Genomic DNA, 72,089 nt, shown 5'->3' on the forward strand with positions numbered 1-72,089 from the left:
ATAGTACTTTGGTGATAATTTATTATCCTTCTCAGCTTGCTTGAGGGACATTTGTTTGTATGGTTGTAGCCGTAAAAATACCCACTCACTTATATCAAAACTTATTTCGCTACAATGATGATATACCTGTTCTTTCATTTGATTTTGTGCCAAGATGAGGTTAACCTTTAAGAGTTGGAGAACTTGTTGTTGATGCTCAATGTGATCTTCCACTACTTGAACCTTATAATTCTCTCTTAAATATGATGTGATGGATGGTGGATGATATCCATAAAGTGCCATAAATGGGGTCATTCTTGCTGCAGTATGGAAGGAAGTGTTATACTACGATTCAGCTAGAGGTAACCACTTGACCCATTGTGTTTGTTTATCAGAAACAAAGCAACAAAGATATATTTCCAAACATTTCTTCACTATCTCCATTTTCCCATCAGATTGAGGATGATAAGATGAGATATGAGCTGATTGAGTATCTAGACAAGAAAATAATTCTGTCAGAAAATTTCTAGTGAAAATGGGATCTTTGTCTTTTACAATAATCTTTTGGTTTCCATGTAGATTTTGAATTATTTCCATAAATGCAATAAAAATTGTACTGGCTTTAAATGGATGAGATAATGCGCAAAAGTGTGCATAATTGGTAAGTCTATCAACTACCACCATGATGACACTCTTTCCTTCGAACTTGGGTAAACCTGTGATAAAATCCAATGAGACCTCCTCCCAATGTTGACTTGGAATGGCTAAAGGTTGTAACAGACACGAGGTCTTAATTGTCTCAACTTTATTTTGTTGGCAAACCAAACATTCTGCCATAAAATTTTGAATATCATATTTAAGGCCATCCCAAAAAAATTCTTTCTTGACCCTATGGTAAGTTTTTAAAAACCCTGATTTCCCTCCTAAGGGAGAGGTGTGCAATTCCAAAATAATATTTTGTTTGAGTTGGGAATTCTTACAAAGATATAAGTGATCTTTGTACCATAATGAATCATTTTTCCAAAAAAATGTATCAGATGTACTGGGACCTTTCTGCAACATTTGAATGAGTGTCCACATTTCTTCCTCATTCTTCCATTCATCCCTTGCTTTCGTTATCCATCTAGTTCGATAATAGAAATAAAACAAAGAAATTCTTCCTCATCCTCATCCTTTCTTAAGAGTGCATCTGCAACAACATTTTTCTTCCCTTTTTTGAGATGATTTCAAAATCATAACCCAACATCTTTGTGACCCATTTTTGTTGTTGTTCTCAAGATAATATTTGTTCCAAAAAGTATTTATGACTATCATGATATGTTTTTACCTTGAATTGTCTTCCCATTAGGTAAGGTTTCCATTGCTTTAGTGCATGTGGTATTTCTAACATTCCTTCTCATAAATAGGTTTGAGTAAATACTTTCCTTATTAGATGAATTTCAAAAGCAATGGGCCTTCCTTGTTGCATTAAAACAACACCAATTCCATTTCATGATACATCCCATTTTGCAATAAAGGTTTTTGTGAAGTCTGGCATACCTAAGACTAGTGCTTGTCACATTTCCTATTTAAGATGTTCAAAGGCCTTAGTTTCTTTTGGAGTCCAATAAAATGCATCATTCTTAAGTAATGTTGTGAGAGGTGCTGCTATTCTCCCATAATTCAACCCGATAAATCCTCAAAAATTCTATATGGTTGTAGGGATTTCCCATTCCTTAATGGCTTTAATTTTGTTAGGGTCTACCTTAACACCCAGATATTCCACCTCATGTGCTCCAAAGAAACATTTGGAGGTTTTTGCATATAATTGTTTCTCCTCCAATAGTTTGAGTGCCTTGTCAACATGTCAAACATGATCCTTCTAAGACTTATTGTAGATTAGCATATCATCAAAAAATAATAACACAAATTTTCTAAGGAAGGGTTTGAAAATGGAATTCATAAAAACTTAATGAAATGTGGAAGGTGCATTGATAAGGAAAAAAGGCATGACCGAAAATTCATAATGACCTCATGAATTCTAAATGTTATTTTCAGAATGTCTTCAGTCTTCATTTTAATTTCATGATATCCCAAACAAAGATCCAACTTGGTGAAGTAAATTTCTCCATGTAATTCATCCAACAATTAAACAATGACAGGAATGGGAAATTTATCTTTAATAATGAGCTTTTTGAGCTCCCTATAATATAAACACATGCATCATGATCCACCCTTCTTGTGCACCAATACTACTGGAGCAAACAGAGAACTTTGACTAGGTTGAATTATACCAACCTCTAGCAATTCTAAAACCATACGTTCAATTTCAGTCTTTTGGGCATAGGGATATCTGTAATGCTTGATATTTGGAGGAACACTTCTTGTAATCAAATGAATAGCATGATCATGATCATGAATAGATGGGAGGCATTTGGGAGTCTCAAATACCTTGGAATGATTGTCCAATACATTTTGGAGATCTGGAGAAATAGATGATTTCAATGTTTGAACCTATAGTGATCATAATTGTGCAGTTACGCCCAATTTTTCTTTATTTAGAATATTTTCCATGACATTAGGGCTGATAATATTTTTCGGTTTCCCTATGATACCCCCTTAATTCAACTTCTTTTCCTTTCCAAAAAAAATTCAAGAAACGTTCTTGAAAATTAAAAGCTATCATCCGCAAAGATTGTAACCATTGGACTCCTAGTACAACATCAGCACCACCCATTGGAATGGAAAGCATTGGGCTATTCAATACATATTCCCCCATGCTTTGCTTGATATTATGGAAATTTATAGTTCCTCCATTTTCAACCATCACTTGACACTTTGGTGCTAGATATAGGAAGAAATTCAATTCCTTGGCTATGTTACGATGAATAAAATTATGGGTACTACCTAAATCAATCAACACTATTACCTTTTTCTTCTTGATATGTCCTTCTATCTTGAGAGTTTGGGGAGTGGTAATTTCTTCCAATTCATTACAGTATATGGTCAGATTCATTTCTTCTTTCTCTGGGGTTTATTCTTGGTGTATATCCTCTTCTTTTGACATTTTTTATTCCTTTTCTTCCTCATCTTCACATTCTATGCAAAATAATTTCTTCTTAGCACACTTATGACCTTTAGTGTATTTTCTATCACAACTATGACAAAGCCATTTTTCTCCTTTTTTCTTCTAATTAGTGTGCTGTCAACCTTGTAGGTTGTGGAAGGCTAGGAGCAACAACACTTCCATATTTATAGTTGTAAGTGGTAGATTTCCTTGTTGCCATAATTTTTTCTTTCAATTTTTCTTGCCACCCTGAATGGCTTCTACAATGAATCAGGTTCCCAAAGGTGAACCTCATGTTGGATGTTATCCTTTAGAATCCCTATGAAGACATCAATCCTATGCTCCTCTAGAATATCATTCACCCTGATATTCAATTTTTGGAAGTCCTCAATGTGCCCCACCATTGAACTCTTTTCTTTGAGATTTATCAATTAGATAAAGAAGGTGTTTCTCTTTGTATCCTCATAATGTGCTATCATTTCATCCATAAAAATTAACCAAGTTAAAAGGTGTTTACAAGAACAAAGCCATCGATACCATAAAAATTTATTGGCTTCTAAATATAAAGTTTCATTGCATACCTTTTGTGTGTTTTGCACATTATTGAGATCAAAATTTTGCTTCATCTATAGTATCCATGTTACTAGATCCTTGCCACCAAACTTACTCATATCGAGCTTTGGAGTATGGTGGGTCTTCAATACAAAGTTAGATTCTCTAAAATTATGGTTAACATTCATTTTTTCTCAACGTGAGTTTCATAAAATACCTTTTCGCCATTAGGAAGAATTTCTTGTAGCAACTTTGTCAAACCTTCCATCTTAACATCCATGTCTTCTTTTAATCCATCCATCAAAACTTCCATGTATGCTTTTAATCCATCCTTCAAACCTTCCATGTTTGATTTTAAACCATTCTTCAAAGCATCCATCTTAGCTTCCATTTCATTTTTGGTTACTCTTTTCGAGAGTAGAATTTGTTGCACTTGGTCTCATACTTTTAATATATCATGTTCCATGTCTTCCTCTTCTTCATGCATCATAGTACAACTTTTTGGTTTCTTACTATGTGTTTCCATTTTCTTTCTTTGACTCATTGTGGAATTAAACAATAATATGTTTGCTTCACTATGCCCCTTGAATCACTTCAAACAAGTTTTTCAAACAAAACATATGCAAATTTTAAAAAAATACACTCATTTTTCTTGCTTTGTAGGAGCTCAATATTGAATCTATTGTAGCTCAGTAATTTCAGATCTCCAAGGTATGACATTTTGTTCAGTGGTATCCCTCTAAGTCTTATTTCCAACCCCACAAGTCATAGATTGGAGTCTTCAAGTTATATTTATGCCCAATCTCCCATGACGACCTGATTATAGACTGGTTCAGTAGAACAAACTTGTGCAAAATTCCACGTGTCACTGTTTTGTCCTTCAACTCTAAAAATGATAAAAATAAAATTGTAGTACGTTCCCTTTCAGTCACCTTTTACGAAATTCAAATTTGATGCTTAGAGATAAAGTTATGATGATTGTCCCTAGGTCACAAGTTTGAGACTGAATTCTGGAGCTTGCAAAAATCCTAACTTCCTCGGATCATATCTTCGAACATACAAGAAATCAAGATCTAAAATTTGTACACGATATTCACCAAGAGTTTCGATCTACGCTATCCAAATTTGAACTTTAGAAGCCTCGTAGAAAATAAGTTATAGCGGAAATTCCAATATGACCTGTTTGGAGAAATGAAACCTTAGAATCCAAAGCTCTGATACCAAATGTTATGCAACAAGTTCACAAAAAGATAGATCAACGACTTAAAAATTATCCTCTTCGAGGGGAAAACCTCCTTTACATTAAATAAATGAAAAATTATTGGATGATACAAATGAAAATACCTCCTTTCTATATATAGGAGTCTAAGGGGTCACAATATAATCATAGCCTACATAACAATAATAATGTAAGGGAACAACAATAACAATAGTGGCCTTCTATGGGGCACAATAATAACAATATGCAGACTACATGGGCACAACAATAAGAATAATGGGGCTACACTAGCAATAAAAATAAGGGCTATACTAGTGTTATAGGGACCTAACAAAATTTTCCTTCTCATCTTTAAGATACGGTACTTACCTCAACAACTCCAGGAACTTGATTGTATACTCCTCATCTATCATTGATACCATATTTAGCTCATATAACTCCTTATATTTACTATCATAATACTTCTCTGAATAATATTTCTTCCTCAAAAGTCTCTTGAATTCGTGCAAACTCAAATCTTCTATCCTGATGTCTCTAAATCGCTTCACATCTCCCCACCAGATCTCTGCTTTCCCTTTGAGGTTGAAGATAGTTATTCTTGCTTTCATGTCCTATATGTAATCATGAAACTCAAAGAATTTTTTCATCCCAAGTATGCAGGCATTTTCATCTTCTGAATTCTTCAAATCTCCATCAAAGGTAGGTGGCTTGGATTTTTTGAACTCATGTGGAAAATATCCCCTGTCACTCCTCTTGTAAGGATGATAATGATGATGGCCATGATACTTGTCATACCAGAACTAGAATAGAACCTATGTCCATCACCTCTCCTATCTAGTGTGTCCAAGAACCTTCCATCTGTAATCATGTCATCCCTATCTGAGTTGTGTCCACCATGAGACCTACTTCCATATACCCCATTAGTCTTATCCTCCTACCCATGATATATCCTAAGAAATCCCTTCCTCTGCAAATATGAAAAAATCTGAAGGATAACTGCATTAACCTCAAATTATTTCTCCTATGCCTAAATTATTATGTCATTTTCTGCATTGCAACTTCTTATGTCTTCCTTCAAACTTCTTAAGGTGTCTCCTATATTAGGAGAATACCTATCACCATGCTGCTCATCAAAATCTATCAGGAGAATCTAGTGAGATGTAGTCTCCCATATTGTTAGTCATATTTGATCTTCTTCCTACAAGTATACCATGTTGGCTAAACCAAAATATAACATAACCAACATACCTCAGTATAGTTCAGGGGAGGATATCTCGTCTGCAAGATCAACTAGATTAGCATGATACATGTATAATCATAATCATAACAATATATCAACATCATGAATCACAACACGAAGTGCATACTATGACCTTATGCATGAAAATCATCACCATAACACTACATTCATATGCCCACATATACAACCAATATATACAACAAATTCATATTCAACCAACACGCATTCACGACGAAGACATTCAACAATAACATCATCAACTTCTACAGTAAAACACAATTGTAACAGTGAATACCACCATGCACACATGACAAACACATAGACTAAAAACATAATAAACACATATGCAACTGACATGTATGTACAACAAACACGTTCCTCCCACCCATTCTAAGGGGTGAACCATGCTCTAATACCACTCTGTAACACCCTCATCCCACATTTACCCAAGCTAACCGGTCCATCGGGTTAAATATGTGACAAAGAGTTACTATGATATGATTCGACCTCCTACATCACCTTAATGAAGTAGAACTGATAGACCAACACTTTAAAGGCCTCCCTCAGGAGCTACAAAACCTTTAGGATCCAACCAACCCATCCAGGTATCCAACCCTTAAGAGAAATTGCTTCTTGACTGAACTGGAGCCCGAGTCTCACTCATAACAAGTCGTCCATGCATTTGAAACCTTCTAGTTGCATGCATAACATGGGCATCCATGTGACTACGGACTTTCTCAGGTAGTTCTGTGCTAGTGACCCCAAATTCTTCGCCACTTTTTCAGGGCCAGGACCCAAGCCTCTACACAGAACTTCATGAAACTTCCAGAAATGATAAATAACATGATGAAAAGGCCTTTAAGGTGAAACTTGAACACATACCTAACCTAAAAATGTTTATCCATGACATAAATTATGTAAAACACATCATGAACATGAAATCTACAGGTCATATAAACACATCTGAGCATAGGGACTTCATACTTACCTAAGAATCATCAAGAAGGTTTGGTTCCCTCTCATAATAGTTGTGATATAATCTATTAGTTCATAAATTTATTAGCAATTCATTTACTCAAAAAAACAAGATGAGAGCCATAACTTAAGTCTGTCATAACCATGCTTATAACCAACATATAATCGATAGAATAACAATGATAAAACAGCCATTAAAACCAAATATTAGAAATCACATTTACACATAATACACAAGGAGAAAAGAGATCTTATTATCATATGAAAAATCCAACTAAGTCAAGGACTTCCATGTACCACCCGACCATAGATTGGGCTGTACCAATTCTTTCTTTCAGCCAACCACCCCCATTCCATATTCCAAGCATGAATGCGTGATTCACAACAGAATCAATCAAGGCTTCCTCAAGCTTTACTGTGTATCCTACTAATGGATTCCTAGGCACAAACAATAAACATACACTACAAGATTTATGACAATACCACCATATACTGGTCATGGGATCACTAGGTCCTAAATAAGAATGGATTCCTCCAAATCTCTCCACCTAAACCATGAGGACTTTTTATGTCTCCACCTCTAGGATTTACCTGTATCCCACCAAGGGATTCCTAGTTCCAACCAATAAACATACACTACAATCTTTACCGCAATCTCACCATATATCGGTCAAGGGATTAATAGGCCCTAAACAAGCGTGGATGCATCTGGATCTATCCACCTAAACTGTGAGGAATTTTTCTATCTACACCTATAAGCTTTACCATGTATCCCGCCATTATTGGGCAAGGGGTTCCTAGGCCCAATGAGGCTCCACCCTCTAGGCATTATCGTGTATCTTGTCATTATAGGTCAAGGGATTCCTAGAACGAATGAGGGAGTTCACAACCAGGCTTTACTGTGTATCCCACCATTTTTGGTCAAGGGATTCTTATGCCTTGTGATTTTCTTAAGACCTAAGACCATCCCACTCAGTTTCGAAACCATCCAATAATCTAGCTCAACCAAGTAAGAGAACCCCATCAAACCATGGCTATCTGGAATTGGCAAGGCAAGGCTGAAACCACTGTCACACCCAAAAAAACCCATGCCAATGGCAACAAGATTACCAAATACACACGTGCATGTACTATGCATGTTAACACTAGCAAGGAAACCTGGAAGTAATCCTGCTATAGCCACTTTATCCCGCTATTCATTGCTTTATCTTTTCTTCCCTTTCCTTTCTTTGTCCTTCCTTTGTTTTCCTTTTTCCAATGATAGAGTGCTCCAAGACTACTCTAAGTGTCAAAGAGTATGAGAGAGAGAGAGAACAAAGAGAGCTCCAAAACTGAACTAACAAAAGCTATGAACTAATCCTGAGAAGCCTTTTTACTAATGAGACCTATAATTTCTTCATTTTCCTACTTTTTCCTCCTCACATGCAACCTATGACCTTTCACCTTCCTTTTCTCCTAATTTCCATTATTTTCATAAAATGGAAATAAATGCCTCTTTCCTTTCCAAAGCCTTTGCCAATGCCTTTACGAATTTCCCTTAGCCATAATAAACCAAATCAACACCCACATTAGGATGTTTTTCCCAACATTTAGCTTGGAATATGTGTCCCATGACCTTGGTCTTATTTTTCCTTTATTAAATTTATTACATGAAATTTTAACTTGGGGTTGTTACAATCTCGACCTCTAGCACACGAAATTCGCTTTTGTCTTTTGTTTTTCTTCCATCTCCACCTCTTATCATTAAAATTCCAGGATGGCCTAGAATCTAATAGGTGGCTTGTGGGTTTTAACCCCATATAGAAATTACCTGCATATGAATTCTAAAACACAGAAAATAAACAATGTGAGAGAATAACACATATACACAAAGATTTTCCCCTGGATCCAAAAACCGGGACTACCAGCTTGATTTTTCATTATGTTCCTTTCAATGTTACAATACATATTTATACATGTCGAAGCATCCAATACCATGGACTGAAAACCATCATGTCCAAAACCATGTGCGAAAAACATGCACAAAACCATAGGTAGGTCCGCCCAACCTAACATACGGTCCAAAACCAAAATTCTTCAGGGTGCTGCTCCAGACCCCATAGAGTGGGGTTACCTGCACCCCTCAAACCCTCTATGACTCCCCCCGCTACACAATCGACACAACGAAGTGGGAGCTCCACCCCCCTTCTAACCCCCCAGTTAACTACGTGGGCTAGTCGTGGAAAGAATATAACACAACCCAACATTCTCCCACTTGTTGTTTTCTTTCCACAGGGGGCCACAAGAGAGCTTAGTCATTTATCCAGCCCTAAAATGCCCATTGTTTCTCTACACCAAGAGAACTTCTCAAAGCTCACAGATTTTGTCAATGCATCTGCAGTATTCTTCAAAGTGTCCACCTTTACCAGCAACACCTTTTTGTCTTCTATCATATCCCTCACAAAGTGATACTGAACATCAATGTGCTTTGTCTTTGAATGATATGCAAGGTTATCTGCCAAAAAAATTGCACTTTGGTTGTCATAGTCTATCCTCATAGCTCCCTATACTAACCCCATACTTGAACACAATCTCTGCAACCAAACTACTTCCTTACTTGCATGAGTGGCTACCATGTATTCTGCCTCTGTAGTTGATAGTGCCACTACAGATTGTTTCTTACTCATCTAACTGACTGCACCTCCAAATAGGTTAAACACATACCCACTTGTAGATCTTCTCTGATCCAGATCTCTAGCCCAGTCTGCATCAACAAAGCCACAAATATCCAACACTCTATCCAATCCTGGTCTTCCGTGGTACCACAAACCATAATCACTAGTGCCACGTAAATACCTAAAAACCTGCTTCACTGTTGTCCAATGCTCCTTTCCTGGTTTTTATATAAACCTCCTCAATACTCCAACTGCATCTGCAATGTCTAGTCTAGTATAGACCATTGCATACATCAAGCTATCAATTGCACTTACATATGGAACATGGGACATGTCTTCTTCCTCTTCTTGTGTCTTGGGACACTTTTCAGCAGATAACTTTACACCTACAGGAATAGGAACCTTCACCGGTTTACTATCCTGCATATTAAATGTCTGCAATATTGTCTCGACATATTTCCTCTGGTTTAAACAGAGCTTTCTCTTTGCTCGATCTCTTTTAATTTCCATGCCTAAAATATAGTTTGCAGCACCAAGATCTTTAATGTCGAATTTGGAGGAAAATTAGGTCTTCAAATCCTGGATAATTTCTTTGTCATTTCCAACCAGCAACATATCATCCACATACAAGACCAAATAAATAACACGGTCACCAATTAATTTAAAATACACACAACGATCTGCTTTTCTTCTGGTGAAGCCAAGTCCTTGTATAAATGTATCAAATTTTTGATACCACATCCTTGGTGACTGTTTTAACCCATACAAAGACGTCTTTAACTTGCATACCAGTTCTTTCTTACCATTCACTGCAAAGCCTTCAGGTTGCTTCATGTAGATTTCCTCTTATAGATCCTCATGAAGAAAAGTTGTCTTCACATCCATCTGTTCTACCTCAAAATCAAAAACAACAGCAACAGATAAAAGTAATATAATAGAAGTTACCTTGGCGACAGGAGAAAAAATATCACCAAAATCAATTCCTGGCACCTGGGAATAACCTTTTGCTACAACCGAGCTTTGTATTTCTCCACCTTTCCTTCTACATTTGTCTTCTTCTTGAACACCCATTTGCTGCCAATGGGTTTCCTTCCAGCCGTGTTTCAGGGAAAACTAGTGTCAATTCGAACTACTAGTCCCACTAAGATGGGTAGCTATCTTAGAAACAAACAATGAAAGCTTTTCAAGAGTTCCTTTAAGTGTGATAGATGGAAGAGAGGAAGAGAGGAACAACTTGGATCTCCCGCTTTGATCCTAGCTTGATTTCTCCTTTCCTTGATATAATTTGCCACTCCTTTCCTACTTGACCCGCTTCAAAGAGTACCTGTATAGTCAAAGTAACAACAAACTATCAAAGCATCTCTATCTAAAACATCATAAACAATGCGGAATCAGAAACACTTTGACCATATAATTGCATTCATAAACAATAAGATTCACAAATACAAGATCATATGGAGGAAAACTCAAAGAACTTTATTAATAGTAATGTAAGAGAGGATTACAACCCAGCTTTCTGATCCATCATCATCCTCCCAGTTGTAGAAGCCCTCTTCACCTCATGAACAAGCAAATCACCCAACAATGCAATGTCTACTCTCACCAACAAACCAACAACACTTCCTTACAAAATACAAAATTCCAGCCTCTAGATCTCTCAGATGAGGGATCCTTTTATAGATGTCTTGCAAGGGTGTGAATTAGCACTGGGTTTTTGATTAGTGTCATTCAATTGATAGTTCTTGGTTCCACTTGGAGATTTCATGATCTCTTACTCATCCCTGGGCGAATTCAGAGAGGCAAGTGTCACAGGAGAAGTTTCTGGAAGATTCCATGATCATCCACCTTGCAAATTGTCTCTGCCATTTGTCTATTCTCTCTCATCGCACCCCATAGAAAGCCATTTGAGTATGCATCACACCTGGCCAGTTAGGCAGTCAGTATGCATCGCACCTTTCCCATGGAGCAATCTGTATGGTCCAGTTTTGGCCAGTTCTGAGTAGTTTTTCAGGTGGAACTTCTGGGAAATGATGTAATCAGTTGACCATGATCCTTTAGGGTATGAAACAACACTTTTAGGGACTTAAGGAGCCCTTAGTTTATGGACATATGAGTTTGGGGTTGCAGTGACCAAATATGTCTATAACAGATGCCCCCTAAAGCATGAGGTCATAAATCTTCTGATGTCAAGTGAAATGCTTTATTCATGAGGATCGGAGGTATTCGAACTGGAAGGTGACCTATATAAGGTACAATAAAATACATCATCATCATATATTTCTATGATCTAGCTAAGGCGGGAATTCCCATGCTCAGCTTTATAAATTCATTTTCATGTACATAGGACAGACAATCGTCTGCAGTTGCAGACTGGTGATTCTTCGCATGAAGAGTCATCTTCCCTAGCTTAGATGACTATCTGTGCAGCTTCTGTGTACAATTGATGTATTTATTTTCCTGAATATATCGCAGCCCGGATGGATGAAACTAGATCTGGGGTCTTCAAAACTCATCCAATCTTCGCCCGATGTACAAGTTGATCCTTGTGAAAAGATGTTCTGAAGTTGAACATGTAAAGACATTGTCTGATTACCAGCCAATAATGTGAGCTGTTAACAGACGCAAGAGGAATCACCGATAATGATGATGACCCTCAAGGTACTATAGTACAATTCACGTGGTGTGAATATATGAGTTGATGTCGAACACCACGCAAAGTCTTTCAATCAAAGGTCATTGATGTAAACCTGTCGCCGGAAGTGAGAAACTTGTCATTGAGGCATGCAAGCTTCAAAGTACTGAAAGGGTTGTTTCTAAGTCAACTTCTTGGATAATGAGCTAATGTCGACAATAAGTGACCTGTCGTAGGAGGGCCTTGATGTATCCCACATCTACGATGCGAAACGGAGCAAATGATTTTTGTGGAGGTGAAAACAATCTGATGATATGAGGTTCAGGAATGGCGGCCATGAAAAACAAAGAGTGGATGTAATGTAGTGGATGAGGCGTTTGCAAGATGGTGAGTTCTCTGAATGACTTCTCTTGAAAATATTGGCGACACCGATATGGACTGGTAGCATTAACCCCATGGATGGCATGGAGGACCAATGGTGACAGTGAATGGAAAAACCCAACCCAACTCAATCACGGTGATGGAGTGAAAGTGTCATGTTCAAGAGCGACTTGCTACCAACAGAGTTCTTCAAGTTTTCTTCCCATTTTTCCCTAGTCATTGTTGACCAGTACCTCTTTATTTTTGACAAGCTTGAGGAGGATACCATATGCTTGGTCTATAATTTTCCATTCGGGAAAACCTGTCGCTTTGTGTTTAGTGAGCCTAGTGTTAGTGAGACTCATTCTTGTCTGGGTGGACAAGCTTGTTGCTATTGTTTTAACGAGTTTAACGACAAAGATAACTCAGTCCTTTTCATGTTTAGAGTGTTTGAAAAGGGATGAAAAGGAGACTCCAATAGTCCTTTTTCGTGGCATAATCCCTTAAGTCCGAAAAAGTGTAAAATAATACGAAAGGGATGAATTTTCGATAGTTTTAATGAGCCGACAAAGACAACCGCTTGATCTTTTTGTTTAATAATCCCTCAAGTCCAAAAAGATTAAAATATATGAGAGGTATGGTGTTCCCCTTACTTTAACGAGTTGGGAAGGCCAATAGCTCGACAATCTTTTTATATTTAACGAGTCTAAAAAGAGTTTAAAAGAGGCTCATTTTTTAGGAACGAGTGGTATTTCTGGGTAGCAGCTGGTTCCAGGTAAGTTTGGAACTTCTCAAAACATGGTAGTGTGAAGAGGGTGGCAATCAGAATCACTCATCGTAGATGTTCCTCAAAAGGGTAAACAATCAAGTGGAAGCGTATGGTCGGTCGAATGAAATGGAGGTGACAGAAGGAACACAACCAAAGTTTAAAAGGGTAGATAGCAAAGCGATCACAAAAGGTTATTTACCAAAGGCAGGTTTATTTTTTAATGAGCTTGAACCTTGTGCCAACATGTGCTCAGTGTAGGTTGATTTTTTAACGAGCTTGAACCTTACGAGAACATTGCTCTTACCAGTCGTTTGATAATGTCTCTTGGTAGATTTATTTTTTAATGAGCTTGAACACTAGTATAACATGTGCTCATTACCTTTTTATGCAAGCTAGAAACGACCGAGCTACGAGGTTAAAGGGTTAAGAACCTACAAACTAAGAAAATAAAAGGTCGTTTTTCACTTGCATGCAAAGGTTTGCATGCCCCCAGGTCTTTCAGTAAGAGGAGAGTTTCCAGGTTATCAAATGGAAGTTACTACAGTTAGGTAGGATTGTTTCTATCGACAGACAAAAAACTCATCCTTTGTGATGTCCATCAAGATAGACAAAGGTGATTGCTGTGAGCTTCCAATCACATAACGTACGAAGGTGAATGCTGTGAGCTTCCATTCACAATCGTACAAAGGAAATAATCACGTCAGACTGATCACATAACCTATACGAGAATGTTATTTGGTCCAAGTATTATGACCTTTCAAGAAAATCTCTCTTTTCCTCTGGGTTCACCTGCCGAAGCAAACTAGGGTGCATGCCCCCTAATCTTCATCACACTCACCGAACTACTTGTTGTAATTAGGTGGATGGAATGAAGGCTGAAGAGACATTGATGATGCAAAAAGACCATTTAGGGATGATGACTGATTTATAGCTGTGTTTGAACCAGGAAAAGAAAGTTGGTTGACGAGCTGTAGCAGTCTTCCGTCATGTGGAAAACACATCACTCGAAAGAATGTGGAAACAATAGCTTCCATTCTATATATATAATCACGTACAAGGAGTAGATTGTAATCTAGTGGACCTTGGACTACCATCACATTCAAATGAGCGATTTTCTTTCTCAAAGTTATAGGCAACTTTGGAAGGATCCCTAATGGTCGATTGGTTCCTTTGTTGAAGCCCGACAAATTTTGGTTTTTAGGCAAAAACGATGTCGAACCAAGCGCTTTCCAACCAGTTGAGGAAAGGATACTCACCGAAGCCCATTCATCTATGATAGTGCCAGACACGATCGTTTTGTAAACTTCTACTATGATTCGGAATCGTACATTAGATGGAAGGCGAGGTTTCACTAGTTGATTCCAATCAAAGAAAATGACTAGACTGCTCGGAGGAGGTACCGGATAAATGTTCAGATAAGTTTCATGAACTAGGGGGGGGCTCTTCCTGTTGTGAAGGAATGGGTGGATTTCCCCCAAGTTCATTAGACTCTGTATTGACAAAAGGAATTTGACCAGTGTCGTTCTCATCCTCTTTGGAAACTATATCATCTGAAGGTGGATTTTTTGAAGGCAAGACTGCGTCGACTGCCATCTCGACCAGTTGGCTTTGATCTGGTATGGACTCAGAAGGTTCACTTTCAATGATAGGTGATCCAATCGACAATTGAGTTATGTCAATCGAGTTTTCAACTAGCGAAGGACTTGGCTAGAGTTTCTTGCATCCAGGTGGAAGCTGCTACGGTGAAGCAGGACAGTTATCCAAAATGCTTTTGGCTTCGTCCAGAAAAGGACAACGGTGAAGAGTATGATCACCTCCACATAACCTACATGGAACTCTAACTTTTCCTCTCTGTCGATTGACTTCGTTTTCACTAGTTGATGGTGCGCTGTCAATCTGACTGTCACGGGTTGATGACACCAAATGGTGCAAATGGGGAGACCATTCTCTCAAGATCCGCAGGATGCAAGGGCAATCTCGATGGTAATGTCTCTCCATGTGGATTTTTAGTGTGTATATTTTCTCCAGATGATGTCTGGTCATTCCCTTGTTTAGCTGGCTTCTTCTTCTTCTCCTTCCCTTTCTTTTTCTTCTCAGTTACTTGGTTTTTAGTGTCACTAGTTTCACCAAGCGAAGAGGAAGAAGGGGAAGGAGAAACAAACAAAGTATAAGGCGAAGGGGTAACTTTAGTATCGTCTGGTTGCTAATTAGATTGTTGAGGAATTATGGTGTTTTGAATGACAGAGGTCGAGAAAATCCATACCGGTAGGCCGATTGTGATTCCCGAAAGGGACAATGTAGCCATATATGGAGAACCAATATCTACCCAAGAGGAGAAAGGACTAGGATTCCCTCCATGAGGGATTCCTTGATTGGTAGGCTCCATTATCTCAACCTCATATCAACGTAGGAACAAGGATGTTATTCCGTTTAAAATAAATTTTAAGACGCTTTGACGCAACTTGCTTTTTCAATTTTTAAGCGTTGAGAAAAAGCTAATAGTGACTCTAGTCGCCTTTGATTTTTAATGAGCCTGAAGTGACAAGTGCTCAGATGGACCTTTTCTTTTAAGGAGTCGAAAAGGAATGAAAGTGACTTCTCTAGAAGTCTAGACAGAGGGTTTACCAAATCGATCGTAAAAATGCAAAATACACCTTGGTGAAAAATGATAGAGAAATTACCAAGGACTTATGTACGACAGTCAATCTTCCCAAATGATGTGTTTAGTGCATTACGATTGATAGGGCGGCAGACACGACTTCCTAAGGATAAAGGATATCAGCCTATTGTCGTCTCCGAATATATACTTGATGGTACGAGGAGCACAAGTTTGTACTGGAACTTGTTGTATCAAAGAGGAGGAATCACCCAACCTTCGATGAAAACGATAGTTACCAGGTTTTACGACGCCAGAACACGTCTCTAGCCTAGACTTCTAGATGTATTGTGTTAGATTCCAAAGTGTTTTTATGTTCATTGAGGTTTATTTTAGAGTTGATCTTGCTTAGAAGTTTGTCTTTCAAGGTTCACCGCGTGATGTAGATGTGAAATTCCTAAATATGCAATCTAAAATGATAAACAATCGTTTATTTCTTTTAGCAATGAAAATCCTAGCTACAATGGAAAGAAGATAACGATTTTTCTTTCAGCAGAGAGCATAGAGCACACACTAAATGCACTTTCCTAAATCAAATTTCGCATGCAGTCAAAATGCAGATGCACATGCATGTATTTGTTTTCCGCTTTCTTAATGTGTGAATGCCAAAAAGAAAGCTAAGTACAGATCTAAACTATTTTCTTTCAAAGCGACAATACTAACAATTTTCTTTTCAAAACGAAAGGAAGACTAAGACGACACTTTTCGACTTCGAATTGAAAACTGTTTTCGACACTTCAAACACTAATAATTTCAAATCAAGTACAAATGACAAAAGCACAATCAACTATCTAGAAGAGGAAGACTTTACGACACTCTTCTTTTGATTCAGAATGACAATTACGACACTTGCATAAAAATGATAGTTTGATTAGGCTACTTTCGACAAAGGAAGACTGTAAATGATTGAAAAATACACAAAAACGTTTACAATTCCTAACTGATGGAGGCCGAAATAATGTGAAGGAAGATGGTTACAGCAAGAAGGTATTGATCATGTACAACAAAACTACTGAATAAATATGAAAACAAGGAGAAAAAACCAAATTTCAGAGAAGAAAATAGTTTCACTCAATCATTGCACATGCAACATAGGGAAACAGGGATGCATCTCACCTGCAACACACGGGAGGTGCGATGCATCCAGGTTGCATAGTTACAGACAGTGCAATGGGCCAGGGAGCGAAACTGAGCTTGGTTTTTGCTCAAAATTTGTGGCTAAGTTCAGTGATTTAGGCTAAGTAATGATGGATAGTAAAAACAAAGCATAAGGGTAAGATCTGATGAGTTTCTGAGCTACCACAAGGGCACTTAGGATGCTTTGTAAGTCAGATGTTTAATTCATAAACCAACCCGGAGATTGATTGAAGCAGCGTTTATCTACTTCGCAATTGCATAGAAAAGGCGTTTCAAAGGTTAGATGGCTAACTTCAGGCTCCGTCTGTAGCTTATAAAGAAAACAATAAACAAACAAAACAAACTATTCATTTTGTAGCGGAGTCGCCATTTTGTTTCATGGAAAACTAGTGTCGATTCGAACTGCTAGTCCCACTAAGACGGGTAGCTATCTTAGAAACAAACAATGAAAGCTTTTCAAGAGTTCCTTTAAGTGTGATAGATGGAAGAGAAGAAGAGAGGACCAACCTGGACCTTCCTCTTTGATCCTAGCTTTATTTCTCCTTTCCTTGATAGAATTTGCCACTCCTTTCCTACTTGTCCCGCTTTAAAGAGCACCTGTAGAGTCAAAGTAACAACAAACTATCAAAGAATCTCTATCTAAAACATCATAAACAATGCGGAATCAGAAACAAATTGACCATATAATTGCATTCTTTTTGTTGCTAAAGCAAGTATGGATCCTTCTAATTCATTAAATCGAAGAGGTAGAGTACAATTTTTACAAAGGTGGAGCCCATGATATCTAAGTCAAAATCAATGAGCCTCCCAAAGAAACCCAAACCCAAGGAAAACCAAACAAAAAACAAACCTGGCTTCTAGAAAGCAAACGAACTTTCCCGCATCATCGATGTTGGAAAAGCCTGAACCATCTGAGCCGTCTAAAAAAAAGTCTGAAGATCGACAGCCGAGGAAGAGATCGCACCGTCAAAAAGACCGAAGATTAATGGTCCTGCCCCCCAAGTTTCACGAACCCACTCAACCGTTGATCTCCATAAACTACATCCAACGGCTGATATTGATATCGCATTGGATAAGTTGGTCTGACATTAGTGAGCGGGGAAGGGCGGTTTTCGGCACCCTCTCCCTGCCACGTGTTGGATATTGTATGGTATCACAACGATATCTCTAAAACCATTTTCCCATTAAAAGTGGTGTGATCCACTTGAAACCGCCTGGGGGGCGGTATTCCATGCCAAGACCCCGAATTCTTAACAATCTGGCAATCGGAAACAGCAGGGCTCTTCCTGCACAAGTGGATTGTCCTCGCCTAAACCTGGAACCCTGAAATGAAAAGATGTTTGTCACCGAACAAAAACCTGAGGGACTTGTTTCGTTCCCCACGATATGCAGAGAACATCCTCTCTCTTGCTCTGGGAATATGAGTGTGCAGACAAGGTTTTCTCCACTTCATAGAACTGCTTATTCGAAATTGATGACACATGTAGATGACAAAAGAAAAGGTTGAGTCAATTTGATTCTTGGTCCAGGGCTCTGACACTAAACTCCAACTTATCATTTTCTGCCTATTCTTGTAGAGCCACCTTTAACCTGCTCTGAGGCAGTTCATGCCATTTTTATGCCACTCTATTCTCTGTGTTGATAACACCTTGGTTGGATAGCAAATCTGCTAATTTGTTTGCCGACCTATGGACATGCTTAAAGCTTACTGTACGGAGGCTTTGAAGGTGGTGTTGAATCCATTGAAAGCCCTGAATTAGTCTCCAATTTTTTGAGACTTTTTCTGGCTTAGTGCCCCCGCTGATTTTCTTGACTGAATTGATAATAAGTTCAGAGTCAGCCTCCACAATCACATTTTGCCTGTTTTCCTGACTCAGGAAATCCAAACATTGCTCCATTGCCATCAATTCTGCCAAGTTATTAGTAGCCTGTCCCAGATGATAGTGGAAGATGAAGAGGACACTACCATTCTCATCTCTAAGCACCCCTCCATAAACAGTTGTACCCAGGTTACCTTTTGAAGCTCCAGCTATGTTGTATTTCAGATAACCCTTTGGACGAGGATGCCAGAAATCATTTGCATCCCTCAGGGAGGTTAGATTCCTATCTAGACCCTGAGGAGAGATGCCTTGCAGGCCCAGTTTATAGAGAATTCTCAGGTCAGAAGCCGAAGGAGGGTTCTTGGGGAGGTTTCGCACAATGGTGCTAACCGTTTCCTTGAGCTATTTTAAGATCAGCTCAAAAATGCAATGGGAAGTTCTCTTGACTTCTTTGAAGATTCGATTGTTCCTCTCTTTCCAAACATTCCAAACAATGAAGCTCGGAAAGAGGGCCCAAGCTGTGGCTAGAACTTCATTGTCTGAAAAATATTTTCTCCAGTTGGTCAGGGTGTTGCAGATGTTATTTTTGTCTCTATCCGTCTGATGGAAAATAAAAGCAAAAGAGTCCCACAGACTAGAGGAGAACATACAGCTGTTGAGAAGGTGCTCCATAGTTTACTCATGCTCTTCACACAGCTGGCATCTGGAAGGTCCCGTAATGCCCCTCTTCCTAATATTGTCCCAAGTCAGAATTTTCTTGTGCTGAACGAGCCACATGAAAAGTTTAATCTTTATCCAGCCCTCGTGTCTCCACAGGTTAAGCCAAGTTTTGTCTGGAAATTGAGAATTAAGGTCAAGGAGAATGAGCTTTGCTTCCTTGAGATTAAAAACCCCCTCATTATTGTTGCCCCATCTCAGTTGATCGTGGCCCTCAGATTTCAGAATCTTCCTCTGATCTAACATTTCCTTAAGAGTTTATGCTTTAGCCTTCAGGGTGTTGTTATTCCTAAAATCAAAATTCCTCCAGATTCTCCATTTATCATTGTCATTGGTTTTCTCCCAAAAGTCTTTCACTTTAGAAAGTCTATTGCTATCAGTGTTGTCCTTGAGATCCCTTAGGTCTTCATTTAATAATATAGGTTCTTGTTTCCATCTGTCCTCCCAGAACAGGCTAAGATTTCCTTCTCTGATTTCCCAGAAGTTGTTTCCTTGGACCAAACCCCAGTTATCCCAGGCTTTGTTCCAAATGTGTGAGCCCTTTCTGTGACCTGACATTCTTATTAGATCATGGTTATGCCATGTGCTAGCATATTTTTCTTTCCAAATGGTTTCCCACTACGCCTCTGGCTCTTTAACCCATCGCCACCATAATTTGGCACCTAGAACCTTGCTGAGTAAGTCAGGGTCATCCAAACCTAGCCCACCAAAGCTCTTAGGTTTGGATATCTTATCCCAAGCTACCAAGGCCCATTTCTTACGATCCTCCCCCTTGCCCCAAAGGAAGTCTCTTTGGATGGATCTAAGCTGATGTAGGACACTTTGAGGAGCTAGTAGAACAGATAGCATAAAGACAGGGATGGATTGAAGGATAGCTTTGGTTAGCACTAACCTACCAGCTACATTTAGAGATCTAAAGGTCCATTTCTTGACCTTGTCTTGTAATTTATTGATAACAAGTTCCCATATGCTCTTGTGTAAGGGTTGGCAGTGAGAGGAACTCCCAAATATTCCGAGGGGAGGAGTTCCCTTTGGAAGCCCAGAATTCTGGCAATATTTCATTGAATAAAAATGTGAGTATTAAAGAAAAAAAAAATAGATTTAGAGAGATTTACCTCCAAACCTAAAGCCATGGCAAAGTCTTTCAAGATTTGCTTATAGGCAAGAGCTTCCTTGACCGTGGGGATCCCTTGTAGCATAGTATCATCCACAAATTTTTGATGAGTTAAAGCACGACCCTCTTCAGAAAGTTGGAGACCTTTGATTGAACCCACTACCTTGGCATGTCTGATCTTTCTCCCCAGCCCTTCCATCATGATAATAAAAGGAAATGGAGAGATTGGATCTCCCTGCCTTAAGCCTCTTGAAGGAGTGAAAGTCTCCGAGGGTGAACCATTAACTAGGATTGAAAAGCTGGGTGAAGTGACTAGGGCCATAACCCATCTGATCCAGTTATGATCAAACCCAAAAGCAGCAAGAACTTTTCTGATGTATATCCAGTTTAGCTTATCATAGGCTTTGGCTATGTCCAGTTGCATGATCATACCAGCTTTCTTATTGTTTGTCAACGAGTGAACCACCTCCTGAGCTTGAATGATGTTGTCGAGGATTTGTCTGCCTTCCACATATCCTGACTGTTCCGCTGCCACCAGGGTAGGAAGAAGGGGTTTGAGTCTATTGGCAACCACTTTGGAGATAATTTTGTAGACAACATTGCACAAGGCAATGGGTCTGAACCTATCAGGAGTTAGGGCTACATCCTGTTTAGGGATCAGGGTGATAAAGGTGGTGTTAAGCGCCTTCAGGATAGTTTTATCCCTCCTTGAGTCTTCCACCACGCTCAGAATATCATGTTTTACTATATTCCAGCAGGCTTTGAAGAAGTCTACATTGAACCCATCAGGACCTGGTGCCTTGCCATTTTGCATCTCTTTAAGGACCTCCTTGACCTCCTCTTCCGACACTGGTTTGTTGAGGTTGAAATTGTCTTCTAAGGAAACTAGCTTAGGTATATGCCTAGTAATCTCCCTGATAGATTGATCTCTGTTAGTGCATGTTTCCTGAGCAATGCCCCGAAAGTGCTGAACTAGTTCAGCTTCGATTTCCTCATGCGTGCTGAGCATGTTACCTTTCTTGTCCTTAATAGTAGAAATCCTGTTGTGAGCTCTGTTCGCCATAGTGATCTTGTGGAAGAATCCGGTGTTGTGATCTCCTTCTTTTAGCCATTGCACTCTGGATTTCTACCTCCAAAAAATTTCCTCTTGCTTACATAAGTTTTCCAAACCTTGATGATATTTAGTTTCCAGTTCATTCTGCTCCTTATCAAAACCCTCTGTAATCAGGGTTTGGTTGAGTTTATGCATTTTTCCTTCCACAATTTCTTTCTCTTCAAAAATGTTGCATAATCCTTCTTATTCCACTCCTTGAGGTGGATTTTAATGTGTTTGAGTCTTTTTTGAAGAAGGAACATTCTTGTGCCTTGAATATCCAAATCTTCAGTCCACCAGATAGCAATGTTTTTATAGAAGTCTGGGTGGGAGAGCCAGATATTTTCAAATCTGAAAGGTCTGTTGTTGGGTTTGCCAATACCCTGAATGTCCAGTTGAACCAGCTAGTGATCCGAGCCACCAAAGGGAAGAACACTCGCAACTATGTCCTTGTCCTTGATCATAAGATCTTCTAAAATTATAAATCTGTCCAGTTTGGATGCCACTTGAGACTCTCCTCCTCTTTTATTGTTCCAAGTAAAGGTACCATTATTCATGGCGATATCCACGAGCTTCATACTATCTATGAAGGTTTGAAAAGCACAAGAATCTTTGGTTAGAATTATAGTTCCTCCTTTTTTTTCTGACAACATTTTTATCATATTGAAATCACCCCCCAAGATCCAGGGGATTTTTGCATGATGTTCCTTAAGTTTCTTCAGCGAGTCAGGAAACAAGAGTTTACCCTCCATCCTTTGGGGGTCGTACACATTCGTAACCATGTACATTTCCTTATCTCCCACTGGCCGAATGACCACTGGTAGATAATTTCTAGATGCTTCTGCATCTATCATGTCAATATTTTGAGGGTTCTAGAGCGTTAGAATACCTCCAGCTGTATTCTTTGCTTTGACCTCCAAAAACTCAAATCTATAGAGCCATTTACTGTGAATCTCTTTTATCTTTTGAATGGAACATTTAGTCTCCTGAATGAAGATCACATCTGGGGCCACTTGTTTCATTATGTTACTTAATAATCTTTGTTTTCTTTTACTGCCTAGACCTCTTATATTCCAATAAGTGAACTTCATTATCAAAGATTTTTAAAGGAGTAGATGGATAGGTCTTTGATCTTACCTGAATCTATCATTAGCTTCCCACATTCCATCAGCAACTCGTTCTGGTTTTTTCGGCATCTTTTCTTTCCTGGGATTCTTGGTGCTAATCTTGGTGTGGCTTTCATAGCTTTCACTCCTACGTTACCTTGTTTTTCATTCTTCCTAAGTTTTTTGGATCCTTTGTTCTAAGTTTTCCAGATGAATAGTTGTTGTACTCTGTGGAACTCCTCTTGAGGTAACGAATCCACTCCCTCTTTGGTTCCTTGTTCCAGGAAGCCTTCTAGATCTAGATTCTCTTTCTCCAAAATTTCTTGTAGTTCATGATCCTCCATCTCCATGTCACTCTGGGTCATTTCCTGATCCATTTCTTGTTCAACATCACTCATGGTGGCTTCTTTCTGGTACTCATCATTTTGTGTTTGTACTGGGTTTTTCCCTTCCTCCTTTTCTGCAAAGCTCCCTTCCATTGCTTGTTCTTCTTTGGTATTCTCTTCCTCTTCCTGAAGCCCCTGGAAACTGTTTTACCTAAACTGTAGTTCTTCTCGCTGCTAATTCTTCAGACCTCTCTTAAATCCTTTACTTCGGTTAACCACTTTCTGAAAGCTATCTACTTCTTTCACTGTATTGCTTCTGCTTTTGTTTGTTTCCTTGTTGAGCGGACAGTCTCTAAAAAGATGTCCATGTTCATGGCATTTGCGACATCTGAATGGAATGTGTTCGTAATCTACTATTTGTACCCATTCTTTATCAAAAACTTCCAAGATTATCTCCTCCGGTAGAGCCCCTGATAGGTCCATTTCCACACAAATTCTAGCAAAGGAAGTATATTTTCCCCTTCTAGTGGCTTTAGAGGCTTTCACATAGCATCCTAATTTACTGCCTATGGCCTCTAACGATTCATTTTGCCAGTAATCAAGAGGTAGAGAGTAGAGTCTTACCCAAACTGGAACTGAAGTAAAAGTCCCCTTTTCTGGAACAAAGTTCACAACCCAAGGTCTCATGTAGAGTCCTGCAGTAGCATAGAAGTAGGGCCCTCCTTCAAATATTTTGTCCTTGTCTTCAATATTTGTGAACACCACCGTAAAGAAAACCTTAGACCCAAGGTGAAGATCTATGCTCCCTTTAGGTTTCCAGTGGTATCTGATCCATGATTGTAGAGATTTTTTAGTGGGCCATAGTCCCATAGACTTGCAGATGATGGAATATGTCCCCATATGTTCCCTGTACGCTTGCAGCTCCGGATTATTTAAAATCACCCTGGGAGTTATATCTGATTTGGGTTTGCAGGGTCCCTTGTGCTTCTTGTCTTTAGTTTCCTATTGTTTGTCCTCTACCTCCTTGTCCTTTGTGCGATTTTGATCCTTTTCCATGGGTTCTTTTGTTCCCGCTTCAATGCTCTTCTTTCCTTCCACCCATGTTTCCCTAACATCTTCTAGAGGCTTCTTCCCCCTGCTGGCCAGGGCTTCCTTGTAGGAGGGAGTGGTGCGCCCTCCTCGTCCACCCTTCATGGGTATTTGGATGACCCCTACGTGCGCTGAGCTTTGATCGTTCGTCCCTGCTTCCGCGCCCCCCGCTCTTCCGATCTCGAAAGTCTTATAGCGGAATATCGACCATATAATTTCATTCATAAACAATAAGATTCACAAATACAAGATCATATGGAGTAAAACTCAAAGAACTTTATTAATAGTAATGTAAGAGAGGATTACAACCCATCTATTTGATCCAACATCATCCTCCCAATTGTAGAAGCCCTCTTCACCTCATGAACAAGCAAATCACCCAACAATGAAATGTCTCTTCTCACCAACAAACAAACAACACATCCTTACAAAATACAAAATTCCAGCCTCTAGATCTCTCAGATGAGGGATCCTTTTATAGATATCTTGCAAGGGTGTGAGTTAGCTCTGGGTTTTTGATTAGTGTCATTCCACTGATAGTTCTTGGTTCCACTTGGAGATTTCATGATCTCTTACTCATCCCTTGGCGCATTCAGAGAGGCAAGTGTCACAGGAGAAGTTTCTGGAAGATTCCATGATCATCCACCTTGCAAACTGTCTCTGCCATTTGTCTACTCTCGCTCATCGCACCCCACAAAAGGCCATTTGAGTATGTATCACACATGGCCAGTTAAGCAGTCAGCATGCATCGCACCTTGCCCATGGAGCAGTCTGTATGGTCCAAGTTTGGCCAGTTCTGAGTTTCTTTTTAGGTGGAACTTCTAGGAAATGATGTAATCAGTTGAACATGATCCTTTAGGGTATGAAACAACACTTTTAGGGACTTAAGGAGCCCTTAGTTTATGGACATATGAGTTTGGGGTTGCAGTGCCCAAATATGTCTATAACAAGCCGGCAACTCCACCAGATCCCAAGCCTCATTTTTGTGCAGAGATGCCATGTCATCAACCATGGCCTCTTTCCATAGTTTTCCACACTCTGAATCTACTTCTTCTTTCATAGTCTTGGGATCATCATCAGTAATAGATAAAGCAAAATTTGAACAGAAAGCAGATGGACTATAACTTTCTGGTTGCCTTCTTTCTCAAACTGATCTTCTCACACCCGGAGTTTGTGGCTCTTCATCTTCTGATTCCTCCTCTATTGTAGAGTCTAATTTCCTCCTTTAGCTCAAACTCTATCTTCTCAGGCTCCTCTGGTTGGACTTCATGTTTAATAACATCTTTCACCTCTCTGAACACCACATCTCGGCTGTACACAACCTTCCTTCTTACTGGGTTCCAAAGCTTATAACCCTATAAACCATCCTTATACCCAATAAAGATGCACTTTTCAGATTTCTATCCAACCTGGTTCATTTTTCCTTTGGAACATGTACATATGCATCACATCCAAATACCCTCAGATGTGAAAGAGAGGGTTTCTTACCAATCCATACCTCTTGTGGATTTTTATCCTCCAACGCTGATGAAGGTGATCTGTTGACTAGGTAACATGTTGTCTCCACCACCTCTTCCCATAATTCCTATCCTAACCCGGCACCACTGAGCATTCTTCTTGCCCTTTCCATCAACGTCTTGTTCATTCTTTCTACAACTCCATTTTTCTGAGGTGCATATGTAGTAGTCTTTTGTCGTGTTATACCACACTTCTTACAGAATTCTTCAAATTCCTTACTGCAAAACTCTCCACCGTTATCTATCCTCAACACCTTTATCTTCTTCTCTATCTGGTTTTCCACCAAAGCCTTGAATTATTTAAACCTATCAAAGACTTCAGATTTCTTCTTAAGGAAATATATCCATGTATTCCTTGAGAAGTCATCTATAAATGATACATAGTACACAAAATTACCCAGTGATGGAACCTTCATAGGTCCAAACACATGACTATGCACAAGCTCTAATATATGTTTCACCCTCTTACCACCAGAGGAGAAACTCACCCGATTCTACTTCCCATATACGCAATTTTATAGAAATCAAAATCCAGAGAGCTATTACTCATACCTTCTACCATACCTTTACCATGAAGTATTCAAAGGCCCTTCTCTCCAATATGTCCAAGTCTTTGATGCCACAACATGGTCTTCTCTCTAGAGACCACTAGATTTTCTGCTCCACTTTGAGGAACCACAGAGCTGTTGCACCCATCAAGAACTGTGCTACCTTGTAGTTTGTACAGAGTTCCAATCCGAACTCCCCGCATCAATACCAATGCTTCCCGAACCATCTTGCAGGTATCATTCTCGAACACTGTTTTTACACCTGCATCATCCAACTTGCTTACAGAAATCAAATTTCTGGCCAATGCAGGAATATGCAAAACACCCAGAAGTGTTCTAACCCTTCCAACTTGCAACTTCAACTTTACTTTTCCACGACCAATGATTCTAGCCTTCCTACCATCCCCTAAGAAGACATCACCACCATCATATTTCTCATACTCGCAGAACCACTCTCTATGGGGAGTGAAGTGAAAGGATGCACCTGAGTTAATCAACCATGCCTCCTAATCTACATGTGTACTTGAAGAAGCCAAGTACACATCCCCACCTTCATCTAAGGTGGTTTTCACCTCTGTAGAAGGAACATCATCAGATCCCTTTCCTTTATCAGGAGCTTTCGATTTACAATCCCTTTTGTAGTGCCCTTCCTTTCCACATTTCCAACACACCACCTTTACAGGTTTTCCTGGAGATTTATATCTCCCACTTGATGACTTATTTTTGTTTCTGTTCTGGGACCGTCCTCGTACAGATAAGGCATCACCATTCTAGCTCTCCATATTTTTCCGTCTCTTCTCCTCCATTAGCAAGGATGAGACTATTTCCTCAAATAGCAAGGCAGTTGCATTGCTACCTATTGCAATAACCAGACTATCCCATGAATCTAGTAGAGAACAAAACAAACTGATGCACTTATCTTCATCTAAAATTTTTAATATCAATAGAGGCTAACTGACTTACCACAGTATTAAATGCGTTCATATGCTCTGTTACCGAGTCTCCATCTTTCATCCTCAGGTTATACAGCTTTTTCCGTAGGAACAGTTTATTCACCAGAGACTTAGATTGGTACAATGTCCCTAACTTGTCCCACAAAGCCTTCGTCGTAGCTTCCCCTGATACATTCAGCAATACTGAATCTGAGACACAATCGTATTGTGTTCTTTGCCTTTCGATCCAACTTCTTCCATTCTTCATCAGACACTCCTGTTGGTTTAGTACCCGGATCTACCGTGATCCATTGATATTTATCCACCAACAAATCCTCCATCTTGAGTTTCCATAACTCAAAACTCCGACCTTTAAATTTATCGATCTCTATCTTTCCACTGCTCTCCATCTTATTTCACCACCAGAATCGATCTCGCAGACCTCCCACTGAACAAGGTCTACCACAGGCTCGAGCAAAACCCCTCAGCAACAAATGCATCCCCTTGAAGCCAAAACAGCTCCGATACCAAATGTAGGTTTTAACCTCGTACAAAAATTACCTGCATATTAATTTTGAAACACAGAAAATAAACAATGCGAGAGCATAACACATAAACACATATACATAGAGATTTTCCCCTGGATCCCAAAACCAGGACTACCAGCGTGCTTTTTCATTATGTTCCTTTCAACATTACAATACATATTTATACATGCGAAAGCATCCAATACCATGGACTGAAAACCATCGCGTCCAAAACCGTGTGAAAAACATGCACAAAACCATAGGTAGGTGTGCCCAACCTAACATAGGGTCCAAAACCAAAATTTTCCGGGGCGCTGCCCCGAACCCCATAGAGTGGGGTTACCTGCACCCCTTTAACCCCCTGTGACTCCCCCCTCTACACAATCGGTGCAATGAAGGGGGAGCTTCGCCCCCTTCTAACCCCCCGGTTAACTACATGGGCTAGTCATGGAAAGAATATAACACAACAAAACATGGCTCATGGGAAGAGGAATATTTTGAAGGTTATGTCACAACAATCACTCCACGCAACAAAATCTCCATATCTACGCATACATACAAACAAAAATATCGCACTTAAAAAAACAAAAATCAAAAAAAAATATCAACTCTCACACACCTAAAAAATAACACTCAAGGCTCTCTCACATTTTCTTGTCCCTCGCGTGAAGGAGTCAGGTCAGAAAATTATATGATACCATGTTATAAATATGAGAGAGAGAGCGATTACACATAACATAAAACACATTTTTGATGTCTTTATTGATTACAACAGTTACAAATATATACGACATAAATAACTGACTTCGACCCATCTAGATCGCAACTACAACTCATACATAGGAAACAACAACATATAGACTAACTCCTCATGACTCATAATAACAACTATTCATGACATGGAAGAATTAATTGCAATAGGATATCCGAAGACACCGTCAGGCTGAGGGATGAACATAATTTGTTCTTTGGCATAAATTTTTGGCTGCAAGACTAGATCCTTGGAGGAGACTTTTAGGCCTAGGACAGTAATGGGGTTAAGATATTAGACGACCGAGAATTTTATCTCGATGATGATGTCTTTTTCTTCTTCAGCGTAAATATCCCCCAATTTGACTATGCTATAATCATCGAAAACCTTGGTATGGCAGCTTCCTGCGTGTATGTTTTGTAGTTTCATGCTGGTAGCTGAGGAGCAAGAAAGTTTCAACTTCACATATAGTGTGATGATGCTCAGTAAGATGTCAATGCCCTCCAAGATGGTGCACGGATTCAATTTTAAATTTCAAATTATGAATGGTGAGGGTTTAAGCTTTTGTTTCAGCGGATTTCAAAATTCAAATGAGTGTGTGGTCTGATGGTGGAATTCCATGGTGGCGGTGGAGATCAAGGAAGATTCGCCTAGCTGGAAATCCTTCAAACTTAGTCAATATTCAAGCAGAGCTATCGAAAATCCATAAAATTCATATGTCATGTTATGTATGATCATCTACACAATGTCACATCTGGGTGTATTAAAGGCCATAGTGCAGGTTCAATATTGCATGTCCTTCATCATGAATGGCTTGGATCTTTCCTTCTCTATTCAATTCCCACTATTGGCTTCCTGGCTCGACGTTATAGCTACAGGCCACACTTGACTAGAGCCCTTCGTCATTTTCTATGCTTGAAACCATAATGCTCAGTGATCATGCCATTCTCTCTCCAATATTTAATTTCACATCTTCATTCCAAAACTACTTCATATAACATGCATATTGAATTATTTTCAATTTATATGTGTGTATCAATAATTAATAAAATTTTAAAAAAAATGTGAATTTTATTTTATATTTTATATATAATTTACACACAAAATAGAAATAGAGAAAATATTATTAAGTAACATTATATACACTAATACAAAAAGTGAATAGATAAATGACAAATCAATTTGTATACATTAAAATATTGAAGGATATGGCTAAAAGTGCACATATAAAGGACAACTCAAGTTGCATACATTAATACAATGAAGCATATGGATAATTGTTATTAAGTACATGACAACTCCATTTATATACATTAAGATATTGAAGCATACGGATAAGTGTTATTGATTTATGTAGGAAATTTATAGAGACCATAAAAGCATTTTTGTGTGTTGTTGTAAGGGGGGCAAGCTAGTAGTCGATGCCTTGCTTTGTCCCAAACAATGAACATAGAAACAACTCCCCCAAATCCTATCCTAATTCCCAATCCCAATGCTATCAAGGACACTTTTTCATCAATACCACTCACCAATCCTCTTTTAATATGGCTCGTACTACCATTGTCTCTAGTCTTTAGTTTATTTGGTTTATCCATTTCACTTCATAGTAGTAGAGAAAACCCACATAAGCACTTATTCCTCTAAAATGAAGTTGCATTGAAGGTGTAAAACTGTGTCCCTTAGGGGATTTGCCCACAAAGGTTGTTAAATGAAACATTTAAGGAATCCAACATTGATAATTTAGAGAGATCCTAAGGAATTTCTCCATGCAAATTATTTTTGGCTAAGTCCAACTCCTCCAAAGAAGATATCTCACTAAGAGATTCACATATTTTCCCTTCCTATTGGTTTCCAGATAAATTGAGTAATTGTAAGCTAATCATACTACTTATTCTTATAGTAATTTATCCCATAATATTATTCATTTACAAATAAAATATAATGTTTGTATCCAAGACATATGTCACAATATACTCAAATCCTTTTATGTCAATTCTCATTCCAACTAGATAAAATTGTTTAATTGTTGGTGAAGAATCATTTACTATAAATCCTTGAAGTCTCTCAAAATGAGATGATATTATCCTACTGAATTTTTTGTTGGATAAATGCAACAAAAGCAATGGAGTGAGATTTTCGATCCACTGAGGAATCGTACCATGGATATTATTATAACCAACCTTAAACTATTCAATTTACTAAATTTTTCTAGTTCTGAAGGAAGCTTACCTGTAAATCAAGTTTTCATTACATCTAGTATATAAAGATTGGTACAATTAGAAAATCATGAAGGTAGATTTCTAGAAAAATTATTAGAGTTTGTATAGAAAGGTTTCAAAATATTGCAATTATATATGCCATTAGTAAGAATAGGTCCCTCCATGTTAGTTTTGGATAGTTCGAAAATCTCAAGTGAAACCAAACCATTGATACTATCATGGATACTCCAATAAAAGTTATTATTATAGAAGCTCATATAAATGAAAGGCTTTAGTTGAGTAATGCTATATGGAATTTGTCTAGTAAGCTTGTTTGAATCCAAATGTAACTCTTCCAACAAGTAAAGCTCTCCTATGGCTTTGGAAATTGAACATGTAAAATTATTGTTAGTGAGTAAAAATAATTTAAGCTTGTTTAAAGTGGTGATGATATCAGGTATCCTATTCGAAATATAATTATCAACAAGATATAGGTAAACCAATAGACCCAAATTGGTGATTGTTACAGGAAAACTATCATTAAATTGATTTGAATAAATATACAATTCTTTTAATTAGTGAGATTAGAAATGGGTTTAAATACAATCAACCTTAGTCTATTATGGAAGAGATCTAAGTAGTTCAACTTAGTCAAATTGGCAATGTATTTTTTTATGGTAGCAAGTTCCATAAGGGGAAGATATAAGTAGGTTAACCTAGTCAAATTAGCAATGGCTTTAGGTATTCTCCCTGTGTGGCTAAAGGTAAGAGACAGATAGGAGAGGGGAAACCAAAATATTTCATAAGGAACAGAACTAAAAATGATAAGGCTTGAAATTAATAGGTGTGTAAGGTGTGTCAAATTACCAAACTATTGTAGCTATTTCTTGAGAGATAATGGCCATTGAGAATTACCTGCTCTATTTTTTGCATCAATCCCAATTAGATTGAAATAGAACTTCAAATAATATTCCACATGAGATAAAATGTTATCAACACTTTACTCTGGTTCAACTTGATTGAAATTGAACAACTAAGAATAAAATTATCGCTAAGGTCCAATGTTCTTAGTGATTTAAACTAACCCAACTCTATCAGAATATGACCATTAATAGAATTGTCTGAAAGGTCAAGTACTTAAAATGATTCAATTTGGCCAAACTGGGGTGTAATTATGCCATTGAAATAATTACCAGAAATATTAAAAATATACAACAAAGGCAGGTTTTCAAGAGAGGGAGAAACACTACCTTCCAACAATAGTGAACCAAAATGGTTAATGACGAGGTCAATGGTGACTACCCTTTTGGTGTCTAGTCTGCAATGAATTCCAAACCATGAACAAATATTGTGGCCATTTTCCATTGTCCAATTAGAGAGAAGTCCATCTATATCAAATGATAACATGTTTGAAGGACAAGAGAACATGTAGGTTCCTTTATTGTAGTCATCGTCCATTGTTGATGATATTGATTCATCTTCCTCCACCATGCGTTTAGTTTTAGAATGAATGTCGAGAGAAGTTAATCAAGTGGGAATGTGGACATATAAACAATTAGAATGGGAATACAAATATTGAAGGTCATCTGCGCAACTGTGGGTATGAGAATATGGGTTGTGGTTTGAGTACTTACTAGATGTTGGTGTAGGAAGATAGGAGGTAGGAAGAGAGTAGTCAGTCATGCACATAAGCACCATTATTATCATTATCATTAAAAGAAAATCCATTCTCCTTTTCTCTTATTAAAAAGTCTCTCAAAGCCTATTAGTTGGCTAATGTACATAGGTTCACATGTAAAGAAGTGGTGTGTAGAATTTGAAAAGTAAGTGGGATCGTATATTGAAATGAACATGTGAGGAAGTTGTTGAAGAATTTTTTTCAAACTTATCCATTCATTCTTACAAGTTAACCCTCATCTTCCACTAGGGAAAAAAATTCAAGTCTCTATCAGTGGTCCTCGACTAGAACAAAAACTTGAACACAATCTTGACCAATGGTCATCCCTGATCAGTGATGATGTGGATGTTAAACTCACTTTATTTATTCATAGTAGAAGTTAGTATTTACTTTTGTTGGACAAGGACCTGTCCCCCCTAAAAAATCTACATACCTTATGTCCTTGTGTTCTAGGGAATTGTAGATACTTACAAAACATCCTCATATTGTTGAGGACTCAGAGAGTTTCTTGTCGTCGCTAAGACATTCCGAAGCAGATTTCAAGGACATATTGGATATATTTTAGGGAATTTATGGGCATATTTCAAGGATACTCTGGGCATATATATTTAGTTTTAACAATCGTGGACATTGATAATTGGACAATATGATCAATTTTCCCATTCACTATTTTTGTATTGCACTGAATCTAAATATATTGTACACATTTCTCCTCAAGAAATGGGTTTTGTATGATGATGAGATTCACTTGGGTTTCTAGTAATATAAATATTGTATTTTCAAAAAAAAATAAGAGTAATGAAAGCCTCTATGTCAAGAAAACAAGAAATGCACCATTTCAAAGGGTTGATCCTTATGGTTATTTCTCTTTAATTTTCTCATTTTCAAGTCATCTTAGCCTCTAAATATTGTACATGGGGTTCCAGGGGCCACTCAAGTCCAACTCCACCTTCCCAACCTCAAGAATTGTGAAAAACAATTAGATAGTAGTGAGTTGGATTAAGTACTAAATGTTTGAATAAATTACCATTTAATCACCTTCTTAATGAAGTATGAATCTAATCTCTTTATAGAATCAAAGTATTTTGTAGTGGTTTTCAATACATATAAAAAGTTTGAAAAACATCTTGAAAAGGGAACATCTTCTGCATTTATCATAATCATGATTAATAAGAAATATGAAGAAAAAATATTATAGAGACAACTCTCTAAACCTCATGAAATTTATTCCAAATTGAAAATAGTTACACTTAAGTTTCTAAAGATAAATTGCATTTTGTTCATGTCTAGCAGCTCACATGGCTTCATGTCATATCCTAGTATTCTTTCTAAAATTTACCCCCAAAACCACACCATTAAACCTATAATCTAAGAAAAACTAGACGTCACCTACATACAAGATATATATACATAGATGATTTAATTTTAGCTTTTATGGTTTGCAGTAGCCTTCATAATCAACTATGTTATCACCACATATGACTTCTTTCTGCTCGTATTTCTTGCTAGAAGTTTGATAATAACCAACAGGGTCATCCAAGGAGACACGACTTTGAGCTCCATAGTACAACACTCTTCAACAAGACATTGTTATCATTGTCATTCCTCTCTAGTATGTTTTTCTCACATCATCTTAATCTAGACATTCTTATCCTTGGAATGGAAGAGTGTGGAGATTTCCACCATATTGTAATTCCCGCACTCTGCAATTGTTACGCCATCTTTCTCAGGATTATCCAGTTTTATTTAAGTGCCTTCAATTACTGCTCATATTATACATAAATTTGGATTGGAAAATTTGGCATTGTGTTTACAAATTCAAGAATGTAAATTGTAGTTGATCTCTAAACATAAAGAAGAGCACTCACTTTGAGTTGTGGTGAGAATTAATTTCTCCCGAGATTTGGGTTTGCCATGACATTCAAGTTTGAAATCCCCCATACGTCAAGGTAAAAAAAAAAGAAAAAAATAATGATTTTAAATTATATAAATATTTTCCCACATGGTGTAGAATAGAATGTGATAGGGTGTTTTTTTAAGGCACTCCATGGTGAAAAGGTCACCAGTTTGAAACTTCGTGGGTGAAATTCCAACCATGCTAAGTGTTGGTGTGGCCGAGGCCAGATGCGATCCCTGAGTGATTTTGATAGCTTAGGTGCCACTAGGTCGTGGCTACTCAAGCCACAAGTTAGGTGTGGCAGTCATTTGAGGACTCACATTACCCAACAAACTATATATATATATATATATATATATATATATATATATATATATATATATATATATATATATATATATATATCTATATATATATATATATATATATATATATATATATATATATATATATATATATATATATATATATATATATATATAACTCTACATACATTTTATATTTTTAATTTATTTTTAAAATATATAAAAATATATATTTAATTTATGTAGTTAATAATATTAAATTTTATCTTTTATTTAAACTTTTAATTTTAATTAAATATAATTATAATAATCTTTCATTTCGTTAAATAATCAAATACGAAAACATAAATGTATTATCTTTAAAAACCATTTATTTATGATCTTAAGTGGTTATTGATAGCAAGCCGCATTCCTTGTTTGGAAAAAATAATTACACACAATACATTTATTAAGTGATAATTTAGTGAAATGATCTTAGCTTGGGTAATTTGGTAAACAATTTGTTTCGCCAATAGAATGGGTTCTTTAGAGACATGTTGTAACTGGCCCATTTGCGGAATTTAAAAATATATACATATTTATATTTGACATGTGTTTATCTTTGAAATCCAAAATTGCTTTTGATAATATATATATATATATATATATATATATATATATATATATATATATAGATATTTCAGATGAATGACGACTTAGCTTTCACACATCAAGATAATAAAAGGTATGGATAGTTGTTATTACCTATTGACAAAGTTTGTATACATTTTAACATTAGTGCATATGGATAAAAGAATACACATAAATGAAAACTCAATTTATATGCATTAGGATAATGATGCATATTGACAAGTGTTATTAAGTATATGATAACCCAAATTTGTATACATTACGATGTTGAAGGATATGCATAAGTGTTATTGAGTTATGTAGGAAATTTGTAGATGCCATAAAAGGGTTTTTGTGTGTTCTTGTATGGGGGGGAATAGTACCCAATACATTGCCTTATCCCAAATTTTGAACATAGCAACAACTCTCCCAAATCCAATACCCATTTTCAACCCTAACACTAGTAAGGACATATTTTCATCTATACCACTCAACCATCCTCTTTTAATATCACTTGTACTTACAATTGCCTCTAATCTTTGATTTATTTGGTTTATCCATTTCATTATATGGTATTAGAGGAAACCCACATAAGCACTTCTTCCTATGAAATGAAGTTGTGTTGAAGGTGTCAAATTGTGTCCCTTTGTGGATTAACCCACAAAGGTTGTTAGATGACACATGTGGATAAGACAACATTGATAATTTATATAAGTCATGAGGAATTACTCCTTGCAATTTATTTTTGGTCAAGTCCAACTCATTGAGAGAGGATATCTCACAATGAGATCCGTGTATTTTCCTTTCTAGCTAGTTTCCAAATAAATTGAGTAATCGGCTTAAAAGTAGAGGAATCAACTTATGAGAGCATTTTTATCGATGGGTTCTAATTTGGAAAATTCAAGTCCAAAAAAATTTAGAAGTAGTTTGAGGCATTAAATGGAATATTTTGGGGATAAAAAATTATCTCTTAAGTGTTGCCAACAATTATATTCTACACATAGATTCCTTTCCAATGATGCAAGAATAATCTCAATCAAAGTCTGTATGCAAAATTTATGCTACATGGAAGTTGACCTTACTATTTTGACTGCCATGATTCGAGAGGATGCCACTTCAACCCCGATTATTCATGGAAAAGGGGTTATCTATGTGATCATGATAAAGAATATTTTAGAAGATTCCACATTGTAAATCTAGTTAAGAGTTTAAGGAGTCAAACCTAACCACTACTAGGATATCTAGTTGTGTTTTAAATGCTCCACTAGGACACAAAGGGTTTTCATTATATTTTAGTGCATCTTGTTCCATAGATGAGGAGAGTAGTTTAGAATGGATAGAGAGAGAGAGAGAGGCTTTGCATAATATAGCAACTAATGAGCCACATGTCTCACTTTTTTGTACTTGCATCCATTTCCATTTCAGAGAGAGAGAGAGAGAGATAGAAGAGTAGCCTCACCTTGCAACTAGGTTTTCTCTCGTAAGGGTTTCCCAGGTCATATATTATGCTATTATGATTTTTAGAAATATTATTTTTTTCTATATTTTTCATATTTTATATATTACATGCATAAGAATAATATAGTGCTTAATGAATCTATAAATATATGTAGAAATTAACCCTAACATTGTACATTTTGGATGCTCAATATATCTTTAGTAGATATGTTGTGAGGAGCTATTCAATGGAATATCCATGATAGTTTATGGATCAGGGTCACAAGAAGAAAATATGAAAATTATAATAGTTTTTAAATAATTTACAACATCACAATTGATTTTTCCCATCATCGTCCAAATATAATGTGGAATTTCACAACCAAGTGTAGTAGTAGTAAGAATGTGGACCGAAATAGAAATAAGGCTCCACATATAATGAACTCAACACATCAAGATGGAATAATGGAACCTCTCGAATTATTACTTTTAAATATGACCCATGATTTTCTCAAAATCATTAAACAAGACATTGTTATGTTTGGTGTTTCTCCAACATTGCATTTCCAATTCAATAAAATATCATAAATCAATTTCTAGAGGTTGCAATCATAAAGAACAAATTATTTTTCAAGGTGTAATGATTGTGACTTATCATCAATGAACATTATTTTTCCATTGATAAAAAAAAAAGGAACAATTCAAACGGACAATAAAAACTATTTTTACAAGTTGTCACATTATGCATTATTCCCATAGATTGAATTTAGAGAAACCCCCTAGCATTTATTTGAGAATTGTGCATGACATCATAGACAAAGAAAATACTACTATACCAAGGTTGGGTAAGACTGTAAGGCTACGAATAGTGCCATGAATCTCTCAACTTCTTTTATTCGTGTGCTTACACATGGATGCAATACTAGAGCCTTTGACCAATTTATCCTTTCCTTTTTAGAGAAGTGTTAAAAATTTACTATGAATTAATTAGATAAATGCGTTAAGGATATTGAAAAATTGATGTTGGATTGGTATGGGGATTTTCCTTTTATATAATATGGGAACATTGAAACACCCATCATATAATACACTATTACAAACCAAATCTTATGAAAAATAGTTTTTTCTACAAACAGATGATATGAATGCACTTATGGTAAGTGTTGATAATATAAATGATTATGGATGAAATAAAAAATTGCCACCAGTATTATTGTTGCAAATGGATATTTATATGGGTGAAAACAAAAATTGTTGTTCTTTTACATTTGCATCCTTTTTAATATCAAGGAGTGTGTGTGACATTATTTAATCTTCCTTCCTCTTGATAGGACACATACATGTAGATATAAATGGAACTTACACAAGGTTATTAGCTCAAATAAATTAGAAATACATATTTTCATTATTAGAGATGTTTCACACTTATAGAACATGTGAGCATCATAATTGTTTCAATCCATATCTAATTGATGAATTCATTGACTTAAGAAATTTTTGGATCCATAATTGGATAATAAATCAAATTCATTCTATATAGAGGATGTCAATACTTCAAATTCAAACTCATTGATGGAACGTCAATTATGTAATAGATCCTTGGATTGAGATGGCAAGTGGTCACTTCCTACTGACTTGTGGCATTGATTACCTAATGATTGTCCATATTTTCCTAGAGGGTAACCTCAATTATCAAATCAATAAGTAAAGAGATATATAATGTAGAATAGATAAATAAAGAATTAGAAGCATATATTTCATGATGGAAGAAAGAGGTTGATAGGAAATGAGAATAATATTAGCATTCCAAGGTAACTTATTGGAATAATATTTTAAAAACTTTCAACATGTCATTAGTGAACATCAAGTTCTTAAGAATTAATTTTTCTCCATCTATAGTGCAAGCACTACAAGGAAAATATCTTCTAGCAGAGGTTTTTGCGGAAGCCCCTATAAAAATAGCCCAAAAATCCATTTGTAGTAGAGGTCACTAGCAGAGATGCGCAGGAAAATGTTTTATCGGATGTTTTTTAACGGTGTGTCTATAATACCCGAAACGCACTAGTGTGTATATAAGCATACACATTGGTTCTTAATAGTATATGGTGCATCGTGATAGAGTTTTTTATAAAAAAAAGAATAACGTAATGGTGCGCTAAGTACATAATGCGTACCAGTACATATATTGATAGCACCAAAAAGGGTTGAATTTAAAAAAATGTTCATCGTAAAATTCATTTTTCGCTGTCTGATGCTATACTCTCATGATACCCCGGTGCATAACCTATATAGAGCATCGGTGCTTAATAACAAGTGGTGCACTATTGTAGGGTTATTTTTTATACAAATAAAAAACAACGATGCACTTCCTATATAAAGCACACATGTGCATATACCACTCAATAGCATCATACAAAGATTAAATTTAAAAATTACCAATCGTAAAATTCATTTTCACCATTTGAGTGCTATACTCAAATAATGCACCTGTGCGTAAACAACAAGGTGCACCACAATAGGGGTTTTAATAAAAAAATAGGGTGTGCTCAGGAACGTGCACACACTAGTGTGATTACCCTAGTGCACTGAAACATGGTTAAGTAAAAAAATGTACCGACCATAAAAATTCATTTTTACCATTTGTAGTGTCATATAGCTCTCATGCGCTGGTGTTATTCTTACCTTTGTCAACCACCCTTCCATTGGTGCTCCCCTTGCTTGCCATCCTTACATCCGTTGTTCAGTGTGTTGCTTTTGAATTTTCTCAAACGATGCTCAAATTTATTTTTTTCATTTACATCGTAACCATGCCTCCCCGACGAGTAAATGTATAGGTAATTTTCATCTTTCTCTTTCATTTAAGTTTTTAGTGGATTAGAATTGAAAATTAGGTTAAAAATTCCTTCTTTTCTTTGTAATTTGTTTCCTACGCGGTGCATTTGATTGGTTTGACTCGGACTGATGGCAGTGCACCCTATAAATTTATAGGGTGCACCACAAATTGACGCGTTATGTTAACACACCACAGTTTTGTGGGGATTTTGGTAAATTAATACACACTAGGAAAGTTATAATATTTTTTGCGGTGTGTATAGAAAAAGAGTGAAAGAATGGAGGTGGGTTACACTTTTTTCCGAAACAAGGGTGCTTTTTCGTGAAAAAAGGATGCTCGATTGAGTGTTTAAATAAGCCCTCGATCGAGCTCCTATGTAACCCCAAGTTAAGAGCTCGATCAAGCTTTAAGGCTCAATTGAGCCCTAAAGCTCAATCGAGCCTTAAAGCTAGAAATTTTAAAATTTATGTAAATATCAATAATGATACACAAACTTTAAAATTGTAAGTATTTGATAGTTTAGAAAATATAATAATAGTAATAATTACTAATTACATTTGAATAGGTAATTATCAATGGTGTGGATTAATTTCTCATTTCATTTCTAGCTTTCTGGTGTATAGATTTGAAAAAGGATGCCATCCCACTTGGAATTGAAATTGTAATATTCTTATATTTATAATTTAGTAACTTAAAATTCTGTTTTTACTATTATTTAAATTTTCAATGTTATAATTTAAATCATTAATTTATTATAAATATGATTTAAATAATAAATTGATTAAACATAAGAAAAGATTTCAATTTGATTTTAATAAATGTTATAAAAAATTATATGAATAAGTGTAACTCAAAAATATGAATTTTATCCTGCTAGAAATGTATATTTTAAAAAAATCATTGAAGAGTTAATAAACATGATTCCCTCCATCATAATCATATATATTAAAATCAAAATTATGTGTTTGTGCAATAATATCCACTTGTTCAGGAAAAGAAATGAGTGCAGTAATAATTAACTTAGTTGTAATAGTTGTAAGTTATAATTGAATATAGTTGTAATGGATACAATGGTATTTGCAGCTATAAATCTCTCTGAACTTCTAAAATGTGATTGCACTCAATTCTATCCTTAACCTGCATAAGTGCGAAGTATATATATAATTTTTTACTCTTGACTTAGGCTTGCAATATATATTTTTTAAATAATAAAAACATAACGAAACCATCAATTTTTAAACATTATTTGACTAATTTGAATTTGAGTAATCTAAATTTAAATGTGCGCGTAAAAAATATTTTTAAAATAATAATATTATGAAATTTAGTTTAGTTTAGTTTGTTATTTTTATTTAATTATTTATTATGATTTGATCTTTTCTTATTGAAATTTTCTATACAAAAAATTATAAAATGATTAAGCATAAAAATATGTTATATTTAAAATCAAAACAATAAATATATCGTCATTTTTAAGAGTTTCAAAATTGAAAAACAAAAGTTAATATGATATCTATCTATATATTATTATAATTGTTAGACATTACATTTTGGAGACGAAAAACACAGGCTGGAGTCCATGGAACCCTAGCTGCATTTCAGGCCTGTGGCTTTGGGCCCTCTGCCCTCCTCCTCTGAGTTCCCCTTAGTCTTTTTGTGGATTCAGAGCGCTCAACCTCTACTGGGTAGGACGTTTAAGCCGGGCCCGCCTTTAGCTGCCAAATATTTCTCTCGGCTCTTGGCTAGCTTGCCGCAGAAGAAGAAGAGCAAAGCAGCAAAGTTTGTCAAGAGGCTGGATGACATTCTTGAAATCTCCCTGCCGCCAGAGACCCTGATTCAAGTTGCCCTTTCCTTAGCTGAGTGGGCTCTTGTGGGCCAGTTCACAGGTCTTTGGCCTTCTCCTAAGACCACAGAGTCCTGGGTTAACAGGAATTGGGCTCCTCTGATCAAGGGCAGCGTCACTTCTTACTTCTTAGGACGAGGGTTTTTCCTCTTCGAATTCTCCTCAAAGGAAGATAAGGATCTGATTTTTCAGAATGGCCCCTATTTCATGGGCCCCCAGGGTTTGTACCTCAACAGATGGACGTCGAATTTCGACCCTGCAGTGGATGTCCCCTCGGCTGTTCCTATCTGGGTCAGACTCCCTAATCTCCCAGCCCATTGCTGGAACTGGGATTTGCTGAAACACATCGAAAACGCCCTTGGGAAATTCATAGATAGGGAAAACAACAAAGATCAATATGACTGTGCTCGTATCTGCGTAGAAGTAGACCTAGAGGTGGGTCTCCCGGAAGCCATCAAAATCAAGGTAGGAAACTGGACCCATTTGCAAAAGCTGGATTACGAGCAGCTGCCTTTCAAATGCTGAAAATGTCATGTCTATGGCCACTTCACCAGAGGATGTCCATCCAATGTGGAATCAGATAAGGGAAAAGAAGAAGGTTGGAATCAGGTCAAGTGCACCAGGAAAATTCAAAAGCAGGTCGGTCCAAACGGAAAAGGTACTCAGGCCCCCCCTCAGCAACCCCTGCCCAGAATGGTTCAAGAAAACAAATTCGCCCCTCTAAGCTCGCAAGTAGAGGAAACTCAGGAACCAAAAAATCAAAAATCAACCTCACCCTCTAAAGGCACCCCCAAAGGTTCTGGAAATGGAGTTAAGCAAGCTGGAAATGGTGTTCCAGCAATAGAGGTAATGGCTGAAAGTGGTTTTCTAGCAATGGCAATGGCTGGGAGCTCCAAAGGAAACATTGTTGAAGAAGAGGAAGACGAGCATGAATCGGAGTGCTCGGAGGAAGAGGGGGAAATAGGAGAATCTCAACCAACGATAAGGAGATCCACAAGAGGCCGCAAATCAGATCGGGAAAAAAGAGAGCAGGAAACATTCAAGGATAAGCTTCAAGGCAGCCAGCCAACCCTTGAGAAGTTACTAGCATCAAAAGCAAAGATGATGAGAAACCAGCCCCAAGGCTCCAAAGGAGCCAATCAGAAATACAAATTATGAAGATAGTCTCTTGGAACTGTAGAGGTGTGGGGCGTAGAATCAAAGAAGAAGCCATCCGAAGTTTAATAAGAACAGAAACTCCTGACGTACTACTCATCCAGGAGACCAAACTGGAAGACTCTGTTTTCCTTCAGGCAAGTAAGAAACTCTAGAACAAATGTGAGGTGAAAGCAATCTCAGCCTGAGGGGCTTCCAGAGGGTTGGTCTCTCTTTGGAACACTAGAAAATTCACATTCGTCTCTGAAACCCTCAATACTCATTGGCTGCTCTTAAAATTGCAGCACATAGATTCAAAAGAGATAATCAGCCTTTTCAATGTGTACACCCCTGTGAACACTGTGGAAAAAAAGAACTGTTGGGACTCCATAAGAACCCAAGCAGATCTAGTTAATCTTGAGAATATCATCATAGCAAGAGATCTCAATCTCACTCTCTTATCAGCAGACAAGAGAGGAGGCAACATTGTTTGAGATCCGGTAAGGGAATGGGCAAAGGATCTTATACAGGACTGACACCTACTGAACATCAAGCCAATTTCTGGTAAGTACACTTGGACTAATAAAAGAATTGGTCCTGGCCACATTGCTGCTAGATTGGATAGATTCTTAATTCAAAGCTCTTTTCTTCTGCTTGGATTAGAGGGTAGAGTGCATATTCTCCCTTGCAGCACTTCGGATCATAAACCCATCAAGCTGGAACTCGTGTCTCATCTTGACCTTGGACCTATACCTTTCAAATTCAACCCGCGCTGGGTTAAGGAATCGGATTTCATGCAAGTAGTTAAGGACACTTGGGTGCAACCGATCAAAGGCTCTCCCTTCTTCATCTGGGAAGAAAAGATCAGAAGAGTGAAAAGGGCTTTGAAAATTTGGGCCAAATCTCTGCCAAACCCAGCCAATGAAAGGAAAAAAATCCAGCACATGTTGGAAGTCCATCAGTGCCAAGCCGAAACTGTGGAAATAACAAAAGAGATCCTCGATAAAGAAGCTCTGTTTCAATAAAACTATCATAAGGCATGTCTAGCTAAGGAAGAATACTGGATACTTAAGTCTCGCAGTCTTTGGCTCAAAGCAGGGGACAGGAATTCTTCCTTCTTTCACAAACAAGCTCAGGCCAGGAAATGTACCAATTCCATTTCTGAAATCAAAGATGGTACCATCATTCACAAGGATAATGCAAACATCAAAAAAGTAGCTTCTCTTCATTTTGAAAGTCTGTATAGCGAAGAGATAATTCTGGATCAAAACTCAGAGATGTTGGACGGGATCCCTTCCCTGATTTCTGCTGATATGAACCACCTCCTTGAAGCTAAAGTCACCAAGAATGAAGTCAAGGCTGCCTTATTTTCCATGAATCCAGACAAAGCCCCTGGGCCGGATGGATTCTCAGCTAGATTCCTCCAAATTTGCTAGTCCATTGTGGAAAAGGATCTTTACAAAATGGTTCTAAAATCCCAAGTTTGCAAGAAAATTGGAGGAAGCACGAACTCTACTTTTCTTGCTCTCATCCCCAAAGAGAAGGGAGCCAACTCCTTCAACAGGTTTCGTCCGATTTCGCTTTGTAATATAGGTTACAAATTGATCACCAAAGTCATCGCTAACAGACTGAAGCCCATCCTCCCCAAAATCATTCCAGAAAGTCAAGGAGGTTTCATTCAAGGTAGACAGATTGTGGACAACTTCATTCTGGTCTAGGAGGCAATCCATTCAAGCTTGAGTCGCAATGAAAAAGGTATGGTTGTCAAACTTGATCTAGCAAATGCTTTTGACAGAGTTAGACATTGTTTTCTGCTAAAAGTCTTACATAAACTAGGATTTGGTGAGAATTTTATAAATTGGAATCAAGATTGCGTCTCGAAGCCTTGGATTGCCCCATTAATTAATGGTAGAGCTGCTGACTTTTTCAAAGCCACGAGAGGGCTCAGGCAGGGGTGCCCTCTCTCACCTCTTTTATTTGTTCTTCAAGCCTTTGTTCTCAGTTTTTACCTAGACAAAAAAAGAGCAGATCAGGATATTGTTGGACTCTGTATAGCGAGGGGTGTGAAAACCATTAATCACACTCTTTTTGCGGATGACACGCTGCTATTGGGAGCAGCTTCTGGGATTATTGCCTCCAGATTTAAAAAAGCTTTGGATGAGTTTTGTTTGGTATCGGGAAGCAGTCTAAACAAAGGAAAATGCCATATCTATTGCTGGAACATCACTTCCAGCTTGCTCAACTCCATATCCAAAACCTTTGGTTTTGCAGCATCCTCAAATTGGACTTCCTTCAAGTATTTGGGCCTCCCGGTTTTTCTCAAAAAAACTTACAGTAGAGATTGGCTCCCCCAATTGGAGAAATTCAAGAACAAGCTGCTTGCCTGGGGTTATTCCTGGCTTAACATAGCTGGTAAGTCGGTCCTCATTAAATCTGTTCTTTCCAGTCTTCCCCTGTTTTAGTTTTTTGTCCTTCTCGCTCCTATTGGCATTCTGAAAAAAATGGAGGAGACCATCCTAAAATTATTTTGGAAGAGGGGCAAACAGAACGAGAAAAATATTCCACTAGTCAACTGGGAATGTATCTCCAAACTGCTATTGGAAGGAGGCTTGAATTTCAAGAATCTTGGCTACCATAATGTAGCAATGGGAGCTAAATTAATCTGGAGAATTATTGCCCCTAAACCTGGTTGGGCGCAATTAGCTCTCTGGAAAAAATACTTCAAAGGCCAGCATTCTCGCTGCCTAGATCACCCTAAGAAGCATACAAATACATCCTTCCTGAAGTTTTGCAGCAAAGCTTGCTCTCTCATCAAAGATCATGCCTTCTAGGTTCCTGGTAATGGAAAAAGGATCAACCTCTGGACAAATAAAATTTTGAATAACGAGCCTCTGGGAGACTGCCGTTCACTCCAAACACTGCGCAGATGGATGAATGAGGCTAGTTTGCGAACTCTATGGGACATTTCAGCTTGGCAGAACTCACGCTGGGCTGGCTGGAATCTTCAAACACCCCCAGAACTTTCTATGGAGCGCGAGACCCTGATTTCCAAGCTCCATGGCCTGTCTCCTTTGCTGGCTCGAAAAAGGGACACAAGAGGATGGGGTACGCAGACTGGCGGATACTCTGTTGCTCAAGGTTACGCCAAGCTATGTGAGCGTCCCCATGTGGCCACAAACCCTGAGCCTTGGAAAGGGATATGGCATTATCCCACCTTGCCTAAAATCGACTTCTTCAGCTGGCTGCTTTGTCATTCCAAAATTTTGACAGATGATAACCTCCAGAAACGTGGTTTTCACGGTCCTTCAAGGTGCAGTCTTTGTAAGGTAAACCAGGAAAGCGTAGTTCATCTGATGCTTGAATGCACCTTTACTTTGCAGATTTGGACAGAATTGTTGGGACCTCTGAGTTTCAGCATCGTGTTGCCTTCCTCCATCCCTGATATTTTTACTAAATGGCTGCAAAGGTATCCCGGGACTCCCCAAAAAACAAAATCATCAGAGCTGCTTGGACTACTCTCCCTAAAATAATCTATTGGCAGGTTTGGCTAGAGAGAAATAAAAGGATTTTTAGAAGCTATGAATAGGAGGCCAAGCTGGTGGTAGTCAAGATTAAAAGCCAGCTTAAAGAGAATCTGAGAGATATTAAAGATGACTTAAATCTCAGTCAGCAAGATATAAATTGGGTCTCCTTTCTTGGACTCCAGTTCCAAAATAGTGCAAACGGTATCTCCCTCCTCAAAGATTGGCAAATAAGACTTTCAGCAAATGAATTCAAAGACTGGGCCACAAATCAACATAGGTTCTCCCTCTTTTCTGATGGGGCTGTAAAGGCCAATCCTAGAAGAGCTGGAGCTGGAGGCGTCATTTTGAATCCCGATGGCATAAGGATACACAGTGTCGTTTTGGGTCTGGTCATAGCTTCTAGCATACAAGCTGAGGCTTTGGCTCTTTTCCAAGGTCTCAAGATTATGAAAATGTTGAACATCAGGGAGGCAAATGTAATAGGGGACTCCCAGGTAATAATTTATATTATGGTGACTCATTCGAAGCCGACAGATCTAAGGCTTGCAAGGCTGATTTTCAGAGTAACATATCTTAGAGACTCTTTCCAGAAGTTGAATTTTTATCATGTGTTGAGAGCTAACAATAAGGAGGCAGACATCGAAACCAACAAAGCTGCCCTCCTTATGGATGGAGCCTTACTCAGAGGAGGACAAGAATCATGGGAATCAATTCCTTAATTTAGATAGCTATCATGTTTTACTGCATTTTGTTAAAGCAGTTTGTATGTACCCATAAAGTTGGGAAAATCTCATAAATAAACTACATAGTAGCAGGCAAAAAGAGATGTGAGCTAAGCATAAACGTCATGGCCTTGCATGGTTGTGCGGTTCTTGTGGAATTAGACTCACCTTTTGTAATCCGATTTTTGGCATTAAGGCCAAGTATTTAATAGATCCTCTATCCGTTTATATATATATATATATATATATATATATTATAATTGTTTTCTTGATAAAATAAAGTAAAATTTGGATTTATAATTAAGGAAAATTAGAGTTTGGACTATATTTGAATATATATAAAAATTATTTTTGTGGAATAAATAAATTCTATAATTCACTTAAATACAAGTATTTGAGAGGCTTTTATTTTTAGATAATTATGATAACTCGGTCGAGGCTCTGTTTAACTATGTTAAGGGATCGATCAAGGGTTTCTTGAACCCTCGATCAAGCTATTTGAAATTCAAATTTCAAATACTCAATCGAGCATTTTATGTGCTCAATCGAGTTGTTGAGGTCCTAAAATTAGCGTTCTAGCTCCTCTTCTACATAATTTTCTACAACACCATTTCGTACCCTAGAAAACTCCAAGCAAAATTTGTCCTTACATGGCAGAGTTGATCATGTTGGATTCAGGAAGGAACCCTCTATCCAATGGCATATGAGTTTGAAATTTTCAAATTCATATGATATTTTTTTATATAATTTATTTTAAACATAATGCTTGAAACTTTTTTGAACAGTTTCAAAGGAGCTGAATAAAAAATTAATAACATAAAATATACACAACCAAAAAATTTCAAAAAATACCACTATCTTTGTTTATAAGTCATATTCAAAGGGTACTCTTGGGTTTTCAATTTATTTAACAAGATGGAAAAAAAAACTTACATGAACACGTGTCTCTAAAATATTACTTCACCAACTTCGAAAAATAATAAAAAAATACAATTTTGCATAAAAAATAAAATCTAATATTAAAATCTTAGTTCTCTCCATGTAGATCATTCTCATATATATCTATATTAACAATTAGACATTTTAGACTAATTTATGCTAAGTAAACACACACATACCTCTTAAGTTTTGTGAAAATTTGCAAGGACATATATTGCATTTAATGGAAAATTGAGGGATTATATGACAATGAACGTTTTAGCAAAAAATATCATTAGGACAATAACATAATTCTCCACATATTGGATTTTTACTCTGAATCAAAACTCACAATTCTTATATGAGTTTTGAGGGCTACAATTCGATAACAAAGGAAAAACTTAAAACTTCATTGCCACATTTGGCCCAAAAGTGTAACCCATCTTCATTCTTTCACCCAAAAGTTACTTCCCGACATGTTTGTTTTTACCAAATGAACCACGTACATAAATATTAAAAATAAATATCTTGTGTGTTCATTAACCTAATGTTCCATTTCGGTGAGAAAAGGTTATTCATATGCACCAGTGTGAAATATATTTCAATGCTCCACATCGAGAAATAAAAAAACAATGTTTAAGAGGTTCATTTTGTAAATTGATATGCACCAGGAAAGTTATAATTTTTACCATGGTGCATTTGGTAAAAGTTACTCCCTAGTGCATTTGTTTTCACCAAATTCACCTGAGTAAAAAAATTAAAAATATATAGCTATTTGTTTTGGCACAACAAGGATGTTATTTATTTTTTATTAAAAGTTGTATTTCCATATTTATAAACACATTTTTCATTTAATAAAAATAATTATGTTTTATCTATTAGGTTGGTGTATTTTATATGTCAATCATGCTACAGAGACGTCAACAGAGGGAGAAGCAACAATAGCAAGAGAAAATGGTGGACCAATACATTGTGGTCCAACCATGGGAGGCACGAGACAGGGAGAGATATTTATACCCTCACCCTATTACAGCAACAAACTAAGTCCTCTTGAAGAATGAGTTCTCCTTAAGTATTATGAAGAGGCTACATCCCTTAAGGGGCACTTTGGGTTGTTGGCACGATTGATCCGTTGGTTGGATGCCCACCAACAATATTTATGTGTCGGTCCTAACACATGGTATGGTCCCACTAAGGAGGACATATATTTCATCACTAGCCTATCCAGGAGAGAGGGTGATTTTCGCAAGTTCCCTAATGTCCCCCATGGTGTTGCAACAAAGATTCAACTTTTCGACTCTCATATGTTGGGGATGATGTAGTGCATGCAACAAATTTTCAGGTGTTTGATGGACAACTACAAATCACTTATTTGGTGGAGAGGAGGTTAAATCACTCTGAATATTAGTCAGTACCATTGCACACTATAATAGTGATGGGAAACACATTAGTTACCCTATTTTGTTATGTCGATTCTTTGGTGCAAAGGCGTCGATGTATCAAATGGTCTTCCATTTTTTTGCAGAAATTTTGTATGGATTTAGATAGATATCATGCTATGATACATGGGAGGACGAACTTCCCTTTTGCATTAGAGTTTTTTTGTTTATTTTTTGAGATGTTTCCAGAGACGAAGCCTAATTTTAACCGTTGCCATCCTAAGCCGATTATTGAGGTGTGGATGTGCATATGGGGTGAGATAATGCCTAAGAGGGTTCTTCCAGAGTATCTGGCCAAGATTTTTGCCGAGCCATTGGGGCTATTGGGTAGTGAGGATGACCACATGTCTGTCTTAGTGTCATGTCCTTATGCGGGGAGGAATTGGCAACAATGTGCCAGCATCCTCTTCACACCAGATGAGTCTACAGATGATAGATGTAATATTAGTGTTTTATTTAAATTAATATAGTTTCATTTTATTGTTTTAATTATTTAGAATATAATTTAATCTCACATCTTCTTTAACTTTTTTTATTAAATTATTTAATGAAATTGTCTAATTATTGTTGTGTACTTTATATTTTGTAGACATTGGTAGTTTCATTAGGAACATGCCTCCTCGCCCATTGGAGGGAGATGTGGAGATGGCTGAGGTCGCAAAGGGTGAGGAACATCCTCATATGTATATGGGCGCGGGAATGGAGGAACTAAGGGTTGGTGTCAAATTCAGGATGGAGTACTACAAATGACTCTCTAGACTTTTGGTTAAGGAGGGAGTCCTCCCTACAACAAATGAAGACATTAGGGTAAATCCTAGGCTCGTGGAGATCTTGAGGGTGTTAGTTCCCTATAATACTAGTGTATTTGCCTTATTATTATTGTTAGTGTAGCCCCCTACTTTTATTGTTGTGCCCCATATAAGCCCACTATTGTTATTGTTGTGCCCTTACATTATTTCTGTTATGTAGGCTCTAATTATAATGTGACCCCTTAGACTCTTATATATACCAAGAAGGTATTATCATTTGTATCATCCAAGAATTGTTCATTTATGTAATGTAAAGGATGTTCCCCCTTGAAGAGGATAATTTTTAAGTCATTGATCTATATTTTCTTTTGTTTTGTGAGATGTTTTCATAACATTTGGTATCAAAGCTTTGAATTCTAGGGTTTCGCTACTTCAAACAGGTCATCTTGGGATTTTTCTATAATGTTTTTCTATTAAGGTTCAAAATATGAAATTGAGACCATGTGAAGCTGAAATCTTGATGAACTTATTGTAAAAAAGTTCAAAACTTGGTTCACTATATTTTCTGACATATGGTCCAAGGAAGTTAAGGTTTTTTTCATGCTCTAGAATCCAATCTCAAATAGGTGACCTTGGGAAAATTGTCACAACTTCCTCTAAAAACATCAGATTTGAATTTCATAAAAACCAAATGAAATGCATAGATTTTAGTTTTTCATGTATCGTTTTTAGAGCTGAAGGTTTTAAAACTGATACATGGAAATACTTAGAAGTTTTCTCTACTGAACCAGTCCATAATCAAGCCATCGTGGGAGATTGGGCATAACATTATCTTGAAGAGTCCACTTTTGGTCTATCTTGTTGCATTAGAAAGAAGACTAAGAGGGATATTACAAGATGAAATTTCAGACCTTGGAGATCTGAAATTATAGAGATACAACAGTTTCAATATCAAGCTCCTAAAAAGCAAGAAAAAGGTATGTATTGTTTCAACTTTACATAACTTTTGTTTGAAAAATCAGTTTGAAGTGATTCAAATGGAATATTGAAGAATCCATATCAATATTTGGTTCTAAAATTCCTCCCAAACAAAATAATTATACACCCATTAATCCCTTAGAAATCTCTATTATGACGGATGAAGAAGGAGAATTGCAACATGATATATCAAAATTACAGGACCAAATGCAAGAAATTTCACTCTCATAAATAACAACCAAAGATGAACTAAAAGGGGACATGGATGGCTTAAAAGGAAACATTGATGGTTTAAAATTAAAAATAAAAGGCAAGATGAATGGTGTAAAAGAAGAAATAAAAGAAGACATGGAAGGTTTGAAAGAAGTTTTGACAAAGTTTCTACAAGAAATGCTTCCTAATGAGAAAAAGGTATTCCATGAAACTCATGAGGAGAACAAAAATATTATGAGTTATGATTTTAGAGACTCCAAATTTTGGTTTAAGACCCACCACATTCAAAAGATATATAGGAGGAAGTTTGATGGCAAGGATCCAATAACATGGATACTACAGATGGAGAAATATTTTGATCTCCATTATGTGCAACACACACAAAAGGTACACAATGCAACTTTATATTTAAAACCCAATTAGTTTGTATGGTATCAATGGATTTGTTCTCGTAAACCACTTTTCACTTCGTCAATTTTTATAGAGGAAATGGTAGCACATTATGAGGATACAAAGAGAAACATCTTCTTTAGCCAATTGATAAATCTCAAACAAAAGGGTTTAATGTTATGCAACCAACTCACAAAATAAAAGAAGAAATAGACCAAAGACTTCAAAATTAGCCTCTTCGAGGGGGAAACATCCTTTACATTACAAAATTGAATAATCCTTGGATGATTCAAATGAAAAACCTCGTTTCTATATATAAGAGTCTAAGGGGTCACAATATAATCAGAGTCGACATAAAAATAATAATGTAAGGGCACAACAATAACAATAGTGGGATTCTATGGGGCACAATAATAATGATGTGGGTAATACATGGGAACAACAATAACAATAAGTAGCTACACTGAAAATAACAATGATGGAATACACTAGTATTATAAGGACCTAACATGCCCCTATCCTTCAAAAAAGTGTTGTCCTCAATGCTCGAGTAGTTCTGGATGCTTCTGTATACAATTATCATCCTCCCATGTGGAATATTCAGTGGGTAAGCTCTTCCACCTGATGAGATAATATGAAATTGATCGATTGCCTAGTTATCAAGTTCTTATTTCCATGACTGCTTCAAGTTTCAATATGATTTTTCCTTCCTTGTCAAGTTCCAAAAATATTTTTTAAACTAAGAGCTTGTCACCTATAACCTTCTTTAAGCATGAATCATGGAGAAATGGGGGTACTCAGAAAGATGAAGGAAGCTCCAATTTGTATGCCATGGTACCAATATTTTGTAACACCTTGTAAGGACCGTATTACTTTGGTGATAATTTATTATGCTTCTTAGCTTGCTTGAGAGAAATTTGTTTGTATGGTTGTATCTGTAAAAATACCCAATCACCTACATCAAGACTTATTTCACTGCGATGTTGATCTACCTATTGTTTCATTTGATTCTGCGCCAAAGTTAGGTTATCCTTTAAGAGTTGGAGAACTCATTGTTAATGGTCGATGTGATCTTCCACTACTTGAACCTTAAAATGATTGTCCAAGACTTTTTGGAGATCTAGAGAAATAGATGATCTCATTATTTGAAACTCTAGTGAACATAATTGTGCAATTACACCCTGTTGTTCTTTCTTTAGAAGTTTTTTCATGCCATTAGAGTTGATTATCTTTCCTATTTTCCCTTCGATACCCCTTAATTCAACTTCATTTCCTTCTCTAAAAAAATTGAAGAAAAGTTCTTGAAAATTAAAAGCTATTGTACCCAAAGATTGTAACCATTGGACTCCTAATACAACATAAACACCACTCATTGGAATGGAAAGCATTGGACTATTCAATACATATTCTCCCATGGATAGGTTGATATTATGGAACTTTCCAGAGAAATTTATGGTTACTCCATTTGCAAACATCTTTTTTTTTGTTGAAGCAAGAGTAGTGCCTTCTATATCATTAAGCCAACAAGAATTTACATAGAATACAAAATTCCAACTAACACCATGGACCTTGGCAAAAAAGGCTAACCGCCTGAAAAAATACCTTCAAACTAGCAGAGAATGCCACCTAAATCTGGAAAATATGTACAAAGAAAGCGCCTAGTGGGCGGAAAAACAAAGGATAACAGCAGAGCCATCCGGACACAAGCACACCAAACTTGCCTTTAGAACAATAACCATCCAAACCCTTGAGCCATCCATCGGATGAGAGAGAAATGCCCTACGAAGTCAAATGAAGTTTAATGGTCTCGCCCGCCAAACCGCACGCTCATTCCTGACCGTAGATTTACTCCACCAGATCCAACGGTCGTGAGCCATATCGCGCAGCACTAGGTTCCCGAACAATAGCGCCCGGGGAGGGTGGTTTATATTTTCTCTCTCCTACCACGTGTAGGATCCCCTATGGAATCGCTCCCAAAACACTAAAACCACTTTCCGCTTAAGTGCCGTGCGATCACCAGAAAACCACCAGTACAGCTGATTTCCTTTCCGCCAAAGAAAAAAGAGGAAAATGCGGTCGCCAGAAAAGCCATGTTTTTTGTTCCACTCATTCATTTATCTATATCTATAATAAAACTCTGGATTGCTATGAGTCTTTCTACAGTGCTCCCACCTGGATAACTGCGAAAACCTATTAACGATAACCAAGGTTTTCCGAGGTCGACCTCCGAAAACCCGACTGAAGAACAAAGGTGGAACTTTCTGCGTTGTAGTCATTGTGTACACTTCTCCTTTGATCTGTTACCAAATATGTCCATATCCTCTGCAGCTTGCTCGCTACAAAGAGCCTTTAGTCTACTTTGAGGTAGCTCTTGCCACTTCCTCAATGCATTGCCTTCAGTGCAGCTCACTCCTTGGTTAGCCAGGATATCCGCCAGCTTATTGGCTTTTCTTCGCACGTGGTTGAAACTGACTGTGCGAAGACCCAGGAGATGACTTTGAATTCTTTGGAAAACCCTGATGAGCCTCCAATGTTTTGAAACTTTCTCTGGTTCAGTTCCACAGCTAATTCTTTTCACCAAATTGATGGCTAACTCTGAGTCTGCTTCAATAATAACATTTAAGCAATTGTCCTGCTTCAGAAACTCTAAGCCTTGTTCCAAGGCCATTAAATCTGCCATGTTGTTGGTGGCTTTGCCTAAATTACCATGGAAGATAAAGATGATGATTCCTTCTTCGTCCCTTAAAACTCCTCCAAAACCAGCAGTTCCTGGGTTCCCTTTCAAAGCACCATCAATGCTTAATTTCAAAAAACCTGTCATAGGAGGATGCCAAAAGTCGTTCTCCACCTCCCTTGTGTTTCCTGTCCTCTGCAAGCTTTGAGGAATGAGCCCCTGCATACCCAGATGTCTGAGAATTCTTAAATCCGCCTTTGAGGAAGGATTCTTGGGTTGATTGTGCACTGTGGAGCTAACAGTTTCCCTAAGTTGATTCAAGGTTAGCTCGAATAGTCTCTGAGGGGGGTTTTTTTCATCCTTGAAAATTCTCTTGTTCCTTTCTTTCCAGACATTCCATATGATGAAGCTTGGTGTTAGGGCCCAAGCTAAGCTGAGGAATTCATTGTCCGAGAAATTTCTGCTCCAGTTGTTAAGGGTGTTAATGATACTCCCTTTATCCCTATCAGACTTTTGAAAAATGATGGTGAAAGAATCCCATAACCAGGAGGAGAAAATGCAGTTGTTGAGTATATGCTCCATTGTTTCCTCCTGAGCTTTACAGAGCTGGCAAATGGAAGGCCCCAGAATGCCCCTTTTTCTAATATTGTCCCAAGTCAAGATTTTTTTTGAAGAACTAGCCACATGAAGAGTTTTATCTTCATCCACCCTTGGTGCTTCCAAAGTTTCTGCCAGATTTTATCTAGAACATGGGAATCCAGCTCTAAGAGAATACATTTTGCTTCCCTAAGATTAAAGGTGCCTTCTTTGTTGTTGCCCCATCTTAGCTGATCCTGCCCCCCTGCTACTAAGATCATTCTTTGATCCAATATTCTTCTATGTTCTTCTGCTTTTGTTTTCAAGGGTCTATTGTCATCACAATTAATGTTCCTCCAGACTCTCCACTTTTCAGGATTCAAAGAGTGATCCCAGAAATATTTTACCTTACCTAAACCTTGGATGTTTGTTTCACTCTTAAGGCTAAGAAAGTCCTCTTTTAGCAAAATTGGTTCTTGTTGCCATCTATCCTCCCAGAATAGTGCTAGATCTCCCTCTCTAATTTCCCAGAAGCTATTATTTCGTACAAGACCCCTATTCTCCTAGGCTTTATTCCAGATTTATGACCCTTTTATAATTCCAGACATTCTTATGAGATCACTTGATTGCCAGGAGTTGGCATATTTTTCTTTCCAAATACTTGTGCATTGAGCATTTGGATCATGAACCCATCGCCACCATAGTTTGGCCCCTAAAAGTTTATTGCGAATCTCCTGGTCATCCAAGCCAAGGCCTCCCTGGTGCTTGGGTTTACAGATTTTTTCCTAGGAAACCAAGGCCCATTTCCTCCTAGTCTCCTCCTTACCCCATAGAAAGTCTCTTTGGATATTTCTGAATTGCTGCAGAACTCCTTTTGGAGTTGGGAGAGCTGATAACATAAAAACAAGGATAGCTTGTAAAACTGCCTTTGTCAGGACCAACCTTCCAGCGAGATTTAAAACTCTGCTGGTCCATTTTCTAACTTTTTCCTGCATCTTGTTAATTAACGGTTCCCAAATGCTTTTGTGCATCGGCTTGGCAGTGAGAGGAACTCCCAAATATTTTTAGGGAATGGAATCACGTTGAAAACCTAGGATTCTGGCGATATTTCTCTGTATAGCAATATTGGTATTAAAGAAAAATATTTTCGATTTGGAGAGATTAACTTCCATACATGAAGCCCGAGCAAAGACATCGAGGATGTATTTGTAGGCTGAAGCTTCTTTGGCTGTGGGGATTCCCTGTAGCATTGTGTCATCAACAAATTGTTGATGTGTCAGAGCCTGACCATTCTCTATAAGTTGTAGGCCCTTGATCTTGCCTGTTGCTTTAGCCTGTTTGATTTCTCTACCTAGTCCTTCCATCATAAGAATGAAAAGAAAGGGAGAAAGTGGGTCTCCCTGCCTGAGGCCTCTAGAAGGAATGAAAACCTCAGAGGGAGAACCATTCACCAAAATTGAAAAGCTAGAGGAAGTCACTAGGGCCATTACCCATCTCACCCAATTATGGTCAAAACCAAAGGCCATTATAATTTTCTTGATGTAGGACCAGTTTACCTTGGCATAAGCTTTGGCAATGTCCAGTTGCATGATCATTCCCGCCTGCGTCTTTCTTGTCAGTGAGTGAACCACCTCGTGAGCTTGAATACTCTTATTTAGAATTTGTCGACCTTCCACATAACCAAATTGTTCCCTTGAAACCAGTGAAGGAAGTAGAAGTTTGAGCCTGTTGGCTACTACCTTGGATATGATCTTGTAAACCACATTGCATAAAGCTATGGTTCTATACTTGTCAAGAGTTTGAGCAAGGTCCTGTTTAGGGATAAGGGAGATGAAGGAGGTATTGAGAGCTTTCAGCATAGTTTTGTTCAACCTGGAATCCTCTACAACATTCAAGATATCCTGTTTAACAATATTCCAGCAAGCTTTGAAAAATCCACATTAAATCCATCCGGGCTTGGTGCTTTGCCCTTCTGCATTTCTTTGAGGACCTCACAGACTTCCTCTTCTATTACAGGCCTATTGAGATTGAAATTGTCCTCTCTAGACACTAGCTTAGGGATGTTGTTGGTAATTTCCTTGATGGACTGCTCTCTGTCTGAATTGTTTTCCTGGATGATGTCACGAAAGTGCTGAACTAAAACTGAGTCTATATCCTCATGGGAAGTATGAAGCCTCCCATCCTTATCCTTAATAAAGGAGATTCTGTTGTGAGATATATTGGCCATGGTAGATTTGTGAAAGAATTTAGTGTTGCGCTCTCCTTCTTTTAGCCATTAGATTCTTGACTTTTGCCTCCAAAATCTTTCCTCTTCTTTGCTCAAATTTTCCCATTCTTGATGATGTCTGTCTACTTCTTCACTCTTGCCTTTATCAAAGCCTTCCGTTATAAGAGCTTGATTGAGTATCTGCATTTTGATTTCCACTGATTTTTTTTTCCACAAAAATATTACCAAAATCACTCTTATTCCATTCTTTAAGCCTGAGTTTGATATGCTTCAATCTTTTATGCAAAAGGAACATATTTTTTCCTTGGATCTGCAAATCTTCTGACCACCATTTTCAATATTGCTGATGAAATCTAGGTGAGAAAGCCAGATATTCTCAAATCGGAAAGGTCTGTTCTTGGGAGTACCTATGCCCTTGATTTCCATTTGAACTGGCCAATGATCTAAGCCTCCAAAAGGAAGAACTCTCATTGTTATTTCTTTATCTATAAGCATGAGGTTCTGAGATAACGAATCTATCTAATTTGGAGGTGACCTGAGCCTCTCCTCCTCTTTTATTCTTCCAAGTGAAAAGGCCATTGCTCGTTTCTGTATCAACAAGATTCATATTATCTGTAAAGGTTTGAAATGCGATAGAGTATTTACTTAGACCTCTGGTTCCCCCTCTTTTCTTTGAAAGGGATTTGATCATGTTGAAATCTCCCCCCATGATCCAAGGAATTCCTGCATGTCTGTCCCTTAGTTCCCCCAGGGAATCAGAAAACTTGAGTTTGTCCTCTGATCTTTGGGGGCCATAAACATTTGTAACCAGATAGTTCTCCATATCTCCTACAGGTTGAATAACAACTGATAAATAATTCCTCGATGCCTCTGCATCTATTATCCCAATTTTTTGGGGGTTCCAAAGAGTGAGGATACCTCCTGCTGTGTTTTCTGCTTTAACTTCTAGATACTCGAATCTATTGAGCCATTTGCTATGAATTTGTCTTAATTTTTGAATGGAACATTTTGTTTCCTGGATGAAGATTATATCCGGCACCGCTTGTTTCATTCTATTACTAAGCATTCTCTGTTTTCTTTTACTGCCTAAACCCCTAATATTCCAAGATATGAACTTCATAATTAAAGATTTGTAAAGGAGTAGCTGGCAAGATCTTTCATCTTACCCTAGTCTATCATCAACTTTCCACACTCCATCAAGAGCTCATTCTGCTTTTTCCTGCCTCTTTTTTTTTCCGGGATTTCTAGTTGCTAGTCCAGGGATTGTTTTCATCGTTTTTACACCTTCATTATCCTGCTTGCTACTGTTTTTTTCCTTTTCAAATCCCTTGGCCTGAGTTTTCCATAAAAACAATTGTTGTATTCTATTGAGCTCTTCTTGAGGCACCGAATCTACCCCTCCCTTAGTTCCTTGAATTAAGAACCCTTCTAGATCCAGGTGTTCTTTGTCAAGAATCTCTTGAGGCTCCTGATCCTCCAGTTCCATTTCACTTTAGGTCATTTCCGGGTGCATCTTGCTTATCATGGCTTCGTTTTGATTGTCAATGTCCTTACTTTGTTTCTGTATATCATTTTCCTCATTTTCTTCTGGACTCACTTCCATTGCTTGATCTTCTTTCACATTCTCTTCTTCTTCCTCAAGAATTTGGAACTTGTTTTGGCTGACCTTTTGCCCCTCATTTGGATGTTTCTTTGGCCCTCTTTTTCCTCCTTTTCCTTTGTTTACCACTTTGCTAAAACTGTCATTATCCTTAACTGTGTTAACTTTACCCTTGTTTTCTACTTTACTGAGGGGGCAGTCTCTGAAAAGGTTCCCATGTTCATGACATTTACGACATCTGAATGGAATATGTTCATAGTCTACTGCTTGCACCCATTCTTCATCATAAACTTCCAAGATAACCTCATCGGAAGGGCTCCAGATAGATCCATTTCCACACATATCCTTGCCAAGGAAGTATATTTTCATCTTCTTGTGGCTTCAGAGGCTTTGAAAAACCTCCCTAATTTGTTGCCTATAGCTACTAGCGATTCTATTTGCGAGTAATCAAGAGGTAAAGAATAGAGCCTTACCTAGACTGGTACAAAGGTAAAATTTTCGCGCTCCGGGACAAAATTCATCATCCATGGCCACATGTAGAGACCAGCTGTTGCATAGAAGTAGGGCCCTCCTTCAAACACTCTGTATTTTTCCTCGATGTTTGTGAATACTACCGTGAAGAACCCCTTTGACCCAAGATGTAGGTCAATGCTCCCTTTAGGTTTCCAGTGATATTTGATCCAAGTTTGTAGAGCTTTTTCAGTGGGCCATAGGCCCATGAATTTGTAGATGATGGCATAAGTCCTCATGTTATCCCTGTTCACCTGCAAAGCTAGATCATTTAAGACTACCCTGGGAGCAATTTCTACCTTGGGTTTGCATGGTCCCTTTCGTTTTTTGTCTTTTGATTCTTGTGTTTTGTCTTCTTCCTCCTTGTCTTTTGCATCACTTTTCTTCTTGGTTCTGATTCCTCCTGTCTCCTCGTTCGAGGTCCCATGCCTATCCTCTTCTGTACCTCTGTCATTCTCTAGAGGCTTCTTGCCTCTACTGGCAACGACATCCTTGTAGGAGGGAGTGGAGCTCCCTCCTCTGCGCACCTCCATGAAGATTAACCTCTGTGACTCTCTGCAACCCTCATTGTTCTCTGCAACCCTCGCTGTTCTCCAGTTATCAACCAACCATCAAGGACTCCATTTGCAACCATCACTTGACACTCTGTTTCTCTATATATGAAGCAATTCAATTCCTTGGCTATCTTACTATGGATAAAATTATGGGAACTACCCGAATCAATCAACACTATTACCTGTTTCTTCTTGATATGTCCTTCTATCTTAATATTTTGACGAGTGGTAATTCCTATCAATGCATTACAATATATAGTCATATTCATTTCTTCTTTCTTTGGGGTTGATTCCTCGTATATATCCTCTTCTTTTGACTTTTCTTGTTCCCTTTCTCCTCCTCTTACCAGTCTATGTAAATTAATTTTTTATCAGCACATTTATGACCTTTACTATATTTGCTATCAAAACTGTAGAAAATCGCTTATTCTCCTTTTTCCTCCAATTTTCGCTGTGTCAACCTCGTAGGTTGTGGAAGACTAGGACCAACAACACTTCAATTTTAATAGTTGTGAGTGGTAGACTTCCTTGTTTCCATAATTTTGCTTTCAACTTTTGTTGCCACCCTGAATGTATTCCCTAATGAATCAGGTTCCCAAAGGTGAACCTCGTGTTGGATGTTAACTTTTAAATTCCCTATGAAGACATCAATCTTATGCTCCTCTGCAATATCGGTTACCCTAATATTCAATTTTTGTAATCCTTTAATGTGCTCCACCATTGAACCCTTTTGTTTGAGATTTATCAATTGGCTAAAGAAGGTGTTTCTCTTTGTATCTTCATAATGTGCTATCATTTCCTCTGTAAAAATTGACCAGGTGTCAAGTGGTTTATGAGATAAAATTCATCTATACCATACAAACTGATTGGGTTCTAAATATAAGGATGCAATACATACCTTTTGTGAGGGTTGCACATCATGTAGATCAAAATATTGCTCCATATGTAGTATCCAATTTACCAAAACATTGTCATAAAACTTCCTCAGATATATATTTGGAATGCAGTGCTTCTTAAACCCCACATTGGAGTTTCTAAAATCATAACTAATATTCCTTTTGTCTTCATCATGATTTTCATGGATTGCCTTGTCACCACTGGGACGCCTTTCTTATAGAAACTTTGTCAAACCTTACTTCAACCCCTCTATTTTAAAATTCTTCATTTCTTCCATGTGTGCTTTCAAACCATCATTCAAAACTCCCATGTCCCTTTTTATACCATCTATCTTAAAATTCATTGTGGCTTCCAATTCATTTTTTATTACTTTTTGCGAGAGCGAAATTTGTTGCACTTGGTCTCGCAATTTTGATATATCATGTTGCATTTCTTCCTCTTATTCATGTGTCATAGTAGATCTCGTGGATTGCTTACTAGTTATTTCCATTTTATTTATTTGGGGAATAAAATATAATAATTATGCTTCACTATTCCCTTTGAATCGCTTCAAGCTAACTTTTCAAACAAAACTTATGTAAATTTTAAAAACCAAACACCATAGTTTTTCGCTTTGTAGGACCTAAATATTGAATCTATTGTTAGCCTCACTCTCATAATAAAACAATTATAAATCCAAAATTATAATTAAATAAATAAAATCTTGAGAATTAGGAGTTAGTTCCTAAAACTAGGGAGTTTAGTTAGGATGAGAGATTCTCTCCAACTAGTTCTCCTATATTAGTGTTTTGTTGAGAAAATATCTCAACCAAGTTTGTTCAAGATAGATGCACTATCTTGAGACAAACTTCCTCATGTATTTATATGTATCATAAACATTATTTTAATAATGAGAATGGGAATGAGAATGTGAGGAATGCCATAAGGCTGAGGCCTTTTCCTCCATGTCTAGTTTTTGTATATTTCTGTTATTTATTTTATGAGTCTTTCATTATTAGTTGATTGCATTTTTTACATGTGGTATCAGAGCTAATGGAGATCTTAGATTTAGCGCTGGAACATTGTGGAACTATTGCTTAAAGACTACGTGTGGACATTGAGGACAGCTCGTTGTTGAGGGGGAGAGTTGAATCTAGTAGTACACTTGATTGTTTCGGTCGTGAGACACAGTATTGTAGAATGACATAGAGATGCATATGTATGGTGGAATATTTTTGCATAGAAATGAATGTGGGGTATTGCAAACTGAATAATTTTTTGTCATCCATTCAAAGCATATTTGAATAAGTGTGGCCTCGTCAGGTTAAGGTATGAGGGTATTGTTGTCATTTGCACATTTTTAAAAGATTTCTACGCCTTGTGTATATTTCCTTGGAAAACTGTCTTGAAGTCCTCTTGTTTAGCATCCGCAATTGCTTTCTATAATGAATTTTATAATCTAGAAAGGTCTCCAATCACAGACACTCGAATATTTTCCCTGTTGAAGTTTTCTAATTCCTCCTTTAAGACAATTTGAAACAAGTCCATGAGAAAATTAATCTCTATCTTTGGTCGAAGCCAATTGTCTGACGAGAAAGAAAACACAGTCATAATTTGCATGCCCCACTTGCAGGATAGTTTGACAACTTCACTCAGTGCTCTCCTGCCTGTTTCATGCCCTGCAGTTGTTGGCAATCCTCTTTTCTATGCCCATCGCGAGTTACCATCAATGATAATAGCTACATCATTAGCGTGTGATATCTAAAGGTGTGAGGCTACGATTGGAAGAGAACTGGAATAATTCTCTATGAGAAGGCATTGAGCCGAAGACCGTGGATCATTTTCTAATTTGTGAATCATTTGTTAGTTTATGGAATTGACTACAGAAGATAGCATAATGATAAGAAGGGCATAGGAGCATTGGACCGAATGGAATTAAAACCCTCACTCTCTACTGGATAGGTAGACAAGGAAGAACTAGCAAACTTACTGCATGAGCAATAGCAGTAATTGTTGGAGGCACAACAGGCTCTGCTAGTTGCGTAGGTAGCTTAAAATATTCTCTCAGCCAATGAGCTTGTGTGGAGTTTTACCTTCAGAAGAAAAGATAGTCACAATTAATGTTCCACACCTGGAGTACGTTGGGAAAAGATCGACTGATGAAGATAATGTTGATTGCTTACAAGGAAAAGGACCTCTGAGAGTGCTCAAACTCCTTGCTTATAGTTTTGTGCTGCGAACACTATACTATCTGGGTGATCACAATTGGAAACATGAAGTTCTCCTCACAAATCTTCGTGAATCACTGAATATTAGCAACGAGGAGCATTCTATGGAGCTGAAATGCATAACACGAGGTGGTTTTAATTAAATAGAGTATTATTTTCTTCGATTAAACAGGGACTATAGAGGATACAAATTTTTGAAATTGGGCTAGTTTCCATGTTGTGGAGGCAGTAAACTAACTTACAGAGGACATCTCTACCTATGCAATTTTGTAATTTCAAGTATGGATGGAGGCATTTTATTTTTTACCGCTTTTTTCAATGGAGCTTGTAAATTCCACGAGCGTTATCATAGATATCATACATATGCAGTAGTACAAGTTTTTCAGACTCGGGTTTTGGTATCTATAAAATGGAAGTAAGCTGAGTGCGTTGGGTGTCAGCTCAACACATAATTGAATTCTCTATTCAAAGGAAAAGCTGTAGCCAAGCTGCCCTTCACCCCAATTCCTTTCATACAGAAAATGAGCCACAGGGGCCTCAGTGGAGATGATCCAATGGACTGCGCTATGGTTTTCTTCTATTTTTTGTGCTCTATGAGCATTAGATCTAATTTGCAGAAGTTTCTAGGTTTTGCTCCACCCAGGGGTGCTGCAGGCGCAGGATTGTTCCCAGTTCCTGATACTAAATCGAGTTAAAATAAATGAATGAAGGGTTTCAAATGATTCAGAGAGGTATTCACTGTGACCCGAATGACCATAAAGCAATAAGGTGTATTCACACATATTTTTGGTCATAAAGTTTTTTTTTAATATTGGAGTGATAAGGAGTGGATAAAATCATTTATATGTAATGGAGAAGTAAGGAGTATGTTTTGTCATTTTGGAGTTATAAGTATTTTGTAAATTTGGAGCGATAAGTGAATTTGTTTGAGTGACAGTCATTATTGTAATTTAAATTAATATTTTACTTTGAGAGTGATTGAGTCAGCGCAGGTAGTTTTTGAAGACAATTTGCTTCCAAAGTTTGCGTGTGACATTCTCGTTGAGAAGTTTCCACAACAAGTTGTGACATTGAAGAATGATGTACTCCTATAATTAATAAAAAGGCATATTTTCTGGGGTGCTTGTGTCCTAGATCCACCCGAATTGAATAAGGGGATCTTAGGTACACCATGTCTAATGAATGCGTGTGCATGACTTGTGTTCAGATTATCAAAACACTCCCTTTGTATTATGCTTAAACAACTACATGCACATAAGAAAGATTAGGTATAAGAATGCTTAATCAAGCTCATGTAATCAAGCTTAAGTACACAAGCACAAAGCATCACATCATCAACTTGATAAGATGATCTTCCAAGCAAGAACATTTCACATCATGTAATCAAAGCAATCAAGTTAAGGACACTACAACATCAAGAATTTCAAGCCAAGATGACATCAACATCATCAACACTTTTTGTATCACTTGCAGATAAACATTTTTTTAACTGAATTGTACGGGTGCATTCTCGTTTGTAACCGACACCCTAATTTGAATTGTTAAGGTGAACACATTAAGTCAAGTAAGTCTTCAACTGTGTCATCAAGATTGAACTTGTCATTTGTCTCTTAGGTGCATTTTCGACAGTGTTCGACACCCTTCCTTTTTTAAAATCAGCACATTCAGTGAGTACATTAAAGAAAGCACAAAGTGTGAGTAATCAATCAAGAAAGTTCAAGCAAGCCATATAGCAAGCAGCCATCATCAAACAAGTGCGAATTCTAGTATTCTATTCTTCAAGTGAGCATCAAATCAAGCCAGTGTTTAACGCAAGTGCAATAAGCAATAAATCAAGGGAATGTGTCATTCAAAAAACAAAGCAAGTGAGTGTGTCATTCAAACAACCAAGCAAGTGGGCATGTCAAAATCAAGTCTGATAGTTCAAAGCATGACATCTACAACAAATGAGCCAGTGTGAAGTTGATTGAAGCATTCACAAAGTGTCAGTGAAGCTTTCAAGCAAAGTGATTGTCATCAAGCGCACATGAAATCAAGAGTTCAAGCAACCAAGTTATAAAACTTTAACAAGTGTTTAAAGCATCAGCAATAAGCAACAATACAAGTGAGCCTGAATTCAAAGTGAGCAAGCTAACATGGCAGCACACATTCAACTATCCCAAATTCTTAACAATTTGATTTTATCATCAGCTGGTGACATCGTGAACTTCAACAAAACAACTCTTGCTGATATTCAAGTGCATCTTCAACATGCACATGAAATGATTTATTTCCTTCAAATGGAATCGCAACTACAAAGAACTAAGTTTCTAGAGAAGATTGATGCTTCCAAGTCTTTGAACAATACAAATACAACTGATGATTCCAAGTCACTGATCCAACCAACTTCAAGTGTCGAAGTGGTCCTTGATCCAGTTCAACTTTCTTCCAAACCAATCATCAAGCCATGGGAAGAAATCCAAAGTAACAGAAATCGACGAGGCTTAGGATATGTCAAAGATGATGCCAACTTGCATATCCCAGATTATTCAAGGCCCATTAAGTTTGTCAGTGCAGGGTTTCTTGCACAAATCACATCGGCTAGTTCTGAGAAAGTTGAAGACAAACATAAATACACACAAACTGAAGTTGCAGTCAAACCAAACTACCTTCATTGTCAAAGAACGGTCATCTGGAAGATCAGTGTTTTGATCTCCATGCTTGTCACCATTGTGGAAAGTCAAATCATTCATCAGCACAATGCAGCAAACAACAATAATCAACTAGATTGAAGATAAATTATTCATGGATTGATCCCTAGGAATGGTTATCCATGGTCAAAAAATTGTATAAGTTCTACAATTGAATTCACTCACACATATTGCAGCCAATAGTAAAAATGAAGATGGTACTCTCGTGCAGTTGAATGGGGGAGCACGCCAGTGAAACAGTCCTACACCTGAAGCGAGAGGAGTTTAGAAATAATTTTAAAAAGATTGTCTCTCGTTTCAGCTGACAAAGGGGGGAAAATGTCAATGAAATTGACAGTAGTTGTCAGACTGAAAGTCTCAACAATATCAGCAAAGAAGCCAGTGGGCATTTTCATCAGCGGGTGAGTATCAACAAATTTGCCAGTGGGCGATCGACAGCAAAGTCAACAGTGACCAATTTTTCAAACACAGTGAAAGCAACAGTGAGTTGTTTTTCAATGTCATCAGCCAATGGGCGATCATCGTCAACAAATTTTCCAGTGGGTGTCATCAACTTTTGTCAGTGGACCAAAAAAATACACCAGTGGGCGTTCATCAAATTTTTTCAGTGGACACAAGATTCTGATTTCAAGCAAAGGACAATTGGATACTTTTGCAACTTGGCACATGATGGAATTTTCAAGCAACATTCAGAGATGAATCAGACATGCAGCTAACTCATGGTCTCCTCATATTATATTTTCTTCAGCATCCAACTTTGGTGGTTTTTCAAGCAAATGTTTTTTGAGGATCAACTTGAGAACTTGGAAGAGGGTTCCTTGTTCTTATTTTGGATTTATCATTGAGGGGGGGAATGTTAGCCTCACTCTCATAATAAAACAATTATAAATCCAAAATTATAATTAAATAAATCAAATCTTGAGAATTAGGAGTTAGTTCCTCAAACTAGGGAGTTTAGTTAGGATGAGAGATTCTCTCCAACTAGTTCTCCTAGATTAGTGTTTTGTTAAGAAAATATCTCAACCAAGTTTTTTCAAGATAGACGAACTATCTTGAGAAAAACTTCCTCATGTATTTATATGTATCATAAACATTATTTTAATAATGAGAATGAGAATGAGAATGTGAAGAATGTTGTAAGGTTGAGGCCTTTTCCACCATGTCTAGATTTTGTATATTTCTGCTATTTATTTTATGAGTGTTTCATTATTAGTTGATTGAATTTTCTACATCTATTGTATATCATTAACTTCAGATATCCAAGGTCTGAAATTTACTCTTGTGGTATCCCTCTAAGTCCTCCAACCCCACAAGTCTGCTTGAGATTGGATTCTACAAGAAAGAGTTATGCCCAATTTCCCATGATGACCTGATTATAGATTGTTTCAGAAAAGCGAAATTGTAATAAATTCCACATGTCACAGTTTTGACCTTCGGCCCTGAAAATGATACCAACCAAACTAAAGTCCATCTGATTTCTGTCAATTTTTACAAAATTTGAATCCTATTCTCAGAGATAAAGTTATGATGATTTTCCCAAGGTCACTTGTTTGAGATGGAATTCAAGATCATACAAAAACCATAACTTCCTTGTATCATATCTCTGAAAATATACCAAATAAAGATCTGAAATTTGTATATGATATTCACCAATATTTTCGATCAACTCGTTTTTAGTTTTAGCTTCTGAAGCTTCGTAGAAAAAAAGTTATAGCGAAAATTCCACGATGACCTATTTGCTGTAGTGAAACCCTAGAATCCAAAGCTCTGATACGAAATTTTATGCAACCAACTAACAAAATAGAAGAATAAATGGATCAATGACTTCAAAATTAGCCTCTTTGAGGGGGAAACCTACTTTACATTACACAAATGAATAATTCTTTGATGATTCAAATGACAAAGTCTCATTTCTATTTATAGGAGTCTAAGGGGTCACAATATAATTAGAGTCGACATAACAATAATAATGTAAGGGCACAACAATAACAATAAGGGGCTACACTAATAATAACAATGAGGGAATACACTAGTATTATAGGGTCCTAACATTTAATGGTAGAGCACAGTGAGGAATTCCAAAAATTGAATATTAGGGTAACCGATATTCTAGAGGAGCATAGGATTGATGTCTTCATAGGGAATTTAAAGGATAACATCCAACATGAGGTTCGTCTTTGGGAAATTGGTTCATTCGAGCAGGCATTCAAGGTGGCAAGAAAAGTTGAAAGCAAAATTATGGCAACAAGGAAGTCTACCACTCACAACTATAAAGATGGAACTGTTGCTACTCCTATACTTCCACAACCTACAAGGTTGACACCAAAAAAATTGGAGGAAAAAAGAGTAAAAAGGATTTGTTGAAGTTGTAATATCAAATACATTAAAGGTAATAAGTGTGCTGAGAAGAAATTATTCTACATAGATTGTGAAGGGGAGTAATAAAAGGATAAAGAAACATCAAAAGAGGAGGATATACACCAAGAACCCACCCCAAATAAAGAAGAAATGAATCCAACCATATCTTGTAATGCACTGGTAGGAATTACTACTCCTTAAACTCTCATGATAGAAGGATATATCAAGAAGAAAAAAGGTAATAGTTCTGATTGAATAATGTAATACCCATAATTTTATTCATTGTAAGATAGCCAAGGAATTGAATTACTTCCTATATCCAACACCAGAGGGTTAAGTGATGGTTGTAAATGGAGGAACTATAAATTTCTCTAGAAAGTGTCATAATATTAAGCTAACCATGGGGGAATATGCATTGAATATTCCAATTCTTTCCATTCCAATGGTTGGTGCTTATGTTGTACTAGGAGTCCAATGGTTACAATCTTTGGGGATGATAACTTTTAATTTTCAAGAACATTTTTTGAATTTTTTTTGGGAAGAAAAGGAATTTGAATTAAGGGGTATCACAGGGAAACTAGGAAATATAATCAACTCTAATCGCATGAAAAATATTCTAAATAAATAACAACAGGGCATAATTGCACAATTATGCTAACTAGAGGTTCAAACATTGAAATCATCTATTTCTCTGGATCATGAAAATGTATTGGACAACCATTCTGAGGAATTTGAGACTCCCAAAGGCCTCCCACCTATTCGTGATCATGATAATCCTATTCATTTTATTCCAGGAATTGTTGCTCCAAACATCATACATTGCATATATCCCTGTGACCAAAAGAGTGAAATTGAACGTATGGTTGTAGAAATGCTAGAGGTCGGTATAATTCAACCTAGTAAAAGTTCTTTCTCTCCTCCAATAGTATTGGTGTAGAAGAATGATGTATCATTGCATATGTGTCCATATTATAGGGAAATCAACAAGCACACTATTAAGGATAAATTTCCCATTCCTGTCATTAATTTGTTGGATGAATTACATAGATAAATCTACTTTACAAGATGGATCTTCATTCAGGATATCATCAAATTAGAATGAAGACTGAAGACATTTTGAAAACATCGTTCAAAACTCATAAGGGTCATTATGAATTTTTGGTCATGCCTTTTGGCCCTACTAATTCACTTTCCACATTTCAAGGTTTGATGAATTCTATTTTCAAACCCTTTCTTAGAAAATTGAGTCTTGGAAGGATCATGTTCAACATGTTGATAGGGTGCTCAAATTATTAGAGGAGAAGCAATTATATGAAAAAACCTCCAAATGTTTCTTTGGAGTACATGAGGTGGAATATTTGGGTCATATTATATCTCATGAGGGTTTTAAGGTAGACCCTACCAAAATTAAAGCCACTAAAGAATTGAAAATACTCACAACAATAAAGCATCTTCAAGGATTTCTTGGGTTGACTGGGTATTATCGCAAGTTTGTTAAGAATTATGGGAGAATAGCATGACCTCTAACAACATTACTAAAGAAATATGCATTTTCTTCGACTCTAGAAGAAACTAAGGCCTTTGAACATCTTAAAGAGGCAATGTGCCAAGCACCTGTCTTAGCTATGCTAGACTTCACAAAAACCTTTATTGTGGAATGTGATGCCTTAGGAAATGGAATTGGTGTTGTTTTCATGCAAGAAGGATGACCCATTTCTTTTTAAAGTTATCCAATCAAGGGATAGTATTTACACAAACCTATTTATGAGAAGAAAGTGTTGGCAATACTACATGCACTGAAGAAATAGAAACCTTACCTAATGGGAAGACATTTCAAGGTAAAAACATATCATGATAGTCTTAAATAGTTTTTGGAACAAAGATTATCTTCAAAAGAGTAGCAAAAATGGGTCACAAAGATGTTGCGTTATGACCTTGAAATAATCTACAAAAAGGGAAGAAAAATGTTGTTGCATATGCACTATGAAGAAAGGATGAGAATGCGGAAGCATTGCTTTATGCCATTTCTATTATGCAACTTGATTGGGTAACTGAAGCAAGGGATGAATGGAAGAATGATGAAGAGGTGTGGACACTCATTCAAATGTTGCAGCAATATCCCAATACATCTGATATATTTAATTGGAAAAATGATTCATTATGGTACAAAGATCACTTATATATTTGTAATAATTCCTAACTCAAGAAAAAGGTTCTTTTGGAATTCCACACATCCCCCTTACAAGGGCACTTGAGATTTTTTAAAATTACCATATGGTCAAGAAGGATTTTTTTGGGGATATATTTAAAAGTTTGTGGAAGAATGTTTGATTTTCCAACAAAATAAAGTTGAGACAATTAAGACCCCAACTCTATTACAACCTTTAGCCATTCCAAGTCAGCATTAGGAGGAGATCTCAATGGATTTTAGCACAGGTTTACCCAAGTCTGAAGGAAATGCTGTCATCAAGGTAGTAATTGATACACGCACCGTGTATGCACACTTTTGTGCTTTATCTCATCCTTTTAAAGCCAATACAGTTGCTATTGAATTTATGGAAACAACTCAAAATCTACATGGAAACCTGTTACACAAAAATATCGTCACCATGATTATTTTCAATCAGTATGGGTCTATCATCACTTGTACTATCCTCCTAAGCAAGTCCCAGACCTCAGCTCTTCAAATCAAGCTTTGAAAATGAGAGAGAGACATTAAAAATCAATGTAACCTTGGTTCCGCACTTTCTCTCATGGTCACCTGCGGTCCCACACCTTATGTGTACAAAAGCTGCGGACCTGCCTGCTCTGTCCCTAACGGTGTAGGTGCGGACCCCTGTGAAAGTCAAAAGGTGCAAGTTTTACCTTAAAAAAACTCACTTTGGGTTAATTCTAGAGGTTTCTAGAAGGAATTTTGACGTGGATTGTTCGCTCTGAGGTGGTTCATGCATCCCAAAAGAGAAGGAGCTAATCCCTTGAGGAGAGGAGTTATCCCTTTGAAGGAGGGCTTTATCCCTTTGAAGGAGGACCTAGTAACCTCCCTCCATTGCACTATAAATACAGGCATTGGGCTAGTTGCTAGGGAGGTTAGAAGCTGAACATTTTTGAGGGTAAATGCTAGTGAAATCAAGACTTCCTAGTTAAGCCTAAAGAGGAGAGATCACATACCTTTTTGGTTTCATTGGGGAGTGAGTGAAACTTGTCAAAGTAGAGGAGACTTCTTGTTGGACCCTGGGAGGAGCTTGTACAACATCAAGGCAAAGGTTGTAAGGTTCTTCTTTTTTTGAATTAATACAATCAAACTCATTTTTCTCAACAAGTATCTTATGTTATTTGTTTCATGGACTCCTTGACTTTCATGTTAAATATGTTTTGATGTAATTGGCTTTTCAGGTGCTATTTAATTTGTTTGCCTTGTTTGTGTTTGTAGATTCGCGAAAAGGATCTCATTTGGATCGAAGGAGCGAGGGCATCCACAAGCTAGCATTGGACCTAAGGTAGGCCCTAAAAACACTTGTTTGCTATTGTTCATTAAAGCATATTTAGAGAAAGATAGTGTCTGGTTGGTTTGCTTGTCATTAGGTCTTCTTTAGATTCTAGGAAGGTCTATCTTGTCTGCAAGATCGACTTATTCCGTGTGACAAAATGGCGACTCCGCTAGGGACTTGATTGTTTTCCTTGTTTATATTTTGACCTGAGAAACTCTATTTTTGTTTCTGTTTTTGGCTTCATGATTGTGGGATTGGGTGAATTTAGTTAATTTTGAGTTAGTTTTTATTTTTCATAGTTTTGGGAGAAGTACGCACCCTCTGAGTTAAGCACAGTGCATACCTGTACGCGCTTTTGCTTTCTGCACAGAGCGTGAACGCACCTGTGTAAACAGGCTGCCTGCGTACCCTGTCAAAATTTTGAGAAATTTTAAATTTTTCTCTTTTTTATCAGTTTAGAATTTGTTTACAGGTTTTAGCCATTGCCCAGACCTGCATGTGCCCTGTAAAAAACTTTCCTTGGTTTAATTTCACTAGTGTTAGGGTTTTAGGTGAAATTCCTAGGAGTTTTGCTTGTTGGGTTTGTTTTTCGTTTTGGTTGTGTAGTGGCTCTGAGCTTAGAGGCTGCAGGGACTTCAGATCACCTTAGTGTCTACCAGCCTTCTTATGAGTCTGACCATTA

Source organism: Pinus tabuliformis, chromosome 2_2 (assembly GCF_031772625.1).
Source record: "Pinus tabuliformis cultivar Carrire ecotype Pingquan chromosome 2_2, CPIR1, whole genome shotgun sequence".
Lineage (NCBI taxonomy): Eukaryota > Viridiplantae > Streptophyta > Pinopsida > Pinales > Pinaceae > Pinus > Pinus tabuliformis.